Genomic DNA, 72,089 nt, shown 5'->3' on the forward strand with positions numbered 1-72,089 from the left:
TATCTCAACAATAAAAAAACTAACAACCCAATTAAAAAATGGACAAAAGATCTGAACAGAGATTTCTCCAAAGAAAACATATGAATGGCCAACAGGCACAGGCAAAGATGTTCAACATTATTAACTATCAGAGAAAAATAAATCAAATTGCAATGAGATATGACCTCACTCTGGTCAGAATGACTATAATTAACAAGACAGGAAACAGCAAATGTTGGGGAGGATGTGGAGAGAAGGGAACCCTTGTACACTCCTGGTGGAAGTGTAAACTGGTGCAGCTGCCATGGAAAACAGTATGGAGTTTCAGAAAATTATGAAATCAGAAAATTAAGAATGGATCTACCATATGATCCAGCTATTCCACTGCTGAGTCTTTATCCAAAGAACTTGAAAACACAAATTCATAAAGATACATGCACCCCTATGTTCATTGCAGCACGATTCACAACAGCCAAGACTTGGAAGCAACCTAGGTCCTGAACAAGGGACAAATGGATAAAGAAGATGTAGTATATATACACAATGGAATACTACTCAGTCATAAGAAATGTTGAAATCTGGCCATTTGTGACAACATGGATGGACCTTGAAGGTATTATGCTGAGTGAAATAAGTCAGACAGAGAAAGTCAAATACTCTATGATCTCACTCTTAAGTAGAAGATTAAAAGAAAGGACAAACAAAAAGATAACAACAGAGACTGGATTTCTGGTTACCAGAGGGGAAGTGGGAAGGGAGGAGGGCAAAAGGGGTGATTAGGCACACATGTGTGGTGACGGATCGTAATTAGTCTTTGGGTGGTGAACATGATGTGATCTACACAGAATTTGAAATATATTTTAATGTACACCTGAAAGTTTTATAATGTTATAATCCAATGTTACTTCAATAAAAATAAATAAATAAATTCTAAAAACCATGATTAAGTAGAACTGATGTCATACTCTTATATAAATTCCTTTCCTTCCATTCCACAAATTCAATGAACAAACACTAATAGCTTCTTACAGGTCAGGCACTTTTCTAGACACTGCGAATATAATGGAGAATTAGATCTGCTAAGTTCTCTGGAGCCCTTTAATGCACTGTGGTAAGGGAAATGACAAAGAAGTGCACATAGGAAAAAAATATTTATTGGCTTAGATACAGCTTTTCCTTTTTCAACTAGTCAAACTAACTTATGTCTGAGGCAATAGTATGAACAGTTAGACAGGTAGTTCCAGATTCTTACCCTTGCTGTAGGCATATATTGGAGCTTTAAAAATAAGACTGTATAAGTTCTAGGTCACATCCAACTGTTAGGAAGTCACAGGGAGTGAAAGACAATGAAGATCCTTAAAACTAAGTCTCTACACATACTGAATGGTTGTGTCCCTGTTGCCTACTGCATGTCTGGACACCACAGTCCTATCTTTCATCCCATTGCCTGGACACCAAGAACTTCTACAGTATTTCACGTTTGTGCCCTGCTTGCTGTCAATTGCTCTTTAAGGACTATGTTCTATCTGCTTAATTTCTTGCTGGTGTTCCTTCTCAATATCGTTGTGCCAGGTAGCTGATCCTTTGTGCCTGTGCCATCTTGCTATACTCGTCTATTTCTGGTTGAGGCATGACAATATGTGACAGCAAATATTTTAAGAAAATATCTCAATTATATTCTTGCAGCTTGATCCACAATCTGTAATCAGGCTATCCCCTTTCAGAAAGCATGAGTCTTCTCTTCAGTCTTCTCATGGATGACTTCATCTCTTGGTTCCTCAGGGTGTAAATCACGGGGTTCAGAACAGGGATGATGACAGTGAAGGTGATGGAGACAGCTCTGTCCATGGGGAGGGCAGTGAAGGGCCGGGCATAGACATAGATGCAGGGAACAAAGTGCAGTGTCACCACAGTGATGTGGGCTGTGCAGGTACAGATGGCTTTCTTCCTGCCTTCTCCAGTTTGAGTTCTCAGCATCATCAAGATCACTGTGTATGACACAAGAAGAAGGACAAACCACAGGATAGTGACCAGGCCATTGTTGGAAATCATTAAAAGCTCAATGACAAAGGTGTCAGTGCAGGCGAGTTTGAGCACCTGCGGGACATCACAATAGAAGCCATCAACAACATTAGGTCCACAGAAGGGGAGGGGTGGCAAAAGGGAGATCTGCACAATGGAGTGGACAAAGCCCCCCATCCAGGAAGCCACAATGAGGGCAGTGCATCTCCCCCTATGATGGTCACATAGTGCAGGGGCTTGGAGATGGCCATGTAGCAATCAAAAGCCATCACAGAGAGAGAAAAAATGTCTGCTCCACCGAGGAGGTGGAAGAAAAACATCTGTGTGATGCAACCGTTGAAGGAGATGGTCTTTCTCCTTGAAAGAAGGTCAGCTAGGACCTTCGGAGCAGTGATGGAGGAGAAGCAGATGTCCAAGACAGAGAGACTGCGGAGCAGGAAGTACATGGGGGTGTGAAGGCGAGGCTCACAGGTCACAGTGATCATGATGGCAACATTTGCTAACACAGTTGTTACATAAATCACAGCTAAAAATAAAAATAAGAGCAAGCTTAACTCTTGAGACTGGGTAAGGCCACAAAAAATGAATTCAGACACCCTGGTATGATTTCTCAGGGCCATTGGATGATATTTCCTCCTCCAAGTACAGCTTGGAAAGAAATAATATTACTTAGGTAATGAAATCAAAGTTTTACCTCATACAGAAAATGAACATACAGAAATATATCTTATTCTTCATGAACTAGCTGTGTTACCAGGGAAATCACTCAGTTCTACTTGCTTCAGTTCCCTCATTAGTACAAGTTGAGTTTTGAGCTAGATCATTTGCTTTCCTACCGTACTTGATTGGGGACTTTGTGATCTTTTAAAGTTCACCCCTAGAAGTTGCTGAGGAAGATATCTAAGGAAGGCTTTATGGAAGGAATTATGGGTTCCCTACATCTTCGTGAATCAGAGCAGCTCTGATTTTATTCAAGTTTCACTTTGTTTCTATGGCTTAAAAGCCATTGGAATAAATCAACCCTCAAATGCCTTTCAGTAACAAGATGATATGGGTCAATTTGAACAGCATATTATTGTTTTAAAAGCTACTGCACACTTAATTACAATAAAATTTCCTAATATCCCTCTGAGTTTAGGGAGAAAGCTGTTATTCCCACTTTAATAATACCAAAACTGAAATCAATAAGTATAAGCCAATTTTCCAAAGTAATTCAGAAAACCAGTGGCAGAGAAAAAGTAACACAGTTTTCTTCTGTCTCTTAGTTCTAGGATCTTTCCATTATACCACACTGCCTGCCAGTTTCAAAATATATAAATCCATGAATAATTTGTGTAAGGAACACTCTACAGAACTTTCAGTGGTGAGTTTTATTAGCTCCTCAATTTCCTCTTTCCATCGATGGAATTTTAGACCTTTCAGAAATGACATCTTCTCTTCAATGTTTTATTTCATTTCATAGATACTAAGAGGTCAAGGGTAAATGATGAATTTAACACAAAGAAGTTGACAAAGATGGTGATGGAGATGATTATGTTCACAAAGGTCCAGACATGCATACATAGAGAACGAGCATGAAATTCAAGGTTACCACAGAAATGTAGGCAGTACAGGTAAATGTGAATTTCCTCCTGTGCCCTTCCTATAAAAGATAAACAGTTTCTAGTGAGCTTGGGATTTTCACTTTCTGATGGAGTAAGATAAACACAAGATGGAAGCAATGGTTGTTCCCCATCCCTGAGGGTTGGTATGTTCTCTTACTATAGAGTCGTGGCTGAGGAGGAAGGGGCAGATCCAACTTAGAGGATTTTTATTTCCTTGTATTTTTCCCGTATGAGTCAGGAGTAAGCAACCTTTGGTTGTTTGAAGATCAATTAAGGAAAAATAAAGTTCTTAAGAGGCCCAAGTGACAAGTATAAGATCACACAGGAAGCTAGTGATGGAGTTAGACTTTGATATTCAGCCCATGTCATTTCAATAATTTATAAGAAGATTTATGATGGTGGCAGTGGCCACAAAGTTAACTCAGAGTTATAGGTAAAAGCCATCCTCAGCCTAAGCATCTGCCTGAATCACCTGGCATTACCTTATTGATAGATGGTCACTGTCCAGATCAGTGCCCAACTGGGAAGCATCATGATTGGTCTGTGTAAAAACAAACTTTGGGAAGGTAAGAGTCTTGAAAAACTATGTGGATAAATAAGCCCAAAACACATGTTGCCTCTCATTTGCTCTGGAGAATTTGATGACTTGTCTTGTTTTCCCAGTTTATTCAGTCTCTGAGGGCACACTTACCTCCACAGCATGTACTGATAGGCAGTATGTTTTATCCAAAAGACTTATATTGAGCCACCCACATGCAAGAGACCTGGGCACTGTTAAAACTCTCCTGAGGGTACTACTTTTTTCACTTCTCTCAATTTGTCCCATTCTCCTCATCCTCACTTAAACCTTTATCGCTTCTCCTCAGATTGTTGCAGGAGTTCTGTAACTGGTCTCCTTTTCTTCGGTGTAGTTTTCTCTAATTCATCCTCTCTGTTGTTTGCAGAAATATCTTCACAAGTCATAAATGGGACCATTTGTTCCCTTGCTGGAAAATTTCTAGTAGTTCCCTATTGCTTATAGAATAAAGATTAAACTTTTCTTATAGCATCTAAGACTTCCCTCCATCTTCGATATTATCTAGTGCCCTGTTTCCTTTGATTCTGTTTCAGGTGTTTAAATGTTATACACATTCTTATGCCTTTGGATCTGTGATCCTGTTGCTCCCTCTACCTACCGTATCCTCCCTACTCTCAGAATCTCCCATCTATCCGTCTTCACAAACACTGACCTTTCAACACTCGGGTCCAGAGACTCCTCTTCTGTGAAAACTTCCCTGACACCCCTTTGTGACTCATTCCCTGCACTGACTTCTCTTCTGGTATTTTTAACAGTTTCGTCTAATTATATGTCTCTTTTCCCATAGCACACTATAATTTCCCTATTATACCTCAAGTTCATCCTGTCTGCTCAGTATTTCATCCATCCTAATATCATCAAATCTTCACTTAGTATGGGGCATGCGTTAGGTGCTCAATAAATGTTTTGTTGCTTTTTTAAAGATTGACACCTGAGCTAACATCTGTTGCCAATTTTCTTTTTTTCCCTTCTTTTCCCCAAAGCCCCCAAGTACATAGTTGTATATTTCAGTTGTGAGTGCCTCTGGTTGTGCTGTGTGGGATGCTGCCTCACCGTGGCCTGAGGGGTGCCATGTCCATGCCCTGGCTCTGAACCGGCAAAACCCTGGACTGCCCAAGCAGATTGCATGAACTGAACCACTCGGCCACAGGGCCAGGCCCTCAATAAATGTTTCTTAAATTTATAAATCTAGCTGGTAAGTGCACATCATTACTTATAAGCATTGGCATTGGAATGTGAGTGAGGGAGAAGGATCTTGAAGAACACAGGCTAAGAAACTCTTTTGTTAACATCTTTGACATGGCCTGAGGGATGCCAGATAGAGATTTGTTTTCTGATCCAGGCTATAAAACACCTTTGTGACCTTGAGAAAGTCACATTGCCTCTCTGTTCCTTGGATCCTCAGTTGTAAAATGTGAGGGCAATCTAATGTGATGCGGTGTAGGGCAATGTTAAGAGTTTTCAGGTAGGGCAAATTTGGGTTGGAATTTTGCCTCTTCCTCATTTGTTACATGGAGCAAGTTCTTTATTTTCCTTCAATTTATTCCTCTGCAAACTGGGAAGCATACCACTTACTTCAATGGGTGGCATAAGGAGTAACTATGATCATGTTTGTAAAGTACCAAGATCAGAGTGGACATTCAATTAACTTGATTCCTTTCGCTTTTTCCTGAAAACAGAATCTGACCTGCCTATCATGAGGGTTATTTATGAAGACATATGTAGAATATTCTATTGAATCGCAATAAAATGTGATTCAATAGAAGTACAACTTCTCTTTGAACCAACTTAACTATTTTTGTTTCCATGAACTTGCATGAATTAACCAAGTGGACTTGAGCCTTCAGCCCTGGGTCATTGGGTTCAGGAATAAGACAGGCTCTGGATCAAAGGCTAAAGAGACCCAATGAGTCATGGGCAGTGTATGGAAATAGGGTTGCCTTTGAAACCTCCACAGTTTTTAAGATAATTTGAGGTTAAGATTATGTTTTTTAAGGAAGCACCAATGTTGTGGAAAGAGGCTCCATGATCCCATGGACAAACCCTAAGCTAGAATAAAATCTGCTCCTTATATGCAACTCAATTGTTCCATCAAATACGAGCTGCTTTCTCTTTTACCATGCTGACTCCATCTCTGTGGCTCCTTCTTCTTAAGGAGACATTCCTCCTTTTCCAGTATTTAAAATCTACTTCTTTGTTTTCCGTTACTAAAATTTTCAGCTATTTTTGCAATATCTTATACACTAGGTACATTTTCATGCACATCCTATCCATGTATAATCCACAATGTCTCACACTCTGACAGTTCAATATTCTTACCCAAATCCTTCAGTATCCAAGCTGGAATTTATGCCATCTGAGACTGGATATCTGGGCCTCAGTGTGTATGGTTCTGGGGAAATATCATGTTAGAAGTTGAAGTCCTTCTGCAGGTTAGTTACATTAGACTTCGGTATCTTCTCTTAAAACTTCACATTGGAAAGGGCAGACTGAGGGAGTTACATCATCATGGCTCTTCATCTGGTCCCAAAGCATCCCTATCACATACAGTAGTCCCTTAGGCTCAAGCCTAATATGAGAATTAGCAAAGGGAATTTTATTATATCTGAGTGTGGAAATAGAATGGACATTCTTATGACAGTGTTGGAGTTCCAGTGGGAGTTATTAAATATTTTCCAAGTCATTATTGGACACAAATCCACTCATATGTGCACACACATACATATGCATGCACTTACAGACACACACGAACAAAGATGCCCACATTTCTATGCTTTCCAAATTCTTGCAAGGCCCCAGAAGACATACGCTATTTATTCTGTGATTCTTTGAATTTTGGGGAAACATGTTAATAGAAATATCTAATGCCATGTTATCATTCATTCTCAGTGTGGGCAATGTGACCAAGGGGGCAAAAATTGGTTATTGGTAGCCAAAAAATCTTAGATATTGCAATGATGTGTGGTCCTTCAAAGATCTTTGGTGTGTAAAAAGATATACAGTATATCTTTGGTATTACATTTTCTTGTGGGAAAGCAATTAGTAAAAATACCTAATAAAGCTCCTTGGGGGGGGGGCAATAATTTTAAAAAGTTTGAGAAGCACTGCCATGTGGTTAAGAGTCTTGGCCCAATGTCTCTGTCTTGTAGGACTCAGAGAAAATCACAAATGTATGTCATCTACTAGGAGCATTTTGCAAGTATTAATGCATCATAACAATTTCAAAAGAATGGTCTATATGTTGAAGTTTCCTGAGATTTCTTATTCCTCTTGGCCAATTTTTTAATGACTTTTGGAGGCTGAAGGGTAGAATTTGAAGCAGGAATAAAGAGAGAAGGGAGATTTATTGTCTCTCTACATAATTACATTTTTAGAATCGTCCTCTTTGGAGAGAGGTGGATTACAAAGAAGACCCAGTGGCTATTCCTAAATGGCCCTGCCTACAATGTGTTTCTTTTCTCTCCTGCTACAAAAAATGGATCTTGAGTGTGTGAAAAGGTATTTTTTTTTTACCAGTGATTTATCTTGAATTGTCTGTGCATATATAGACAAAACTATAGTTTTCCTCCAGCTATAAAAGCCCTGGGAGTGAAGTGGAGAGAAGATAGAGGGAATAAAGAAGTTTAAGTTAACAAAAAATAAATTATCTTTGTGGATTTTGTGCAGATATAGCCCCAATTTGTACAAGTACTTTTGAGATTAATTTGAGTGAGAAAATCAGTAGAATGGATCTGAGAATAGTGAAATATATTGAAATAAGTTGAAGATTCTGTACTCAAAATATTAAATCAAGAAGTGATTTTAATAATCAACTGGGAATAATCAGAGAAGGCAGAGAAATCTCAGAGACACTAGAGAAAGCATGTGAGAAAGAAATACATCCATATTCTGTATATATGTACATTTAGGAATATTATAACAGGGAAATCGTTTGTATGCCTGATTAATTCCAGGAGCAATGCTAATTTTTGCAGCTATCATCCTCTCAACATTTGTAATTCTTCACTCTCTTGGCAACCTTGTGAGTAGACAATGTTATTTCCATATTACAGGTGGTAAAAGTGAGGTAAAGTATGTTGGCATGAGAGTCACAGATTACAACAAAATAGCATTAGGTTATTGATTTTAGTCTTATACCTCATTCCTCTCCCCAGTCTGCAAGCCCAATATCTCATGTTGTTCAACCTCATCTCTTCTTTTTGTTTCTATATTCCCTCTAATAGAGTTAAGTGTCTATGAGGATGTAGAGAAATGACCGTGGAGAAAAGAGATAGCTGTCTCTTACTCCCAGGATAGCGGTTTGAGAAAAACTAATCAGAGTTAGATTTCCATCTCAATCTGACTGCTCACCCCAGTTTACTGCTCTCAGAAAACCCAATCCTTCTCTGAAGTCTCTTCATGGCTGATTTCATCTCTTGGCTCCTCAGAGTGTAGATGATGGGGTTCACCATGGGGGTGATGACCGTGTTATTGATAGACACAGCTATGTCCATGGGCAGTGTAGTGAAGGGCCGGCAGTAGATGTAAATGCAAGGCACAAAGTGAAGAGTCACCACCAGGATGTGGGAGGTGCAGGTGGTGAGGGCCTTGTGCCGGCCCTCCCCAGAGTGAGATCTCAGCATCACCAGAATAATAGTGTAGGACCCCAGGAGCCCGAGGAACCACAGGAGTGTCACCAGCCCATTGTTAGAGATCATAAGGAGTTCCAGAGCAAAGGTGTCAGTGCAGGCCAGTTTAACCACTTGGGGCACATCACAGTAGAAGGCATCTAGGACATTGGGACCACAGAAGGGGAGTGGAAGTAAGAGAATTATCTGGACAATTGAGTGCAAACCACCACCCACCCAAGAGGCGACCACCAAACCCACCCACATCGATCTCCTCATAATGGTCACATAATGCAGAGGTTTGGCAATTGCAAGGTATCTGTCATAGGCCATCACAGAGAGGAAAAAAATATCTGCCCCACCAGCAAAGTGGAAGAAGAAGATCTGTACCACACAGCCATGGTAAGAGATGGTTTTCCTCTCTGATAAAAGATCCACCAGGAACTTGGGAACGGTGACAGCTGAAAAAACAATGTCCAGGACTGATTTGTTCCTCAGGAGAAAGTACATGGGAGTGTGGAGGTGGGACTCACAGGTGATGGTCAGCACAATGAGTGTGTTACCCAGCACAGTTGTTACATACACAGCAAGGAAGACCACAAACAAGCAAAACTCTAGCTCCCGGAAGCGAGTGAGTTCCAGGAAGACAAATTCCTTCCCAGTGGTGTGGTTGCTCTGGCCCATGATGGGGACTACCCTCTGCTAGCTCTACCTTAGGAGAAGATATGTTAGGATTAGGAGTATGCAGTCATGAGGCGGCAATATCATTTATCATATATTGTTATAAGGCTCTTGCAAGTATCCAGATCATAACGACTACTCAGAAAAACTGTGCTAGAGTCTTCCTTTTCATTGTGTGGAAACTCTTTATCCTGGTGATTTTCCTTTCTTGTTGTAAAACCCTAGGTTGACAAGAAGAACCATCACACTCCTATGTCCTTACTCTGACTAGAGGGAGATGGAAAGGCTATGGTCATTTGACCATGGCTTATTTTCTATCCTGCAGGAATAACTTCTTTACATGTATGCAAAGCTTTATAATTTACTAAAAGCTTTCACCTGCAACATTTCATCTTGATTTTGATTCTTGTGGTGTCTCTGTGGGCTCTGTAGAGTAGTTATGATCATCTCCATTTTACATAGGAGAAACTGAAGCTTAGAGCAGTTAATGACTTTCCCACATTTGCAAAATCACAAAGTTAATAAGTGGCAAATCAAGGATTTGAACCCAAATAATTTTTCTGACTTGACAGAGACTCCCTTCTTGACGAGATTTTAGTTAGGCCCTTCTGAGCCCTCTTCTCAACTAGGTGTCAACCTCGACCTTACACATTTTTCCTGGATAAACTCAGCTTTAGCAAGAATCCTGCTAAATCAGTTTAGCAAGAAGCCCCTACCCTTGATATCTGATCAAATTTCTCAACCCCCACCCTAGACATCTAACTCCTTGTATCAAAGTTCTTGGCTTGTCTTTAGCAAGAATCCTGTTAAGCCAATTTAGCAAGAATCCCCCTATCCTTGCATTCTCCCTTTAGTAATTCTCTATCCACTGACCCTCTCCCTCTGTTCATTGGCTATAAATCCCAACTTCTCCTCATTGTATTTGCAGTTGAGCTTAATCTCTCCCCTCTATTGCAATAGTCTTGACCTCTACTGCAACAGTCTTGGATAAAATCTGTCTTGCCATTTTTAACAAGTGTCTGGTGAATAATTTTTATTTAACAGTCTCCAGAGGTTTTTCCACTGTAGCATTCTGCCAGATCAGAGAGTGTGGGGCTTACTTTGCTATATCAGAATTATAGTGGGTAGATTAACTTTACAGTTAATTAAGTAGCTTGACTAGTTAATCCTCATCTCCTTTCATACAGGAGAGAAGAATCAGGCCCTCATAAGTACTCCTCCATGTGCTCTGAGACACTTGGATCTCACTTGGTCCACAAGGCTCTTGGTTGAGTGTAGAGCTGCAATCATAATTCAGAGCACATGAAATCATCACAAACAAACTCATCATTAAAACTTCCAGACCTCAGTGGTGACTTAATCTGATCCTCCTTACTTTAGGGGTGAATGGAGAAGGGTATTTATTTTTCTAGAATCAGTCTATGGATTGGTGAAAGAGACATAACTTTAATAAAAATTTTCCGAGTCCTCTTTGAATTTTTGCCATGAGAATACTTAATATCTACCCTTTAAACAAATTTCAAGCATACAATAAAGTATTGTTAACTATAGTGCATTACATTTCCAGGACTTATTCACCCTGCATTACTGAAACTTTGTACCGCTCATATCCCTTGACTAGCATCTTCCCATTTCTCTCTACCCCAAGCCTCTGGTGATCACCATCCTACTCTCTGCTTCTCTGAGTGGAAGACATTATGCTAAGCGAAATAAGCCAGCCACAGAAAGACAAACACTGCATGATCTCACCTATAGGTAGAATCTAAAACAGTTAAACTCTTGCAAAGATAGAGAATTTTAACCTGGGATTAAATATAACCTCAAATTCCAGGGATTTTCTTCTGTTGCTATGTTGGCAAGTAAGGTTTTTTCAAATCAGATATCTGGCCATCAGAGGACAAAACTCTCTTAAATATGAATATTTGTATGTCCAAGGACTCTCATATTGCAGATAATTTTTAAAAATTCAAATAGTTGAGATGACCCAAAGCCAGTTCAACAGTAGAAAGTAAACAGTTTTGGCATTCAAAGCAATGGAAGCATATCTGAAGAAAATAGGATAAAAAAGAGAGTAGACTAGATAAAAAAAGAACAGAGCACAATCCCTGAGATAAAAACATAATAAAGCACCCTGCAAATGACCTGTTTAGTGGCATTTCTTTTTTTCAGTTCTGTTACAGTTGAGGGTATTTTATGGTTTAATTTGAGGAGTTCAGACATGCAGAAAGCTTCTTAAATAAAAATCTTCTCTGTTGATTTTCCTAGATTTCTGATTTCACCATTAGAACCATTTAATTCCTGTGGAAAAGTGAATTTCCTCTCTAAGGGTTCTTTTAATATGATGCAATAAGAATCCTACTTTAATATCCCATCATAACACAGTACCTGGAGGTGGTATTCTGGAATTTTTTACTGCCACCTAGCAAACAACAGAAAGCTACTCAAATTATGTTATTTCCCTTTATAAAAGGTGTCTACAAAGAAGAGCCCACCTTAGGATTGTATTGAGGGCAAGATATATTAGCTTCCCAACTTGAAACTCCAAGGGAAACATTTGTCCTAGACCCAAGTGTCAGGGACAGCTCCCCTAGGAGACCAGTAAGATCTTCCTCTTAGACAATGAAGACTACGTACTGGGCCATTTCTCTTTTGTCTTCCATACACTCAAAAACCTATATATGGGTTAATTTCCTACTCCATACTTTCTCAATTGTAATCTCTTAACAGTTTCCTACTTATATTTTGTTGTTTTGTTACGTGTTTTGCTGTTGTTGCTGTAAGATCTCCCTAATCCTTTGTAGACGTGATGGGTAAATACATTGGTTACTAAGGTAGAGACTGATTTTCATAGGTATAAGGCAATCAGCCATGTCCAGAACAAGCATTGGTTATGAAGGCAAGATTGGAATGGGCGCTAGGCAGGAAATCATAGCAGTCTTGGCCGACAGGGGTTGAAAAGGTCATATGGAAACTAAGGATGGGTGTGTAGCATTGGGAGTCAGGCTTGTAGAATCTACAGGAGGTGAGGGGCCACAAAAATCATACATTGCCACCTTCAGTTTGCCTAGTTGGGCCCTCATTACTATTTTCAAATAATGCTGCACTCAGCATTTTGGAAATGCGTTTTTGTGTACATCTGTAAGTCCAGACATGAACTTTACCGGGTCTAGGTCTAGTCAAAAATTACTTTAGTTTTCTAATTTTAACTAATGATTAAGGTATTGTAAAGAAACAGCCTAATTCTAATTGTGGTTGGATGTTTGATTTCTTTTTATAGATGGATGTTATAAGCCAAAATAAATTACAACACATTTTAACTTGAAATGGAAGACTGAAGAGTTTGTCATCTTGATGATACAAATGCCAAAAAAACAAATTTATTATAATATTCGAATAAAATTTAAGTAATTGTTTTTTATAATTTTGGGGTTGAGAAGAACTTTGTAAGCATTACACCAAAGATTACCAAAGACTATTAGATTTGGTTGAATAAAAATATGAAACTTCCATGTTTCAAAAGCATTAAAAATAAGTTAAAAACTAAAAATGAATGAAAAACTTGGGAAAATGTATGTAAAAAATAATACAAAATAAGTTTACTACTTTTGCTATAAATAGAGCTTTTATCATTCAGTGAGAAATGTATACTTTAAAACAAAAGTGGGTCATGATTCACAGAGAAATATAGTTGGTCAGCTCATATATGAATTGATGTTCAATTATACTATTAAGCAAAGAAATGAAAATTAAAATTGCAATGAGATATCAATTTTCACCTGAAGTATTGGTCAATGTTTAAACGACCCATTATTTGCATGGATATGGGGAAGGAGATATATGGTTGGTAGGAGTGTACAGAGGGACAAACTTTCTGGGGTCATTCTTGAAATACGTGCCAAAACTTAAAATGTGCAAGTCCTTTGACTCAGGAATTCTATCTTAGGAAGTTATGCTAAACAGTTAATAAATCAAGTGCTTAATGCCATAAGTGCAAAGAAAGTTTGTGACAGTACAGATTATAAGAAATAAGAATTTAGATTAATATCTGATATATAAAACTTGTTCAATAAGTTACTGTACAATAGAATAATTCAGTATTTTCAGCCAACAAAATTGATAATGTAGAACTTTACTCTTAGATGTGGTAAGAGTCCTTTTTAGTGATAGGTTGAAGTGCTGACTGTATCACATACTGTTACTTTTGCAAATAAATCTATTTTTTTTGTGAGGAAGATTAACCCTGAGCTAACATCTGTTACCAATCCTCCTCTTTTTGCTGAGGAAGACTGGCCCTGAGCTAACATCCATGCCCATATTCCTCTACTGTATATGTGGGACACCTACCACAGCATGGCTTGAGAGGTGGTGCCCTGTCTGCACCCGGGATCTGAACTGGCGAACCCTGGGCCACTGAAGCAGAACATGTAAACTTAACCTCTATGCTACTGGGCAGGCCCCAAAATCTATATGTTTAAAAGAAGTCTGGAAAGATGTCTACCTCAATAGTAGCAGCTATTATCTGTGGGTATTTGGATTTTGGTAATCTAATTTTTAAAATAGATTTTAAATGGCTTCTGATTTTGAAAATTAGAAAAAGCGTATTAACATACACTTTGAAGTAAAAGGTTTTCCTCATTAATTTGAGCTCTGATGTTATGCCTCTTGTGTTTTTCTTTTCCATTTCCATAAAATTGTCCTAAGAAAGGTAACTTATTAAGGAAAGAGATGTGTGGGGAAAAGAATTCTAATTATTCTCTCAGTGTGTTACGGTTCCATGAGACATTGGCTGGAGGCATCATATAGAGAGCCTCGGACCAGCCAAGTCAGGTCTCTAGAAACTGAGATCGAAGCTACTTACTGCTGGCTTCTCTTTTGAATGAATACAGTTCCACTTGCTCTTCTGGTCAATTACTTTAGAAGGTTCTAGACTATCAGGTGCGATGTCAGGTCAGGATGGAATGGTGGATTGTCTATTTTGTAACCTCAGGGTTGCATTATGAAACTTAGAGGCCCCTTGTTCAAAAGACAATAGTCTTTGAACTGAGATTCAAGTATTTTAAATTTTGGCTGGATGGGCCTGAGCAATTTAACTTTTATGCATCTCAGCATCTTCTTCCATAGAATGGGGAGCATATGCCTTGCTTTGCAGTGGGGTTTACTTGAGATAATCTAGCACTTTTTACTGCCTGTCATTATGTATCTATTTATTTCTGCCTCTTGCTCCAAATGTAAACTCCTTGAAGGCAGGGACTTAGTTTTGTCATCATTGTTTCCCCAGCTCCTACTGGCACATAGCAATTATTCAGTAATTCTTTTTGAATAGATGATGAACGAATGGCTGGCCAGTGACTAACATGCAGTAGTTACTTAACAAGTCCTTGTTCTCCTTTATCTCCAGTCTCATCCCACTTCTGTCCCTCATTCACTTTTGTTGCTGTAAATTCAATGAAATGACAATTCACATGAGAGCACATTGTACACTTCAAAGCATTATACAAACATAGGGTGTTAATATCATCATAATGCTAATGGTATTATACAATTGTGTTTCTCACCCTGTTCCCAGCTGTCTTTGAATCTCTTTTTCATAAAGGAACTGGGCCAGTTATTTTCCCATATATTGTAAGTACTCCATAAATGTTTATGAAATTTGTTTTAATATAAAGGAAATCACCTTCTAATCAGAAGGTGTCTTGAGACGCCTAATATTTTATATGAGAGGCAGGAGATTTTAATCAGCCTAAGGCTTTCAGTTCTAAATGATGTACACTTCAAGAATTGCACATGAATATTTTACCTTTCAGGGACTGAAGACTGAACACTATCAAATCAAAAAATTATATGTGTGCTAAGCTGAGGTTGCCTGCACCTACCTTTGCATTAAAAAGGTGAGCCTGTCAGGTTCCCCATCTTCACTGCTCTGTTCGTCTTTACCCAAACACATGCACAGTCCACATTATTCCCTTAGACACTGAATTGGAAGTCTAATATAATAATCAGCATAGGGAATAGTGTCAGATATTTGTAAGAAACATAATTTTCAATGGAGAAGCTAGCAGTTGCAGATGCAATGGGAGTTATTAAAAGGTTACTAGGCAACATGTATATATATATTGGGATTTTTCCAACTAACTTTCTGTTATTGATTTCTAGTTTAATTCCATTGTGGTATGAGAGCATACTTTGTGTGATTTGTGACGGTCTGTTTTATAGCCCAGAATGTGGTCTATCTTGGTGAATGTTCCATGTGAGCTCGAGAAGAATGTGTATTCTGCTGTTTTGGGATGAAATATTTTATAAATATCAATTAGATCCAATTGATTAATGTTGCTTTTTAATTCAACTGTGTTCTGCATACTGAATTTATGCCTACTGGATCTATAAATTACCGACAGAAGGTATTGAAGTCTCCAAATATAATAGTGGATTGGTCTATTTCTCTTTGTATTTCTATCAGTTTTTACCATATCTATTTTGACACTCTAAGTGCATACACATTAAGGCTTGTTGTGTACTAGGAGAATTAACCTCTTTATCATTTTCATTATAAAAACCCTCTCCTAAGATGGGCATGGATGTTAGCTCAGGGCCAGTCTTCCTCAGCAAAAAGAGGAGGATTGGCAGCAGATGTTAGCTCAGGGTTAAGCTTCGTCAAAAAGAAAAAAACCCTCTCCTTATCACTGATAATTTTCCTTGTTCTAAAGTCTGCCTTATCTCAAATTACTATACAGTCATGCACTGAATGACATTTTGATCAACGATGGATGTGGTGGTCCCACAAGATTAATACCATACAGCCTACATGTGTAGTAGGCTATACCACCTAGGGTTGTTTAAGTACACTCTATGATGTTTGCACAACGACGAAATCACCTAAAGACTCTTTTCTCAGAACTATCTCCCATTAATTGACACATCACTGTATCTTCTCCAGTTTTCTTCTGGTATATCTTTCTCGACTGAATTATTTTTAATCTGTGTCTCTATATTTAAAGTGAGTTTCTTGTAGAAAACATATAGTTGGGTCTTTTTTAAAAAAATCCACTTTGGGGGCTAGCCCAGTGGTGCAACAATTAAGTTTGCATGTTCCACTTTGCCGGCTCGGGGTTAGCCAGTTCAGATACCGGGTGCGGACCTATGCACCGCTTGTCAAGCCATGCTGTGGCTGGCGTCCCACAGATATACAGTAGCAGAAGTGGGGCTGGCCCTGTGGCACAATGGTTAAGTTTGCACGTTCTGCTTTGGCGGTATGGGGTTCATGGGTTGGATCCTGAGTGCAGAGATGGCACCGCTTGGCAAACCATGCTGTGGTAGGCGTCCCACATAGAAAGTAGAGGAAGATGGGCACAGATGTTAGCTTAGGGCCAGTCTTCCTCAGCAAAAAGAGGAGGATTAGTGGCAGATGTTAGCTCAGGGCTAATCTTCCTCAAAAAAAAATCTACCTTGCACTCTCTGTCATTTAATTGGTGTATTCAGACTGTTTGCATCAGCAGGTGGCTTAAGAAAACTTCCTATTGTAAATGACAGCTCACTTTCAGCAAAGTAAAGCACAGCTATAGAACAAACTACGTGTTTGTTCTATAACCATCACCCAGATTGGGAAATGAAACATTGCTAACACTTCAGAAGCCTTAGAATGTTACACCCCGTCCATTTCCTTACCACTAGATCTAATGCCAATCCTGACTTTTGTGGTAACCACTTGCTTGTCTTTTATTATTTTAGCCACTTATGCACCCATAAACTATAAAATTAATTTTGTCTGTTTTTGAACTTTATATGCATTAGGTAACATTTTAGGTATTATTTTGTGCCTGGCATCTTCTGCTTAACAGTATGCTTCTGAGGTCAATCCATGTTGTTGCATGTAGCTATAATTTGTTTACACTTATCACTATATGATATTCCATTGGATAATATAGCTCCATTATTCAACCACATCTTTATGGACATTTAGATAGTTTAGTATTTGGAGCTTTTATGAACAATGCATTGTGTTAGTCCAGGTCTTCCAAGAAGCAGAAACCAAGCAGAATTGAACATAGAGGGTTTTAGTAAAGGAAATTCCTGTGAGAGGAAATGTGAAGGGAGCCAGGAAAGATTGGGGTTGATGTCAGACTATGATGTGAGCCTGATCCTAAGTGAAGGAGAGAGGGAAGAAATATTTGGGTGGAAGCCAAGTTTAGTTTTGACCCTTGTGCTGGCAGAAAGGGATGGTAAGAGAGTGTAGTGGTTTAATATTGAGTGGGCTTTAGAGATAAGACAGTACTTGTTTCTAATTCTAACTGTAATTAACAAGTTGTGTGACTTTGGGCTACAATTATGCCAACAGGTTATTTTTGAGGCTCAGTTTCTTTTCTTGATAGGAATGATATTGCCTATCCCATGAGGCTGCTGAGACTCCTGGTTCAGAGGGTGTATATAAAGTTTATGATATAAGATAGGCACAAAGTGAGTGCTTATCTAAAGGGGCATTTTAAGAACAGTGGCTCTTGGGCATGGATGGATTATATATCATGAGACTCCATGTTGACATATGCTAAATACAGAAGTGAGTCCACTCTGAGAGATAATGCAAGTTCAAAGGAAGATGGTGTTAGAGGTGATGTTGGGAGTTTGGTCTTCTTGAGATTGAAAACTCCATCAAGCGGCTCTTTTTAACCATTATTTTATTTTGTCCTTAAAAATTCAGTTTAGGGAGTAGCCTTGAGGAAGAACATTCAAAGTTTAAGGGTAAGATGTCTCAGCACCGTAAGTTTTATTTTCTATTAGACAAGTTGACATCAGAAGAAGAGGAGTAGGGATATCCTACCCTGAATGTTACTTTAGAAACAAATTAGAATTATTTATGATTGTTAGGGGTTTTTAACATAATTTCGATCCCTGGACTCTTATAGTGAAAGATGTAGAAACACCTTGAACTTGGAAGAGGTGATTCTTTCCTTGAGACAGGGGAAAGCCCCTCCTCTCACCATAAAACAGAAAATTCACTCTGCACACAGAACCACATGGAGAGATGGAAACCTAACATAAATTGCACAGATTACATATGTGTATATAATTTAATTCACACACCTATTTTGCAAAATAGATGTGAAAATTAGATGTTAATCAATTTTAAACTAGAATTACTTCCTTGGTAGATTTTAGAGAATAAGGATACAAGAGCATAAGTAACATCTATAAATTGTCAAAGCCGTCAACGTTTGGATCTGGGATTAGAACCTTGATCATCTGAGAAATATCCACCTTGCAGGTTACTGACCTGATCACATCAAACAGAAACTGTGAAGTGTCTGGTACAATGCTCCATGAATAGTAGACACTCAGTAAATATTAATTTCTTTACGTATATGTAGGGAAATGGTGGCAGGCATCTTGGGAGTTGATCCTTCTTCAATTAGATGATAATACTAAAACCAAAAAAACAGATAAGATTTTACTAGTGTGCAAGACCCAGATGTTTTGCATCTAGCTCATTTAATTATCTCTTGCCATTCTCAACTGTCTTAAAATGTGTGACTAAGTTTGAGCTTGAGCATCTGTACTGCAGTTTTGATTTGACAGGTGTCCTGGCTGTGAAAGTGAAATGGCATAAATTGCTATCAGCATTATGTAACCAGAACTGTCAACCTGAGTTTGAAGTTTGTCTGTGAGTGCGCCTTCTTCTGGTCTGAAACTTTTCCTCACTCAGTATTTCTTTTAGCTTCTCAGGAAGCTTAGAATGCTTTTAGCTTTCTCTCTCAGATCCTTACTGGACAAATGACTATGAAACTTAAAGAATAACTTCTTTTAAAAGAGAAAATTTGGCACTTTTAAAAGAGGACAAGCCTTAAACTAACAAATGAGTTTCAGATGGTAGAATTCCAGGCATCAGCATGCAAATAAGGGGACGTTTGGAAGTGAAGCACCTCCTTTGTGCTTAAGATATATATCACTTCCTAATTATTTGGGTAGGGGTCTGGAGCAAGCAACCTCCACAGGAACTTTTTTAAAATTTCTCTTCCTAGGAGCAGAACTTCAAACATGGGTCAGGATGCCCATCAGAGGATGTCATCAGAAGAGCAGAAGAGAAAAGGGAAGAATCTGAGTTGAGTTTATGGGAAGACAGAAAGATTGGAGTAATTTATGGAGAAGAAATACTAAAGAAGTTCTTGTCATTTCACAAAGTCTTACAGTTCCAGGGGACTTGTAAATAAGACTCCATGGTACATACACACAGAAAGAATGCAGACTGGATGTCATCACCTCTCCCTTCCCCTCTCTCCTGCCTCTCCCTCTTGCCAATCTATTCTATAACTACTTTATATTTTGATTTATTCTGCTTTCAATGCAGTCTAATCAGGCGCATCCAGCTCCTTCCCATCTCCAAGTTGCTCTCTAATGAGACTGAGAGAACTTGAAACTGGTGCCAGAAATGTGTGTTTGTGGGAAGATACTTGAAGCAAGAAGATAAAAGGAGATTGGAGAGAGATTGCAACCTCTAAGACATTCTTTTCTAGTGCCTATTATCATCTGTAGCTTTGGACAGTAGAGAAGTGGTTTTCAAAGTTCGTGGTTGGGGGTGCATTTGAGGAGATGGCTCTCTCTATCCTTGCAGATGAATCACCACATTTACAACTTGGCTGTCTCTACAAAGGAAGGATTTTCAGAATTCAAAATTCATGGCTGCATAAATTAATCACTCTCTGGGGTGTAAAAAGCATATCCTCATTTAAATTTTCTGAAAGCAGAGATAATTAATTTCCATCCCAGTGGTCAGACCCTGAGATTCCCCAGGGTTGATCTAACTCAGAATTTTCCTTTGTGGTCCATGAAGAAAAAACACAGGAACGTCTGGAAGAGAGAGCAAGGATAAACACTTAAATTCTGCCTTCTACACTTCCAAATAACTTGTTATCATAGAGAATCTCATAATTATTGAGTTTCTATTGTCTACCCAATGTTATGCTGGGAATTTTGCATATATTAACATATTAAATCCATTTACAGATGATTTGATGGGCACTGACACTCATAATTAGAAGGACACTGTGCACCACATCCTCGCATCATGAACTCATACTCTCTTCACCTCAGACGTTGTGACCTTTCCCTCAGGTGAGGGAGGGCAAAATGCACAGACTTTTCCTGGAAAATTTTGGTTTTGTTTTATTAAAAATATAGCACTATTTAGGGTGGCAGTGGAGAATATCTTTTCTATGGAGGAATCACATGCATACAAAAAATCAATAGAGGGGAAATTGGCAGAACATGGTTAAAAGCATAGACTTCCAGTTATAAGATAAATAAGTCCTGAGGATGCAACATACAACATGGTCACTATAGTTAACACTGCTATATGGTATATTGGAAAGTTGCTAAGAAAGTAGATCTTAAAAGTTCTCATCACAAGGAAAAAACTATTTTTTCTTTCACCTATAGGAGATGATGGATGTTAACCAAACTTATTGTGGTAATCATTCCACAACACACATAAGTCAAGTCATGGTACTGTACACCTTAAACTTGTACAGTGTCATATATCAATATATCTCAATAAAACAGAAAGAAATAACAGCAATAGAAGATGACAGACTCATAAAAAAGCAACTTACCAGTTAAATATAACATTAAAATTTTTATATATAAACATAAAATTAAGTGAAAATATGATTTTATTTTTAATATGTTAAATTAAAAGTTTATTATAAATTTTCATAATATTAATAAACTATTTAATTTTAATTTAATATAAATGTTAATTTAACATAAATATAAACATTTTAATTAATTTGCTTCACCACAGAACATAGAATTGGACTTTTAAAATTAAATAGCTAAAACAGTGAAAAGGTAGAGAGAAGTTGAATCTTGACTCATGTTATGGCCAATTAAAGGAAAGAAAGGCATTTGATTTAGAAAACAGGATATGACTTTCAAGGGCAAAAAGGTTGCTTCAGATCTTGATGATGTCACCAAGATGGCGGAGTGAGTAGTCTTCTTTGTCTCTCCCCCTTCGAATCTACAACTAATTGGACGTTCATCAGTTAACAAAGGATATCCATATAGCATCTCAGGACACCTGAGAGACCCATGCTGCTATACATCGGAAGGTGGACAGACTTCCCCCTGGGAGGAGATGGAGATAGATGAAAACTCTCCGACCCCCGGCCCCCAGACAGCCTAGTACCTGCAAGCAGCTTTCTTCCAGCGGACTCCCCCATAGCATTGCCATGCACCAAGGGCAGGTGTGAGCATGCGCCAGGGGAGCCACAGTGGAAACAGGTGACTACAGCCCTACCTAATCCCCCCGTGATTACCCCTAAGCCCAGGGGGAAACTCCATGGTCCTGCACCAGCAGGGAAAGCCTCTACTTGCCATTAGTGGAGAGGCCCCACCCAGCATTCAGAACACCAGGAGGCTCCTGAAGAGGAGGATCCCAGGCAGGGCAGCAGCCTGCCAGCTGCTGCTGACTCACAGACTCTGGCTGTGTCCAAGAGGGGGCAAGGGACAGCCAGAGATCCCATTGGAGTGGCTGGGGGCTAGGTGGAGCTCCAGTGGCCTGGATCCACGGCCCAAGGGGAAACTCTATGGTCCCACAGCAGCAGGCGGGAAAGCCTCTACTGGTGTTAGTGGAGAAGCCCTGCCCAGCATTCAGAACACTGGGAGGCTCTGGGAGAGGAGGATCCCAGGCAGAACAGCAGCCCGTGAGCTGTCTCTGACTCACGGACTCTGGCTGTGTCCCAGAGGGGGCAAGAGACACCCACTGATCCTGTGGGAGTGTCCAGGGGATGGGTGGAGCTCCAGCTGCCTGACTCCATGGCCCAGGGGGAAAACTCACAGTCCCACAGTAGCCACAGTGAAAGCCTCTGCACAGCACTAGTGGAGAGGCCCCAACTGGCAATCACAAGGCTGGAAGGCCCTGGGGCAAAAGTAGCACAGCTAGGTAAGCTAACCACAGACTGCAAAAGATACCCATAGCTCTGCCGTGGCCTCTAGTGGACAAGTGAGATCTTGTGGGCCAAGAAAGTGACAGAGCTGCGAATATAGGTGATCCTGCTCCTGGACGCTGGGAAAGCCCATAACACCACTGCAGACCCTAAGGAGGGAGCGCGTCTAGGTGGTCTGCAACAGTAGGCACCAGCAGCCTGAGGCCCCCTTGTGATTGCCCCCACAGATGATGAGAGACCCCACAGGACCACTGTGACTATGAGGAGGGGCCCAGGTCCAGTCAGCAACACCTGACAGTGTTCCTGGTTGGTGCAGCCTAAACAGCTGCTCCCCCCTACACCAGTAGAAACAAGTGGAGGCAGTAACTAAGCTCTATCTCTATGCAGAGGCACAAATCCACGCCATCAAGCAGTATGAAAAAAAATATATTAAATCTCCAGCACAGAAGGAAAATGACAAGTACCCAGAAAACAATCCCAAAGACAATGAAATCTATAACCTAAATGATGATGAATTCAAAACAGCCATTATTAAAAAACTCAACAAGTTAAAAGAGAATACAGATAGACAACTCAATGAGTTCAGGAGCTATGTCACAAAAGAGCTTGACACTATAAAGAAGAACCAATCAGAAATACTGGAGATGAAGAACACAATGGAAGAGATTAAGAAAGATCTGGACTCTCTGAACAGTAGGGTCGATAATACAGAGGAGAGAATTAGCAATTTGGAGGATAGGAATATAGAAATGCTGCAGACAGAGGAGGAGAGAGAACTAAGACTAAAAAGTGTAGCCACCCCTGATGCAGGAAGTGTTGATAATCACTGGAAAATGCTTGCCCACAAACTGTGACCCAGAGGTGAGAAGGCCAGTTAGCCAATGAGAGGTAAGACCTCCAGTGGGAGGCAACCTAAGCCAGGCATGGTCACCCGGGGGCACAGATGGAGACATGATATAGGGAGCAGGAGGGGCCATTGCCTAGGAGGCCTAGCATGCTCCAAGATAAAAATATACGAGCACAGCAATAACATGATAATATCAAAACAGAGGCCAAGGGAGGGTTCCTTGAGAAATCACAAAGAATTCTTGGCATTTGCTAATTACATTGTGCAGAACACCTGTGTATGTTTAACAGATGTAAGCTATGTATATATTGAAATGCTGGTTATAATAAACTCAGAGTGGCCATCAGCCCTCTCCGCATCTATCTTGATGTGTACATTGGATTGCGACACCGACAAAAAGAAATGAAGAAACTCTCCGAGAATTATTAGACTCAATTAGGAGTCAAAACATAAGGATTATAGGTATACCAGAGGGAGAAGAGAAGGAGAAGGGGGCAGAATGCCTGTTCAAAGAAATAATGGCTGAGAACTTTCCAAACCTGGGGAGAGAGATGGAACTCCATGTGACAGAAGCCAATAGATCTCCAAACTTTATCAATGTAAGAAGACCACCCTAAGGCATATAATAGTGAAGCTAGCAAAAGTCAATGACAAAGAGAAAATACTAAGGGCAGCCAGGCAGAAGAAAATAACCTGCAAAGGAACCCCCATGAGGCTATCAGAAGATTTCTCAGCAGATACCTTACAGGCTAGAAGAGAGTGGAATGTATATTCAAAACTCTGAAAGACAAAAACTTGCAGCCAAGAATACTCTACCCAGCGAAAATATCCTTCAAATATGATGGAGAAATAAAAACTTTCCCAGATAAACAAAAGTTAAGGGAGTCCATTGTCACAAGACCTCCTCTTCAAGAAATGCTCAGGAAGACCCTCATACCTGAAAAATCAATAAAAGGAAAGGGGTTACAAAACCCAGAGCAAAGGAGATAAGTAGAAGGACAATAACAGAAAGTAGCAACTCTCCATCAGGACAGGTTAGCAAAAGTTAAATAAAACATTAAAGATAAAAGGAAGGGAAACACCAAGAAAAAATATAATCCTGTCATTTTAACCGCAAACCCACAACACAAGAAGGAAGGGGAAAAAATCTGACAATAACAACCTGGAAGGGGAAGAGAAAAGGGATGGAATGTTTTAATTTAAGGAAATAAGAGGCTATCAGAAAATGAACTACCTCATCTATGAGATGTTTTATAAAAACCACCTGGTAACCACTAAATAAATAACAAGAATAAAGACACAAATTACAAATAAGAAGAAAGCCAATATAGAAATTTACCTACCTGAATTATTAGTCCAAAAATCATGGGACAAGAAACAAAGGAAATGCAAGAGAACCAGAAAACAAGTGAAAAAATGGCAGCGGTAGGCCCCCACATTTCAATAATCACTCTAAATGTAAATGGATTGAACTCTCCAATCAAAAGACACAGAGTGGCAGGATGGATCAAAGAACAAGACCCAACAATATGCTCCCTCCAGGAAACACACCTCAGCCCCAAAGACAAACACAGACTCAGACTGAAGGGATGGAAGACAATACTCAAGGCTAATAATGAACAAAAGAAAGCAGGTGTCACCATACTTATATCAGACAAAGTAGACTTCAAAGCAAAACAGATAAAGAAAAACAAAGAGGAGCAGTTTATAATGACAAAAAGGGACACGCCACCAAGATGACATAACATTTATAAATATACATGCACCCAACACAGGAGCACCAAAATTTGTAAAGCAACTCTGAACAAAACTAAAATGAGACATCAACAACAATACAATAATAGTAGGGAACCTCAACACCCCATTAACACCAATGGGTGGACCATCCAGACAGAAAATCAACAAGGAAATTAAAGAATTAAATGAAAAATTAGACCAGATGGACTTAATAGAAATATATAGAACACTTCATCCCAAAACTGCAGGTTACACATTCTTCTCAAGTGCTCATGGAACATTCTCAAGGATAGACCATATCTTGGGAAACAAAGCAAGCATCAATCAATTCAAGAGGGTTGAAATAATATCAAGCATCTTTTTGGATCATAATGCTATAAACCTAAAAATCAACTACAAGAATAAAGCTGGGAAAGGAGCAAAAATGTTGAGACTAAACAGCATACTACTGAACAAACAATGGATTATTGAAGAAATTAAAGAAGAAATCAAATATTATATGGAGACAAATGAAAATGAAAACACGCCATACCAACTCATTTGGGACACAGCAAAAGCACTCCTAAGAGGGAAATTCATTGCAAGACAGGCTCACCTCAAAAAACAAGAAAAATCTCAGATAAGCAACCTCAAACAACACCTAACACAATTAGAAATAGAAGAACAAACAAAGCCCAAAGTCAGTAGGAGGAGGGAAATAATAAAAATTAGAGCAGAAATAAATGATATTGAAACAAAAAAGATAGTAGAAAGGATCAATGAAACAAAGAGTTGGTTCTTTGAAAAAATTAACAAAATCGACAAACCCTTAGCCAGACTCACTAAGAGAAAAAGAGAGAAGACTCAAATAAATAAAATTAGAAATGAGAGAGGAGAAATCACAATGGATACCAAAGAAATACAAGGGATTGTAAGAGAATACTATGAAAAACTATATGCCGACAAATTGAACAACCTAGAAGAAATGGGTAAATTCCTAGACTCTTACAACTCCCCAAACTGAAGCAGGAAGAAATAGAGAATCTGAATAGACCAATCACAAGTAAAGAAATAGAAACAGTAATCAAAAACCTCCCCAAAATAAAAGTCCGGGCTTCTCTGAAGAATTCTACCAAACATTCAAAGAAGATTTAATGCCTATCCTTCTCAAACTACTTCAGAAAATTGAGGAAGATGGAGCACTCCCTAACACATTCTATGAAGCCAACATCACCCTGATCCCCAAACCTGACAAGGACAACAGAAAGAAGGGAAACAAAAGACCAATATCACTGAGGAACATAGATGCAGAAATCCTCAACAAAATTTTGGCAAACCGAATACAGCATTACATCAAAAAGATTATACACCATTATCAAGTGGGATTTATACCAGGGATACAGGGATGGTTCAACATCCGCAAGTCAATCAACGTGATACACTGCATTAACAAAATGAGAAGCAAAAGCCACATGATCATCTCAATAGATGCAGAGAAATCATTCGACAAGATCTAACATCTATTTATGTTAAAAACCCTCAATAAAATGGGTATAGAAGGAAAGTACCTCAACATAATAAAGGCCATATATGACAAACCCACAACCAACATCAGACTCAAGGGACAAAAACTGAAAGCCACTCCTCTGAGAACAGGAACAAGACAAGGGTGCCCACTTTCACCACTCTTATATACATAGTCTATACATAGTACTGGAGGTGTTGGCCAGAGCAATTCGGCAGGAAAAAGAAATAAAAGGAATACAAATAGGCAACGAAGAAGTAAAACTCTCGCTGTTTGCAGACGGCATGATCTTATATATAGAAAACCCCAAAGAACCCATAGGAAAACTATTGGAAATAATCAACAGCTACAGCAATGTTCCAGGGTATAAAATCAACATACATAAATCAGTAGCATTTTTATATGCTAACAATGAGCTAACAGAAAAAGAACTCAAGATCTCAATCCCATTCACAATCGCAAGAAAAAGAATAAAATACCTTGGGATAAATTTAACCAAGGAAGTGAAAAATCTATACAACAAAAACTAAAAGACTTTCCTGAAAGAAATTGATGACGACATAAAGAGATGGAAAGACATTCCATGCACATGGATTGGAAGAATAAACATAGTTAAAATGTCCATACTACCTAAAGCAATCTACAGATTCAATGCTATCCCAATCAGAATCCCAGTGACATTCTTTACAGAAATTGAACAAAGAATCTAAAATTCATGCGGGGCAACAAAAGACCCCAAATTGCTAAAGCAATCCTGAGAAAAAGGAATAAAGCTGGAGGCATCACAATCCCTGACTTCAAAACATACTGCAAAGCTACAGTAATCGAAAGAGCATGGTACTGGTACAAAAACAGGTGCACAGATCAATGGAACAGAATTGAAAGCCCAGAAATAATACCACACACCTGTGGACAGCTAATCTTCGACAAAAGAGCTGAGGGCCTACAATGGAGAAAAGAATGTCTCTTCAATGAATGGTGCTGGGAAAACTGGACAGCCACATGCAAATGAATGAAAATTGACCATTCTTTTTCATCATTCACAAAAATAAACTCAAAATGGATCAAAGACCTAAAGATTAGGCCTGAAACAATATGTCTTCTAGAAGAGAATATAGGCAGTACACTCTTTAACATCAGTTTCAAAAGAATCTTTTCAGACACCATAACTCCTCAGACGAGGGAAACAATAGAAAGAATAAACAAATGCGACTTTATCAGACTAAAGAGCTTCTTCAAGGCAAGGGAAAACAGGATTGAAACAAAAAAAGCTACCTACTAATTGGGAAAAAATATTTACAAGTTATTTATCCGACAAAAGGTTAATCTCCATAATATATAAAGAACTCACACAGCTCAACAACAAAAAATCAAGCAACCCGATCAAAAAATGGCCAGGGGACATGAACAGAGATTTCTCCAAAGAAGATATAAGGATGGCCAATAGACACATGAAAAGATGCTCATCATCACTAATCATCAGGGAAATGCAAATCAAAACTACACGAATATATCATCTTACACCTATTAGCATGGCAAAAATATCCAAAACCAAAAGTGACAAATGTTGGAGAGGTTGTGGAGAAAAAGGAACCCTCATACACTGTTGGTGGGAAGGATAGTGGTGCAGCCACTATGGAAGACAGTATGGAGATTTCTCAAAAAATTAAAAATAGAAATACCTTATGACCCAGCCATCCCACTACTGGGTATCTATCCTAAGAACCTGAAATCAGCAATTCCAAAAGTCCCATGCACCCCTATGTTCATTGCAGCATTATATACAATAGCCAAGACGTGGAAGCAACCTAAGTGCCCAGCAACTGATGATTGGATAAAGAAGATATGGTATATATATATACAATGGAATACAACTCAGCCATAAAAAAGGACAAAATTGTCCCATTCACAACAACATGGATGGACCTTGAGGGTATTATGTTAAGTGAAATAAGCCAGATAGAGAAAGATGAACTTTGTATCACTCCACTCATAGGTGGAAGTTAACATATAGGCAAAGAGAACTGGTTGTTGGTTAGCAGGGGAAAGGGGGCATGGGCGGAGGTCATAAAGAGTGAAGTGGTGTACCTACAACATGACTAACAATAATGTACAACTGAAATTTCACAAGGTTGTAATCTATCATAATCTTAATAAAAAAAAACAGGTTGCTTCAATTTTCACCATTATGTAGCACTGTGATGAGCATCCCTGGACATATATGCACACCTTGGAATACATTCCAAGAAGGACGATAGGTGAGGCAAAAGTATGTACATTGTTTTATCAATTATTTTATTGAGGTTGTAGTGGTTTTTAACATTGTGTAAAAGCATGTACATTTAATTACTTTTGGTACATGTAGTCAAACTGACCTTCAGAAAGATGATGCAATTTATGTTTTACCAATTATATATGAGAGGGCCTATTTTTCTGTAACTTTGTTAGCATTTGGTATTATTGTTACTTTTAACATCTGCCTTTTTAATAGAAAAAAATTCTCACTGCTACATTTTCATTTCTTTGAATATTAGTACTCTAGAGTATTTTCTCATCAAATTATTAGCCATTTGTATTTCTTTTTTGTGAATTGCTTGCTCATAACTGTGCCCCCCCTTTTTTTTACTGAGGTAACATTGGTTTTTAACATTATGTAAATTTCAGGTGTACATGATTATATTTTGATTCCTGTGAAGATTGCATCACCTTCACCACCCACAGACTAATTACAATCCAACACCACACACATGTGCCTCATCACCCCTTTCTCCCTCCTCCCTCCCCTCTATTAAAAAAAAGGTGCTAAAATCACCGGTAAAGGCAAAAATACAGTAAAGGTATCAGATCAAACACCTATGAAGATAACATGAAGGCCAAAAAACAAAAGTACTAAAATTTCCATAATAAGAGGGTAACAATACACACACAAAAAAAAGGAGGTTAGATTTGATATCAAAAACAGAAACTGTGGGAGAAGGAGAGAATAAGAGTAGAACTTTTAGAAAGAGGTCAAACTAAAGAGACCATCAAGTTAATATAGATTGCTATGTACATAGGGTATTATATATGAACCTCATGGCAATTATAAGTCAGAAATCTATGATAAATACACAAAAACTTATGAGAAAGAAACCCAAACATAATACTAAGGAAAGCCATCAAACCACAAAGGAAGAGAGCAAGACAAGAAAGGAACAGAGAAGAACTATTAAAACACCAAGAAAGAAGGAACAAAATGGCAATAAGTACATACTTATCAATAGCTACTTTAAATGTCAATGGACTAAATGCTCCAATCAAAAGGCATAGGGTGGCTAACTGGATGAATAAACAAGACCCATATCTATGCTGCATACAAGAGACACACTTCTGACCTAAAGACAGAATTGTGCCCATTTTTCTATTGGTTTATCTTGTTCTAATTTTGTTTGTAAGAGAAACTTATATAAACTACTGTCTACCATAAGTAGTGCACATATTTTTCCTCGTTAGACTTCTGTCCTTTGACTTTCTTTATTTTGTTTTTTTGCCATATAGATTTTAACACTATTGTAGTCTAACCTGTCCTTTGTTTCTTTATGGTTTTGCTTTTAGCATTAAGTTTAGAAAGATCTTTTCTATTCCAAGATTACGTATATATTTATCTATGTTTTTCTAATTGCCATGCAGCATTTTAACTTTTTAAAAAGCATATAGCTGTTGACTTATATGCAACTTGCTTTATTTTGTTTATTGCATGAATATTTCAAGTCATCCTAAAATATTTTGAAACTACAAAGAGCAAAAGCAAATAAGTGGAGACCTTTTATCTCTGCTTAAAAACTTTATTTAAATATATCCCAGAACATGTTTCTGGTAAAATTGAGTTTGTAAATATTTATCAAATCATTTTGTACTTTAACCAAGTTAAGGTAGCTTCTAATTTCTAAGGGGGGAGAGCTAAATTTGAGAGATGGAAGATTTCTGAAGGAGAGGGAGAAAGCTAATCTTCACAGAGTATTTTGTTCTGGACACAGTGGATTCATGGGTGATAGAATAATGGTCTCTTTTTCTCTTTATAGTTAGAAAGGAAGGAAGCAGAAGAGGTTGAAAAAGTCTCAGGGGAGGTTTGCACTTGTCTTCAGGCACAAACTGGGTTAGATTTCTCAGATTAGGGAAATGAGTGCCTTGATTTCTGGTGAAGATGGGAGTCCACTAAAGCCAGAAATATGGTAACCTGGCTTTAATTTTAATTGAGTAATTCTGTGTGAGTTTAAATAAATTATGCCTAGAGATGGCAAAGATGGAAAGAAATTAAGTACTGCTGTATGGAGTGTTTTATTTGTGAGGATTCTCTGGTATCTGTTTTTCTATTTAACTGTCTCTAGTTGTGTATTATATTTACAGTAATCAGTACTGCTAATTTATTTGAATCGTTATGATTAGCAGTTTAATTAAAAGCCCTCCTAAAATTTTATAGAAGGATAATAGATGAGAAAAGTGGTCTAATTTTGTTCAGTCTCTCTTTTGTTGAAATACATCTATAAGAAACCTTGTTAGCCATACCACAAGACAATAATACAATCACTATATGCAGCAAAAGCCAAAGTTACTATAAACAATGAATTGTTTATTTATTAAAGAAATATTTATCATATGTCTACTATGTGCCAAACACTGTGTTAGATGGGTGAATGAAAGTGAACAAGGGTCTATCTCTATCCTCAAGGAAGTTATAGTTTAGTGTAAGGTACATGCAATAGAACAAATGATTACAAACAGTAATGTTAGTGCAACAACTGGGTAAACCATGATGTCCTGGGTTTGGGAAATGGGTGGGAAGATCTTCATGGAGGAAGTGCTCTGAGTAGAGACCTGAAGGATGAACAACCATCAGTCAGTTAAAAAGATTATGGAGGAAAGAGGAAACTCCTAGTACAAAGAGCTTGAGGGGAAGAAAAAGAAATAGATGCCTTGGGACAGCATGCTGTCCCCAAAGTACTAGGGGAGATGTAGTAGGGGGTGAAGAGTTGAAGTAAGCAGAGCTGCAGCATGAAGCAAAGAGGACTTTATAATGCATGTTAAGGACTTTAACCTGAGGGCAATGGGGAGCTCATGAATGTTCTTGAAAGCTGGCCTCATAAACTCAAATCAGTAAAGTGACATCAAATGTTAAAAGAGCTAAGTAGGGAGAATAGTGGTCCCCAAACATGACAAAATCTTAATCCTATGAGCCTGTGAATAGATTATCTTTCAGGAAAAAGAGAGTTTTAAGATGTGATTGAATTATAGACTTTGAAATGGGGAGATTATCCTGGATTATCTGAGCAGGCCCAACCTACACTCAAGTGTCACATTCTGAGATATGCATCGTTAGGCGATTTTGTCATTGTGCAAACATCACAGAGTGTATCTACACAAATCTAGATGGTGTATACTACAACACATCTATGCTATATGATACTAATCTTATGGGACCACCGTCATATAGGCAGCCTGTTTTTGACTGAACCCTAGTTATGTGGCGCATGACTCTAATCACGAGAGTCTTTAAAAGCAGAGAACCTTTCCCAGTGAGGGTAGATGTGACATTGTGGGCTTTGAAGATGGTGGAAGGGAACCATGAGCCAAGGAATGTGGGTGGTCTCTAAAAGCTGCAAAGGGCAAGGAAATGGATTCTATCATAGAGCCTCTAGAAAGGGACACAGCTCTGCTACTACTTTGATTTCAGCCCAGTGAGACCTCTCTCAAACGTCTAACCTACAGAACTGTGAGATAATAACATTATGCTGTTTTAAGCCACTTACTTTGTGGTAATTAGTTACATTAGTGATAGTAAGCCAATACACTCAGATTCCTCAGAGTGAACTGTGTAGAGGCCACATTGTATTTTGCTTATATGTAAAGTTCTCTCAAGAGGCCAGGTGGAGGGTTTATGTTATATGAACTGAGATGAGTTGGAAAATCAAGCAGATGAGGAATGTGTGTGTGTTTTAAAGAAGGAGAAGAAGGTAAAATGATTTGATATTAAATAATTTGTACTTTTCCTTTAAGGTAAACCTTTTCCATATTTTTCATAAATTGAATCACTTCCTTTAGGAAGAAGAAATAATTCTACTTAATCATAGCTATTAATTTGAATGGAAATATATCAGAATTCAAGAATGTCCATTCTAAACTTCAAAGAAATCATCTATTCACATGTATCGAAATCTGCTCCGCTTGGCCTGACTGGCCCCTTCATTAGATCTTACATCTGAAATAATCCTAAAGACTTCCTCACATTGTACTCAGCCTGCTAAGGAAGCAGAAAACTAGAAGTATCCTGGGTATAACATCCATCAATAAAGGTGATTCCCAGAATTTCCAATACAGTGCCATATAAGTCCTAATATTCATAGAGGTAACTGATAAAAAAATTTCAGGAAAAGTTACCCATTGGGTAATATCATTGGATATTATTTGTATGAATCACTTTAAGTTTGCTTGACTTTGAATGGGAATGAATTTAGGAGACTCAAGAATCCAGGAGACCTGGGACAGAGATCTCACCTCCCCTGTGCGTTGTTTATGCTCTTCCAAATATGAAGTAGTTAATCCACTTACATGAACAATGAAATCAAATGAAGACTTTTTGCATATCCAATAGACCTCTATTAATGGAAAAATGAATGTGTTGAGAAGAGGACAGGCCCATAAAGGAATGATGGAGGGATTTACCAGCAGAAATGGTTGTGCTGGACAACTCCACTGTCCATGTCCTTTAAGAAGGACTAATGACCTGGAGGTGATGGCCTGAGACATACCTTCCAGAGACAGTGGCAAATAGTACTGAATGTGGGCTAATCCATTCAGGTTAAGAAACAAAGTTTTTATGGGAGCAATGGGTTTGGATAGAAGAGAGCAAGAGGAACTCAGAGTGTGGTGATCAAAAGGGAGACTAAGCTGTGAAGTGGAGTCAGGTGCTGAACTGGTAAAGGAATGACATGGTTGAAATCAAGGAAATACAGACCTAGTAGGCACTTTAGGTGACAGAGACTGGGAAGAGAAGAGTACGGATGTGATATCATGGGACACAAATTTTCCAGGCCCCTACACAGCTCAGATAGAAATGGCGGAAAAGGGTAATGTACTTTGGTACATTTTGTTTAGAAAATTATTCAGTAGCCATAATGGGAATCCAACAGGGATACCTTGGAGAGAATGTTTAATGGAGTAAAAAGGCATCTTGTTTTGTAAAGTACCTCAACTATACATAGTGTATCTTTTTTGGATCCTGCCATATACTAGTAATAAGAGTTATACACATGTACAACTTCAGGGCTGTTTGTTGTTGAACACGGAAGGCAGCATTTGGGCAGAGTATGGGCTCTGGAGTCAGGAGGACCTAGGTCTGAATGGGATTCCTGCCCCTTACTTTCCGTATAACGCTGGGCAAGTCATTTTTTCTTCCTAGGACCTCATTTCTTCATTTGTAACATAGGGATAGTACTATTTGCATCATAGCACTGCAATGAGTATTTTATTAAATAGCTTTTGTGCCTCATATATGTTAAGTACCCAATAAAATGCGGTTGCTGTAATACTAATTGTGAGAATCCCAGGGAGATTATTTTTGTGCAATAATCATTTCCCCTTTTTGGCTATCCATGGTGGGGTCAGTGGACAGATCACCAGGGGGAACAGTGAGAAAAATTTGGCAGGAGGAGCCTCCATTTCCAAATATGCACACAAAATGTACCTCTTGCCTAAGCCAGAGGTGGAGGTAGATATCATGTGTTATATAAGTCTCTGTCAGTTTGGAGAAATATGTTTTCAATCATAAACTAGGAAAACACTTTCTTATTCTCCAACAACTTCCACAGGGCATCTTTGATCTCTTTGTTCCTCAAACTGTAGATTAGAGGGTTCAGCATGGGGATCACCAGTGAATAGAACACAGACACCACCTTGTCCCTGCCAAGAGAGTAGCTGGAGCTGGGTCGCAGGTACATGAAAAGGGCTGTCCCAAACAGCAGAGTCACCACCATCAGGTGTGAGGCACATGTGTTGAAGGCTTTCCTTTGGCCTTCCACTGAATGGATCTTCAAGACAGCAGCAACTATGTAACTGTAGGAGATGATGAGGATGAGGAATGATGTTCCCCCATAGTGACCACTACAAGAAAATTCACCACTTGACTGAGGAACTTGTCAGAGCAAGAAAGCGCTAAGACTGGTGGGAGGTCACAGAAGAAATGGTTGATGATGTTGGGTCCACAGAAGTGGAGCTGAAATATAGAGCAGGCCTGGATCAGGGAGCTCAGGAAGCCACTGAAATATGCCCCAATCACCATGTGTGTACAGAGACCCTGGGACATGATGGCAGTGTAGAGCAGGGGACTGGAGATGGCTGTGTATCGATCATATGCCATAGCAGTCAGGAGAAAGCACTCAGTTAGACCTATGCCAACAAAAAAAAAGAACTGAGCAGCACAACCCAAGAATGATATGGTCTTCTGCTCCTGGAAGAAGTCAGTGAGCATCTTGGGAGCCACTGTGGAGGAGTAACAGATGTCAATGAAGGACAAGTTGCTGAGGAAGAAATACATGGGTGTTTGCAGACGGGTGTCACTTCTGATTAGAAAGATGAGGGCCAGGTTCCAGGAGAGGGTCACAAGATAGAAACCCAGGAAGGTCACAAAGAGCAGGACCTGGAGTTCTGGATGGTCTGCAAATCCCACGAAGATGAATGTGATCACTGATGAGCTGTTCCAGGCCTTAGTTGTGGACGTGTTTCCCATGGACCACAATGACAAGATGCAGATCTGGGATAATAATGACAATCTGCATTACAGTGGTATCAACAAATAATTAAAAAATATGTGAGAGGGAGGGCAAAGTATTACAGAGGATTACAACTTTATGCAAAGATTCTCTCTCTTTCTCTCAGAAGGCAATTATAGTCATTGTCTTAAATATTTGCTTTTTAATATAGCATGGTTGATATGAGCTTAAACTTTGGATTCAGACTTCCTGTGATCAAGTCCTGCCTCTACCAATTAGCAGCTGTGTTATTTTGGGTGATATGTATATCATCTCTAGGCTTCAATTTCTTTTTCTTTAAGACAGATGACAGGATCAATGTCATACATTTATTTTAAGAATTAAAATAAGGCAAAGTTTGTAAAGTGCCTGATACATAGTAAATCCCTGATGAAAGTTATTATTTGGACAGTTTTTTGTATGTCCCAGATGAGTTACCTCATGCCCTGAAAATAACTATTCATCTAACTTATTTAAGTTTCAGTATTAGAATGGAGAAACCAAGGGAGGGACCAGGTTCAGCTACGTAATTGTGAAACAACCAATCAGACATTTAGAATATTTTTTTTAAACTTAAAGTCTCAGCTATGTTCCATTTTGACATTTTATGTAGACTCTAAGTAAAATGAAATTTTTTTTTACTTTTATTAAGATTATGATAGTTTACAACCTTGTGAAATTTCAGTTGTACATTATTGTCAGTCTTGTTGTAGGTGCCCCACTTCACCCTCTGTGCCCACTCCCCCATCCCGCTTTTCCCCTGGTAACCACCAATCAGTTCTCTTTGTCTACATGTTTAACTTCCACCTATGAGTGGAGTCATACAGAGTTCATCTTTCTCTATCCGGCTTATTTCATCAAAAAGATTAGGCCAGATGTGTATAGAAATGCTCTTAACTGTCAAATATTAGATCTGAATATACTAACATAGTTCCACTTTCAAATTTGTCTTCAGTCTGAGCTCTCTAAGCTATTTAATTGTTAAGAATGTGGATTCTGGCTATAGCCTGCCTGGATTTAATTCCCAGCTTTACCATATAATATATGTGTGATCTTGGGCAAGTTAGTTGAACTCTCTATGACTCTGTAAAATTAGGGATAATAATAGCACTTTGTTATTAGAATTCCTTCTCTCTCTCTCTTTCTTTCTTTCCTTCCTTCTCTTCTTAAATCTCTTTTAAGACATGCATGGCCCATAGTAAGTGCTCTACAAGAGTTTTTTATTGCTGTTGTTATTTAAAAATCTAAATTACAATGTAACCTCAATCAAATTCTTATAATTTTCAGTATATGAAGTATCTTTCAAGATCAGGGACTTGATTCCACCCAATCCACATCTATAAGAATTTCCATCACCCCCTCCACATCCACACTAAGTCTCAATCCACATAAATCAGAAAAGAACACTTACCATCAGCGGGTCTTTGAACCTGAGGTCCTAACTCAGCAGAAGGCACTAGGGAAAGTGTGGTCAGAGGGCCTGGTGGCTCATGGTAAATGACCCTTATAGGTGTGGGATATATTTTGATCCTTCTTCAGGTTTTAACCCAAACAATTTAGAAATCATCAAAATTACCTATCTTTTAAACAATATTTTCATTCTGTTCTACCTATCTCTTTAAATATGATGACTCTCACAAATTTGCTTTTGTTTTTCAAAATGGAAATGTTATTTTATGAATTTTAAAGCAATATGTGAGAACTGGAAGATAATTAGATCAATAAACAACGGTGAAATAATAAACCTAAAAATCATGGGCACTTCCTGATCAATGCAAAAAAATCCTCTTAAAACTGGAAATTATGACAATCTATCTCCTGAAATTAGAGCTCTTAACATTTAGGTGTATGCCTTTCATGTTCAAGTATATGTATATGCATATGGCTGTTTGTATCAAAGACCCTCTACAATTTACATATATTATAGAAATTATTCCAAGTCAATAACTTCACAATTTGGGAAGTAATGCTTTCTCTATTTGCTATAAATTTTTCTGGCTCAGTTTAGGAAAGCCATGCCATTTTATTATCTCCAATTTTTCATAAGTCAATCTACATCTACCTATTGCCAGTCAGTCAAGCTATCATTGATCTTTACTTTCCTCTTGGAAATTGCACAGAGATATGCCCTTGGTATAGACTCCTTCTCTTCTTGCACTCAATAGCTCCTGTTACAGATTTTCCAGTTCTAAACCTTAAAATTTGGGTAATGAGAGAATGTGAAGCTCCTTTTAGCCATCACCATGCCATCATTTGTGCAGAGTTTCAGAGATCTCTTACACTAATCTCAATCTTGTCAAATATGGCTTTAAGATATGTATTATGTTTAGAGGCTCTGCAACTGTTTGTGAAAGGTGTGTAGAATTTCCAGGATCAGGAGGGGATTCTTTCCTTTTGAAGAAAATAAAAGGGCCTCCAGCAAAGTTTGACATAACCCAGTGCAGATGTAGTGCCACACAGAGAAATTGGGAGCTAAACAAAAACAGCTCTACCGGAACCCTCACCCATTCTGTGTAGGGTCTGCCATTTAGCAAGGTAGAGACCTGAGGTCTGTGATGTTATTAAAGGTCATTTGGGCACCTACTCAGGTTAGCACAAAGGGAAGGGGGATGAGTTGGTGGTGATGATTCTGGGTAGACTTCAGGGTAAGCCTGGTTCTAATCCTGTTTCTACCACTTGCCAGCTGTGGGATGTTGGGCAACTCATTTAGTCTTTCTGATCTTCTATTTCTCCATTTGTAAAATGGGGATAACAGTGGTTACTTAAGAGTTGTTTGAGGGTTGTTTAAGATAATATGTGAAAGCCTCATGGGTCTTGAGATAGGACGTTTGCTTAATAAATTGGGAATGTTATTGCTATCAGCAGTGAATATTCCATAAAGAATTATTTATGGAAATTAACCTTATTTTGGAAACGCTTCCTTCTCATGTGGCAGGTTGAAGTGTGCTTATCTTACAGACATAATGAGTTCACTGATAGACCATGTAGCTTTGTAAAAAGTGTTTAGGAGTGAGATTGAAGAATTTAATCATCTGGACTTGATGGGTCAACTGAAAGTCTGTTTAGAGTGTTGCCATTAGGGCAGAGAACTTCCACATTTGGAAGGAACAGAAAGTGAAGCTGGACAAATTGAAACAAAAAGAAAAGAATATCCTGGGTTTTATTCCCACATATAGATTCTCTGAATCTTACTCTAAAACATTAAGTGAAAGGTATATTAAGAGTTGTATGGAGCACTTTATGTCACCAAACTCTACTCATGAAGTAGTGCTTCTTCCCTTGAGAAAGGAAATCTCCTTCACTCTTACTGCAAACTCAGGGAGGCTCAGTTTGGTCTGAGTCTGGACTCCCTTTGATCCTATAATACAGTTATAATCAACACCAGGCCTCTTTTACAGAGCTGAAGAAGGAAAGTTTGAGAGGCTCAGGACCTCATTGGATTCATAGATGCTGGAGGTGAATGTTTGTGAATAACACTAGCCTTCAAGACCATAGTGAAGATAAAATAATACAGTAAAATTAAGCATCTAGCACAGTACCTTGCACATAGCAGACACTTAGAGATTGATGAGAACTGGTAGGGTGGATTTACAACTCAGGTCATCTTTTGACAAAAATGGCAAGAAAGTGTTAAGTTTTATAGCCAAATCTTCCTAATCGGAGCTTAACAGGTGCAGTTGGTGATGGAAGAGAAAAATGGAATAATGACGCAGAGAACCTGAGCTAAACTGTGGAGGTGATGTGGGTTTTCTATGGTTTCTCCGTCATTCATGATCTGGGCTGTGTCCTTCACTTCATGATGCCTCCTCCTCTCACTCCTCCAGGAACCTGGTGTCCACAAGGTCTTGCTCTTCTAGCTCTGTCTATCATCTAAATGCACAAATGGTTGATGTAACTGAAAGAGACTCTCTCAATGTGAGGTGAGAATTCAAAAGGCACCAAGAGATTAATTCAAGAATTAAGATTCAGATGGTAAAATTCAAGCCATCAGTCAGAAAAGAGAAACCGGGTTTTAGAGATTAGAGATCTCTTCAGTGTTTGGAAAATCTGCTATGTCAAGTCTGTCCCAATCACACCCCTTCCAAATTACTTTTCAGACTACTTACTAATAATTGGGGCTGTGTTAAAGGACATAGCAATCCCTTCCAAAACTTCATTCCCTCTTAAATCTCTTTCTAGCTGCAAGTGCTCAAACATGGTCCAGGAGGACCATCAAAGGAGCAGAAAGGTAAGATTTGGGCTGAATTTGAGGAAAGACAGATAGAATTGAAAGGTATATGGAGGTAAACTAAAATCCAAAGAGCTTCTTAGCCATCTATATGGGCTTGTAGATCTAGGGTGCTTTATAAGTGAGATTAATATGAGCATGAAGACAAAAAGTAAAATATGAATGGCTGCACCCACCTTCTCCCTCTTGTTCTGTCTGACCCTTAGCTGATACTTGTCTTGAGTTCTGCTTTGGAAGGAGTCTAATCAGGCTTTGGTAACTGCTTCCAGTCCCCAAAGTGCTAATGAGTTGGAGAGCAAGCTTGAGGCTGATTTATTTATCAAAGGTCAAAATATCCACTTGGTGAATAGAATGTGTGGGCAGAAAAGTGGAGGGAAAAGATACACAGAAGAGGAAAGATGTAATCTTAAGAAATTCTTCTGCTGTCTGCTAATATCTGCATTTGGGGTCATTTTTGAAGTGTTTCAAAGCTGGGGCTGCAGGGGAATTTGAGAGAGGTTTTTTTTTGCCTCTCTCCTTGGAGGTGTTTCATTACATTTTCCCTTGAGAGTCTTTTTGAAAAAGAAAGAAATGTATTATCCAAACTTCACAGATTTGTAGTTAATTGATCTCTGGGGTGGTATGCTCATATAAGTGCTCTGAAGAAGATGCTTATTAAACTCCATCCCAATGGCTTTCTCATCCTCCAAGGCTACTCAAGATCTCTTCTGGTAGTACATAAAGAACAAGCTCAAGATAACATTGGGACACATAGGCAAGATAGACGCCTATTCTGCAGAAGAAAGAAAGATTGTAAACAAACAAACAAACACACAAACAAACTCTTTTCCACTCCTTCATAGAAACTTTTTGGCCTGAAGTATTTTAAGCGGATGGGAATTCAAACTTATTGAGCTTCTACTATGTGCTAAACACTGTACTAGGTGTCTTATGTGTGATAACTCACTAAATCCTCCAAACCCTCCCTTGCAAGGAGGAAACTGAAATTCTGAGAAAGAGTAAGCTGTTCAAAATTTTATAGCTAATAAGGGATTGAGCCACTATTTGAACCAAGGACTGTGTGACAAGAAATCCTGCATTTGCATGTATGGTACATGCATTTATTTTGGAACTCAATTGCACATAAATGTGTATATATGGTCAATCGTATCTCTCAACTCATAATCCTTTCTCTTTTCACAGAAACCTACTACCTTCCTCCAGGAGAAAGACATTAGATACAGAAGTTTTCCTCTAAAATTTTTAGAAACTTACTCTGACTTAGCATGATAGAGTATAAAGATGTAGGATTTTTATTCTATGGAGGGCTACATACAACAAAAAATAATTTGGGTCCAGGCATTCAATAAAAATCAAGGCTTTAATTCATGTATTTGAAGATGAGGGGAGAAAAATAAAAGGTTTGATTCACTTGTTTCTTAATCTGAGAATATTGAACTGTCATCTTTTAAAAATAACTAGAATAAATAGTGGAATATTGATTCCAGCTCATGGCCAACTAAGAGAGAGAAAGTTTCTCTAACCAGACAAAGAAAGAAATAGAGGGGGAGGCATCCAGGAGAGGCTAAGGAATAGAATTCCAGTGAAAACATGGATAAGGGAGATATTATTTATTCGTCCATTTTATAAGTCTTTATTAATGCCTCTTCTGTGCCAGACCCTGTGTAACTCATCAGAGACACACAGAATGGAAGATGAGATAAGAATTTTGCCTGTATGGTGCTTACATAATAATGGAGCTACTTACGATGAAGTTGTCACTGAAGACAAGCTTTGGAAAACCAAGCTACTGCTGCCTTGACCATTATGTTTGTCATAACGACTAATATGATGGCTAGATGGGATGGATGTTTCTGACTCCACTGAAGAGTTTTCATAAAGAAAGTGACAAGCTTGGGGTTTTAAACTCTCAGCTCACCTCCAAGACAACCAGAAAGCCTCTATAAAGGCTCTAAAATAAATATTTTATTTCTTGTAGATTCAAGGTCGATAAGACTTAAAATCAGATGCAAACTTAATTGTGCAGATCGCAAAGCCTCTTAAATTAAAGTTATGACATGTTTGAAAAAGAGGAAGACCCTGAAATTTGGACTGGGGATACTTCAGTAGGCTCTAAGGAAGTTGATAATCTTGAACTCCTAAATTATCCCGAGCCTTTCTAGCCATGAGAATAGTCCCTTTTAATCTGTCTGAAGAGACTAGCCTTCCTTTTTGCAATAAGTATTTATTAGCCTCGTGTGAAGCATTGCCTTGCAAGGGGATGCCTGTCCACATTAAGCCCCACCAAACCAGCCTTCATTGCTGCCAGATCATAATTAGATTCAAATATCAGCATGCTCCAGGAGGACAAGTAAAAAGTATGACTTTTGAGAAGAGATTATTTTTCCCAAGCTTGAAAGATGTTGAGTTATTTTGGAAAAATCCTGGGGGAACATATGTAGAATGGGTTCTAAATGTGTTAGGAAGAAAGACAGACTATAGCATTAGGTTGGGTAAAATGTATTCACATACTCTGGACTGTGGCTCAGTACAAAGGAAAGAATCCAATGTTTTAGGGAGATAGAAATTTTAAAGTAGGTTTATCATGTGTGATCTACATTCTAATCCCTCCCCAACCACGTCTATCTAGAGGGTTGAGAGGGAAGTCCCGTCATTCAGGCATGGAGGAACAACAGAAGGGGGAGAACCAGCATCTGTGAAAATTAGCATGTAGAATGACAGTGAAAGATGCTGTCATTGAGAAGATGTCTTGATTTTTTTGTACAGGCAAATGGTGGTGCTGAACCTCCAGAGACAAGGTGGACAAAGTTAATATATTGGGCAGCAGGACTTATACAGTCTGAGTCTGGCTTTTTTCATCTAGCATCTTGCATTCGTGATTCACTCGTATTGTTGTGTGTATCAGTATCCCATTCCTTTTTATTGCTAAGTAGCATTCCATTGTGCGAATGTAAGACAATTTGTTTAATTATTCTGCAGTTGAAGGACATTTGGATGGTTTTCACTTATGGGCCATGGTGAATAAAGCTGCTATTAACATTTTGATACAGATTTTCTTGGGAACACAGGTTTTCATTTCACTTGGGTATACATCTAGAAGTGAAATTGCTGGGTCATATAGTAACTTCATGCTTAATTTGATGAGAAACTACCAAAATGTTTTCCAAAGTGGATGCCTCATTTTTCATTTTTATTAGAAATGCATGAGAGAATCAGTTGTTCTGTATCCTTTCCACCTTTCGGCATTGTCAGGATTATTTATCTATTTATTTATTTATTATTTATCTTTGAGGAAGATTAGCCTTGAGCTAACATCTACTGGCAATCCTCCTCTTATGTGAGGAAGACTGGACCTGAGCTATCATGCATGCCCATCTTCCTCTACTTTATATGTGGGACGCCTACCACAGCATGACTTGCCAAGTGGTGCCATGTCCACACCCGGGATCCGAACCGGCGAACCCCCGGCTGCCGAAGCGGAATGGGCGCACTTAACTGCTGTGCCACTGGGCCAGACCCAGAATTTTTTGTGTTTTATTTTGCTGTTCTACTAGGTCTGTGTGGGATTTCATTTCAGTTTAACTTGCATTCTCCTGACAAATCGTGATGTTGAGTATCGTATGTTCATTTACACATGTGTTTTGCTGAACTACATGTTCAAATGTTTTGTCCATTTTTTATTTGGTTATTTTTTAAAAGAAATGTTGAGTTTTGAGGATTCTTTTTTCTGGACAAGTACTTTACCAAATATATGATTTACAAATATTTTCTTACAGTCCATAGCTTGCCTTTCTTTCTTTTAATAATGCCGTCAAGAGCAGAAGAAATTACTTTTGATAGCTGATTTGTCACTTTTTTCTTTGATGGGATTGTGCTTTTGGTATTGTATCTTGGAAATTTTTGCCTAACCCAAAGTCATAAAGACTTTCTCCTGTGTTTCTTCTGGAAATTTGTAGTTTAGATTTTACGTTTAGTTGTAAGATCCGTTTTGAGTTAAGGTGTGAGAAATGGATTGTGTTTCACATTTTGACACATGGATATCCAAATGTCCAGCATTGTGGAAAAGAATATCTTTTCTATATTGAATTGTTTTTTGCATCTTTGTTGGAAACCAATTGATCATAAACATGTGAGTCTATTTCTGTACTCTCTATTCTGTCCCATTGATCTATACTATATTTATCCTTTCTCCCATACAATACTTTCTTGATTGCCTTTGCTTTAGAATAAATCTTAAAAACAGCTAATGTGAGTCATCCAACTTTGCTCTTCTGTATAAAAATTATTTTGGCTCTTCTAGTTCCTTTGTCTTTCCATGTAAATTTTAGAATCAGCTTGAAAATGTCTACAGAAAATGCTACTGAGATTTTGGTTTGAAATGCATTGAGTCTAGAGATCAATTTGCGGGAATTAATATCTTCCTACATTGAGTATTCTAATAAATAAACATAATATATGCCTCAATATACTTAGATATTTGATTTCTTTCATGAGTGTTTTGTAGTCTTTTTCGTACAGATTTTGTTAGATTTATACCTAAGTATTTCATGTCGTTTTTTGGTGAGAATGTAAATGATACATTTAAAAGTTTCAATTACCAATTGCTCGTTATGAGTATGCAGAAATACATTTACTTTTTAGATATTAATCTTTTGTTTTGCGGCATTGCTTAACTTATTCTTTTTTCAACTTTATTGAGGTATAATGGACAAATAGAAATTTTACATATTTAAGGTATACAATGCAATATTTTGGTATACATTGTGAAATGATCACAATCAAGCTAATTAACATATCCATTACCTCACATAGTTACTGTTTCCTTTCTTCTTTCCTTCCTTTCCTCCTTCCTCTCTTCCTTTCTTCTTTGTTGTAAGAATGCTTAAGGGCTACCCTCCTACCAAATGTCAAGTATACAATACAGTATTGTTAAGTGCAGTCACTGTGTTGTGCATTAGATCTTTAGAACTTATTCATCTTGTGTGACTGAAACTTTCTACCCTTTGACTGGTATCTCCCCATTTTCACTCCACCTCGCATCTAGTAACCACCATTCTACTCTCAACTTCCATGAATCTGACTATCTTGGATTCCACATTTGAATGAGGCCATGGAATATTTGTCTTTCTGTGTCTGACTTATTTCACTTAGCATAACCTCCTCCAGGTTCATCTACGTTCTTGCAAATGAAAAGATTTTTTTCTTTTTAAGACTGAATAATATTTCTTTATATCTCTATATACCATATTTTCTTATCTGTCCATCTGTCAATGGATGTTTAGGTTGTTTTCACATCTTGGCTATTGTGAACAACGCTGAAATGAACTTGGAAGTGCAGATACCTCTTGAACACACTGATTTCATTTTCCTTGGATATATAACAAGAAGTGAGATTGCTAGATCATATGGAAGTTCTATTTTTAATTTTTGAGAAACCTCCATAATGTTTTCCATGTTGGCTGCACTAATTTACATTCACAGCAACAGTACACAGGGGTCTCTTTTTTCTACATTCTCGCCAAAGCTTTTCATCTTTTGTCTTTTTAGTAATAGCCATCCTTAGAGATGTGAAGTGATATCTTAGTGTGGTTTTGATTTGCCCATGCACACTCGTGTGTGTGTGTGTGTGTGTTTGTGTGTGTTGGGGGAACAGAATGAATGCAAAGAATGACAAGTTAATTGTTTTCTTCAAGGATTTTTCCTTCCCCACACTCTCACTGGTCCTCTGTTTTTCACCCTCTACACATTTTGTTTATGCCATTTCCACTTCTCTCAGAGTTTAAATCAATAATGCTATACAAAACCAGTGCTCCTGCTAAAATCAGCTGGGGGATTAAAACATGATCAGAAAACAATGAACAAACAAATTTTCCAGAGTTTCTTCTCATCTAGATTCATTCACATTCCTATGCCTGTGACTCTTCAGCAGAGAGTCTCACATGCGTTTGTACAACAATCTATCATTGTGTTACCTACTATTTTCTTTCCTTCCTGGTCTGTATCATGGTGGTGTTTCCTGCGGATACCTGCCACACCACTAACTATGATGTAAACCAACATTAGTGTCAAAGCTGAAATGCTGGCGTTGAAGACACAGATATCTGCTCTGAGAGGATCATCACCTGATGCCACCCAAACTACTTTCACTTTCAATGCCCCATTAAGTATTAGTCAACACTCTTTTTCCATTTCTTTTTCTTTCCACTATTCTTTTTCGAGGCCTCTTGTGCCAGAACTCAGGAATGAATTTTGGGCTGGGCTGAAGGATGATTTGAGTGATAGAAAAATGGCTCTTTCCAGAATCACCTCTCTCTTCTGAGACGGCATCATTGTTCTGAAACCAGACGAGTACAATTTGATTCTTTTCCTTTGAGATTCTCCCTTTGAGAGTTCCCAAGAGACATTCAGATGAATGGACATTTAGTCAGAGCAACATTCAAAGGCTTCTTGGAAAATTCATACTCAAGATGGTGTTGATTCATATGTATCTTCAAATACCTTGATAAGCAGGGAAAATTTTGTGCTTTTTTTGCATAAACAATTATTTGAAAAATTTCCTGCAATTTTCACTATATCAATGGTTAAGGATATTTTCATTTTATTTAGGAATCAGTACTTATAATTTCCTAATTATTCTTTTTTAACAGTTTTGCTTGTATTTCGAAACTCTGCTATTGAGTGCATACACATTTGAGATTATAGCTTCCTGTTTGAGATAACCTTTTTATTTCTAGTAATGTTTCTTATCTTAAAGTTTGCTCTGTAACATTGGGAAAGCTACAGCAGATTTTTTGGGTTAATTGTGTGATACCTCTGTCCTTTTGTTTTCAATCTTTCTGTGTTCTTATATTTAAATCATGTTCCATTAGTAACGTATAGTTGGGTTTGTTGTTTTTAACTAGTCTGACGATCTTATCTTTCACTTTGAGTACTTGGAGTAATTATTGAAAAACTACGTATTTCAATTTAATCAGCCGGAATTGACTCTTTGAAATAAAAAATGAATTAGTACTTTCTCCCACTTCTCCTCTTAACTGCTTCCCAGTTATTACTGTTATTTTTCATTTATTTATTTTTTTCATTCTGTTGACGTCATACTGGTTTATTACATTGTATAATTTCAGAAGTACATTATTTTATATAAATTTCTGTATAGACTGCATCATGCTCACCACCAATAGTCTAGTTTTTATGTCACCATACATATGTGCCCCTCTACCCCTTTCACCCACCTCCGACTCCCTTCCCCTCTGTGTAACCACTAACCTGTTCTCTTCGTCCATGTGTTTGTTTATCTTCCATATATGAGTGAAATCATACAGTATTTGTCTCACTCTGTCTGGTTTATTTTGCTTAACATAATGGCCTCAAGATCCATACTTGTTCTTGAAAATGGGACAATTTTATCTTTTTTATGGCTGAGTAGTATTCAATGTGATGTATACATCACATGTTCTTTATTCATTCATAAGTCAATGGGCACTTGGGTTGCTTCCAAATCTTGGCTATTGTGAATAATGCTGCAATGAACATAGGGGTGCATAAATCTCTTTGGACTGTTTATTTCATATTATTTGGATAAATACCCAGTAGTGGGACAACTTCATCACATGGTATTTCTATTTTTAATTTTTTGAGAAATCTCCTTACTGTTTTCCATAGTGCCTGCAGGAGTTTGCATTCCCAATAGCAGTATATGAGGGTTCCCTTTTCCCTACATCCTCACCAAACTTTGTTATTTTTTGTCTTGGTAATTATAGCCATTGTGATTGGTATAAGGTGATATCTCACTGTAATTTTTATTTGTATTTCCCTATTAACTAGTGATGTTGAATATATTATCATGTGCCTGCTGCCCATCTGTATATCTTCTTTGGAAAAATATCTGTTCATATCTTCTGCCCATTTCTTGGGCCGGCCCAGTGGCGCAGCGGTTAGGTTCGCACCTTCCGCTTCTCGGTGGCCCGGGGTTCCCTGGTTTGGATCCCGGGTGCAGACATGGCACCGCTTGGCACCCCATGCTGTGGTAGGTGTCCCACATATAAAGTAGAGGAAGATGGGCACGATGTTAGCTCAGGGCCAGGCTTCCTCAGCAAGAAAGAGGAGGACTGGTAGTAGTTAACTCAGGGCTAATCTGCCTCAAAAAAAAAAATCTTCTGCCCATTTCTTGATCAGGTTGTTTGTGTTTTTGTTGTTCAGTTGTATCAGTTCTTTATATATTTTGGGAATTAACCCCTTGTCAGATATATGATTTGCAAATATTTTCTTCCAGTTGGTGGGTTGTCTTTTCATTTCACTAATGGTTTCCTTTGCATTGCAGAAGCTTTTTAGTCTGATATAATGACGTTTGTTTATTTTTCCTTTTGTTTCCCTTGCCTGAGTAGACATGATATTTGAAAACATGCTGCTAAGACCAATGTCGAAGAGTGTACTACCTACATTTTCTTCTAGGAGTTTTATGGTTTCGAGTGTTACATTCGAATTTTTAGTCCATGTAAAGTTAATTTTTGTGGATGGTGTAAGATAATGGTTTAGTTTCATACTTTTGAAAGCGGCTGTCCAGTTTCCCCAACACCATTTTTTGAAGATACATTCCTTTCTCCATTGTATGTTCTTGCTTCCTTTGCTGAAGATTTGCTGTCCGTTGATGTGTGGTTTTATTTCTGTGCTCTCAATTCAGTTCCATTCATCTGTGTGTGTGTGTGTTTCTGTATCAGTACCATGCTGTTTTGAGTACTATAGCTCTGTAGTATATTTTGAAGTCAGGGATTGTGATGCCTTCAGTTTGATTCTTTTTTCTCAGAATTGCTATGGTTGTTTGTGGTCTTTTGTTGTTCCATATAAATTTTAGGATTCTTTGTTCTACTTTCATGAAGTGTGTCATTGAGATTCTGATTGGGATTTCATTGAATGTGTAGATTGCTTTAGGTAATATGGGCATTTCAACTATGTTTATTCTTCCAATCCATGAGCATGGAATATCTTTCCATTTCTTTATCACTCTCCAGTTTCTTTCACTAATGTCTTATAGTTTTCAGCTTATAGGTCTTTCATCTCCTTGAGTAAATTTATTCTTAGAGGTTTTATTCTTCTGTTGCAATTGTAAATGTGATTGTATTCTTGAGTTCTATTTCTGCTAGTTCACTATTAGTGTATAGACATGCAACTGATTTTTATAAGTTGATTTTGTACCTGCAACTTTGCTGTAGCTTTGGATTATGTCTAATACCTTTCTGGTAGATTTTTAAGGGTTTTCTATATATAGAATCACATTGATCACAAACACCTAGAATTTGGCTTCTTCCTTTTTAATTTTACTCCGTTTTATTTATTTTTCTTGCCTAATTGCTCTGGCAAAAACCTCCAGTACTATGTTGAATAGGAGTGGTGAGAGTGGGCACCCTTGTCTTGTTCCTGTTCTCAGAGGAATGGCTTTCAGTTTTTCACCATTAAGTTTGATGTTGGCTGTGGGTTTGTCCTATATGGCCTTTATTATGTTGAGGGAGTTTCTTTCTAAACCCATTTTATTGAGTTTTTATGGTAAATGAATGTTGGATCTTATCAAATGCTTTCTCAGCATCTATGTAGATGATCATGTGATTTTTCTTCCTCATTTTATTAATGTGGTGTATCACATTGATTGATTTGCAGATGTTGAACCATCCTTGCATCCCTGGTATAAATCCCACTTGATCATGGTGTATGATCGTTTTAATATATTGCTCTATTTTATTTCCAATATTTTGTTGAGGAATGTTACATGTGCGTTCATCGGTGATATTGGCCTGTAATTTTCCTTCTTTGTGTTGTCCTTATCTGGTTTTGGTATCAGGGTAATGTTAGCCTCATAGAATGAATCAGAAAGTGCTGCATCTTCTTCAGTTTTTTGGAATAGTTTGAGAAGGATATGTATTAAATCTTCTTTGAATGTTTGGTAGAATTCTTCAGAGATGCCATCTGATCGTGGCCTTAGTTTTTTAAGAAGTGTTTGATTCCTATTTTGATGTTTTTCCTTGTGATTGGTCTATTCAGATTCTCTATTTATTTTTGATTCAGTTTTGGGAGGTTGTATGAGTCTAAGTATGCATCCATTACTTCTAGGTTTTCCAATCTTTTGGCATATAGTTTTTTTATAGTGTTCTTTTATAGTCCTTTGTATTTCTGTGGTTTTCACTAAAATATCTCCTCATTCAATTTTAATTTTATTTATTTGAGACTTCTCTCTTTTTCTTAGTGAGTCTGGCTAAGAGTTTGTCAATTTTATTTATCTACTCAAAGATCCACTCTTAGTTTCGTTGATCTTTTTTCTTTTAGTCTTTATTTCATTTATTTCTAGTCTAATTTTTATTATTGCCATCATTCTGCTGACTTTTGGCTTTGTATGTTCTTGTTTTCCAAGTTCTGTTAGATGTAGTTTAAGATTACTTGTTTGAGATTTTTCTCATTTGTTGGGGTAGGCCTGTATTGCTATCTCCTAGGATGCTCTTAGGACCCCTTTTACTGCATCTCATAAGAGCTTGTATGTTGTGTTTTCATTTTCCAGGTACTTTTTAAAAAATTTCTCCTTCGATTTCTTCGTTGATGCAATGGTTGTTCAGCAGCATGTTGCTTAGACTCCACATAATGTGAATTTCCCAGTCTGTTTCTTGTACTTGATTTCTCATTTCATAGCATTGTGATCAGCATGATATGATTTCAATATTCTTAAATTTATTGAAGTTTCCCCTGTTTCCCAACATATGGTCTGTCCTTGAGAATATTCCATGTGCACTTGAGAAGAATATGTATTCTGCTGTTTTTCAATGTCATTTTCTTTATATATCTATTAAGGCCATCTGGTCTAGTGTCTCATTTAAGGCCACTGTTTCATTGTTGACTTTCTGCCTTGATGATTTATCCATTCACGTAAGTGAGGTTTGAGGTCCCCTACTATTATTGTGTTATAGCCCATTTCTCCCTTTATGTCTATTAATAGTAGCTTTATTTACTTTGGTGCTCCTGTGTTAGGTGCATACATATTCATAAGTGTTATGTCCTCTTGATGGAATGTTTCTTTTATCATTATATACTGCTCCTCTTTGTCTCTCACTGTCTTTTTTATCTTGAAGTTTGATTTGTCTGATATAAGTATGGCAACATCTACTTTCTTTTGTTTGCCATTTGCTTGGAGTATCATATTCCATCCCTTCTCTCTGAGGCTGTGTTTGTCTTTAGAGCTGAGATGTGTTTCCTGGAGGCAGTGTAATGTTGGGTCTTCTATTTTAATCCATCCAGCCACTTTGTGTCTTTTGAGTGGTGAACTCAATCCATTTACTCTTAGAGTGATTATTGATATATGAGGGCTTAATTTTGCCGTTTTGATGCTTGTTTTCTGGTTGTTCTATATTTCCATTGTTTCTTTTTCCTTGTATTTCTGACTGCCATTTCAGTTTTGTGGTTTCCTGTGAAGGTTTTCACTTTATTTATGATGTGGGTCTGCTCTGATTTTTGTTTAGGGGTTACCATGAGGATTAAAGATCTCATAGATGTGATAGTCTATTTTCTGATAGCCTTTTGTTTCCATTAGCCTAAGTAGGTTACATCCCTTTCCTCTTCCCCTCTGGTCATTGTTGTCACAAATTATTCTTTTTTGTGCTGTGGATTTGTGACTAAATTGAAGTGTTTATAGATATTTTTGATGCTTTCCTTACCTTTATCTTTTATGTTTTAATTAAGTTTTTACTAACCTTTCTTGATATTGAGCTGCAGTTTTCTGATTCTACTTGTCTATTTTTCTCCTTGCTCAACATTTTGTAAACCTTTGCTTTTTAGTTTTAGATGAGAGGTCTCCTTTCAACATTTCTTGTAAGGAAGGCCTAGTGGCAATGAACTCCCTTAGCTTTTGTTTATTTAGGAAAGCTTTTATTCCTCCATTGTATCTGAGGGATAGTTTCACTGGATAGAGTATTCTTGCCTGAAAATTTTTGTCTTTCAGTGTTTTGAATATATCATTCTATTCTCTCCTAGCCTGCAATGTTTCTGTTGAGAAATCTGCTGAAAGCCTGATAGGGATTCCTTTGTAGGTTATTTTCCTCTGCCTTGCTGCTCTTAATATTTTTTCTTTGTTATTGACTTTTTCCAGTTTTAATATTATATGCCTTGGAAAAGGTCTTTTTGAATTGATGAAATTAGGGGTTCTATAGGATTCATTTATTTGTAATTCCAGTTTCTTACCCAGATTTGGGAAGTTCTCAGATATTATTTCTTTGAACAAGCTCTCTGCTCAGTTTTTCAGGTGAAGAAATTGACATTTGAGAGATTTTAAAACTTCATACATGTTTATGTAGATAAAAGGACAAAGCTAGAATTTGAACTCAACCCTTTCAGTTGGAAATTTGTGTTTTTAAACACTATACGTCAGTACAAGGCTTGATCTATTTGTGTGCAGTTTACTTCCAATGAAGGGTAAGCTGTCCATCAAAGCAAAAGGAAATCTTCCCGGAGCCAGATCAGGGAAAGCTCCAAAGAGAATAAGACAGGGGACTGTAAATAAGACTCTGGTGATGGGTGGTTGGCCTCTTTCCTTGTCACCTCAGAGAACAATTATCAACCAGAAATGTTTAGCTCTAATGATCACTGGGCTTTTACTTTGGATGCAGGAGTGAGTGACAGGCAGCCACATGGTGAAAGAGTGTGGCTACACCTGCCCATTAAAATAATGAGCTCCCAAAGGCCATGTTGAAGACTTCATAATAAAGGAGCAGGAATTCAAGAAACAGATATTACTACTTGAATGAAGTCAAAGTATAAAAAAATGACTGAATCAGAAACCACGCATAGAGCAGTGGAAATGCAGATGAACTGAAGTTTGCAAAAGATGTTATTGGATCAAAGCAATCAATAATTCTTCTCTTGTAGCATGAGATCTCAGGACACTTCTTCCTAAAGTAATTCAGTAAGTCCAACTCCTTCCCTCCTATCTCATTCATCCAACACATGACAGTTATAAATTTACAGCCTATTCCACATTTTATCTGTAAAAGGGCAGAGTAACTCTACCCACCTTCAGAAATGAATAAATGAGTTAATATAAATCAAGTCCCTAGAACAGTACTTGGTACTCAATAAGCCCTCAATAAGTACTTGGTACTCAATAAGCCTTATATATATAATATAATTATATTATATTATTATAATTGAGTACTCACTATAAGTCACTCTGCTAAGCTCTCAGGATAAGCAGTGAAAAAAATTCATTTTTTTATATAAATATTTTCTGTACCTGGGTCCTATACACTGTTCTAGGGACTCAGGATAGATACAACAGAGAAAATTCTCTGCCTGTCTTTGAGTAGCTTACATTCTGGTAGGGAAGATTTTATTAAGATAAGAAACACCAAACTCATCATTTCCTCTTCCGTAGGATTACCAGATTGATGTCATAGTGAAGAGTGGTCTTGGTTTTGGGTGCTCAATCAGTGACTGATTATGAGAAGATTTAAAATTTTAGAAAACACAAAGCTAGAAGCACTATTTATTTATTTTAACAGTTTTATTGAGATCCCTTTAACATATAGAAATTGTTTATATTTAAGGTGTATAACTTGATGATTTTGTATATATGCACATATTGTGAAAAGATCACTGCAGTCAAGCTAAATGACTTACCCATCACCTCTAGATAGTTACCCTTGTGTGTGTGGTTATAAAATTTAATTTAAGATCTGTCCTCTTAGGAAACTTCAAGTATACAATACAGTAATGTTAACTATTGTCACCATGCTGTTCATTAGATCCCCAGAACTTAATTATCTTGAATAACTGGAACTTTGTACTCTTTGACCAACATCTCCTCATTGTCTTCTCCTCACACCTGCCCCTACTGATCTATTCGCCTGGAAACTACCATTCTACTCTCTACTTTTATGAATTTTGATTTTTTTTAGATCATGGAGAATTTGTCTTTCTGTGTCTGGCACATTTTACTAGAATAATATCCTCCAGGTTTATCTACATTGTTGTAAATGACAAGACAGTCTTATTTTTTATGGTGGAACAATATTTCATTATCTATCTATCTATCTACCTATCATGTATCATCATCTATCTATCTCATATTTTGTTTATCTATTTACCCATTGATGGACATTTAGGTTGTTTCCATATCTTGGCTATTGTGAATAATGTTGCAATGAACATGGAAGTGCAGATAGCTCTTTGAGATACTGATTTCATTTCCTTTGGATATATACCCAGGAGTGGAGTTGCTGGATGATATGGTAGTTCTATTTTTAATTTTCTGAAGAACCTCCATACTGTTTTCCATAGCGCCTGTACCAATTTGCAATCCCACCAACATGCAAGCGCTCCATTTTCTCTACATCCTTGCCAGCACTTGCTATCTTTTGTCTTTTTAACAGCCATTCTAAAGGATGTGAGGTGGTATCTCATTGTGGTTTTGATTAGCATTCCCCTGATGATTAGTGATGTTGAACACCTCTTCATGTAGAACAGTGTTTAATATGATGAATGAATAACACAATCAGATAATTGCAATTTGATGTAAATGTGCTGTGTAATCAAATTCTATAAAATGATAAAATATCAACAACTTTGATTTTACCATCGGGTCTTCTCTAGGGCACTTCTACCTTTTTACACCCATTTATATTTCCTCATTTGATCTTACACTAGTGAGGTCTTTATTAATGCAATGACCTGTCTTTCTTAATGCAAAATGTTCATGGGCTTACCTCATGTCTTCAGAATGATAATCTGGTTGGCCTGATGACATCAAAGTTGTCCTTTGCTTATACTGAAATTATTATCCTTAAATATCTAATGAACCATGTTCAGCTTTTCTTCTTCAGGAGATACTGGTTTTTGCTTGTTTTTGACCACATGGCTCACCCAATTTCAGTCAACTTTGGTGTTGCTTCCCCTCTCCCCCCATGGAGATACGTCCATAGCACTTCTATCTCATAATGGTACTGATGAGTTAGTCCAACTTTTGATCTTTTCATGCATTTTATTGAGTGACTTGTATAAAAAAATTATATAATTAGAAAAAAATTCTAGTTCTAAACATGCATGTATATGTGTGTGTGTATATATATATATATATATATATACACATTTCTCTTAGTTTTACTTTAAAAGAATAGAATGTTTTGTTATGGGTTGAATTGCTTCCCTCAAAATGGAATATGTGAAATCTTATAGCCTGTTGTGTTTAGTGCCTTTTGGGACTCTTATACTAAAAATTTATAAAATATAAGAAATTCCTAACTTTATTATTAATTTGGGTTTATATTTTGAAGTCAGAATTCTAAAAAGCCATATGAAACCCAAGTCCAGAGGAACATTGAGACTCATTAGATTCAATCTTCCCATTTTCAGTTGAGACAATGAGGATCTTCAGAGATGAAGTGAATTTTCCACAGTTTCCAAGGAGTTAGGAATGGAGCTTCAGACAAAACTCAAATTACTGACTCCCAGTTGCTCTCTGCTCTATTAGATGGATTCTTTTCTGGTCAACGAAGTATATAACATACAGATTTTAAATAGTGCCAAGAGATTACCATAGGCCGACTTCCTCCGAGAAGACTTTGCCCAACAGGTGGCTAGGACGTTATTGGTATTAACTGTTTATATGACCTTCTAGAAAACATCCATTCAAATAATGACAAACAAAATCTAACTGATCACAAGATTGCTTCTTTCCTTTATGAAGGATGCAGTTCTATGGCTGTAGGAAGGAACAACACAATTGTGACAAAATTCACCCTCCTGGGATTTTCAGACCATCCTCAAATGAAAATTTTCTATTTTGTGTTGTTCCTGGGGATTTACCTCCTGACCCTAGCCTGGAACATGAGCCTCATCATCCTTATCAGGATGGACTCCCACCTACACACACCCATGTACTTCTTTCTCAGTAACCTGTCCTTCTTAGATATCTGCTATGTATCCTCCACAACTCCCAAGATGCTCTCTGGTATCATCACAGAGAAGAAAACCATTTCCTTCATTGGGTGTGCCACGCAGTACTTTGTCTTCTGTGGAATGGGGCTGACTGAATGCTTTCTTTTGGCAGCTATGGCATATGATCGGTATGCTGCAATCTGCAACCCGTTGCTCTACACAGCTGTCATATCCCATACACTTTGTTTAAAGATGGTGGCTGGGGCCTATGTGGGTGGATTCCTTAGTTCTTTGATTGAAACATACTCTGTCTATCAGCATGATTTCTGTGGGCCCAACCTAATCAACCACTTCTTTTGTGACCTTCCTCCAGTCCTGGTTCTGTCATGCTCTGATACCTTCACCAGCCAAGTGGTGAACTTCATTGTGGGTGTTGTTGTTGGAATGGTATCTGTCCTTGTGATCCTCATCTCTTATGGTTACATCGTTACTGCTGTCGTGAAGATCAGTTCAGCAAGAGGTAGGACCAAGGCCTTCAGCACCTGTGGCTCTCACCTGACTGCTGTGACCCTCTTCTATGGTTCTGGTCTCTTCATGTACATGACACCTAGTTCCAGCTACTCCTTAAACCGGGACAAGGTGGTGTCAGTGTTCTATGCTCTGGTGATCCCTATGGTGAATCCCATCATCTACAGTCTTAGAAATAAGGAGATTAAAAGTGCTGTAAGGAAAGCTATGGAAAGGAAACATGTTCTTTCTCATGAGCACTCATTTTTCTGACCCCGAGGTAATGTTTACAATAAAGCTGTGAGTTGGGTCAATTATGCTGACTTTCATGTAGTTCTGGACTAGTTGATTGACACAATGATTTTTGTTTACCAGGATTTGTGTAGATTCAGCTTATAAATGCTCAATTTAGGAAAAAGCTTCACCATGACAAAGACTGAGCAATCTGAAACATCAAAATAGAGTTGTTGTCTGTAGGAGGAAAACTAAAAAAATGTTAGTCCAGCATTCAGGGTGACGATTCTAAAGGTAGGATAGGAATATATAGCATAATAACCTGAGGACAGGGACATTTTTTCTAAAAACAATTGCCTTTCCATCTTACGAGGTTCTAACATGTTTCCTTTAGGGCAGATGAGCACTGCAAGTCAGACACCCTTCCCTATTGAGAATCATGACTATCGTGAGCCACTGTGACTGGTGGGGGTATAGTCCTGACTCTTTAGATGTAGTAAGGCAGGAAAGAGATTGAAAACTTTTGTTTAGGGCCTTAATGACTGAACAAATGGGCTGACCTCATGGCTAATTCAATCAATGATACAAAAATTGGTCACTGAAATGATTTGAAGAAAACCAGGGAATTGTCACTTCAGTCTAAAGTAACACCTTTCTAAGCAACACTCAAAGTTTCTTAGGAATCTACAGAAGAGGAGCACACTTTCATTTGGTGAGAAAGGTTCTCTGTTTTCATCAATTTTGTGATAAATTTGTGAAGAATTTAGCCAAGGAATTGAAGAGAGTGATTTTTCTCCTCCACATTGTCTAAGAACTTGTTAAGTGTCCTTTAACCAGCCGTAAAAACTAGAATAAATTTATTCAGCTGTGGCCTCTCTTGGTCAGGCCATAAATAAGTGAGTAAATGAGTATCTACCTGTATATCCTTGGATAAGATACTTGGGCCGTGTGTGCCTTAGTTCTTCATCTGTAAAATAGGAATATTAATAGTAATTATCTCATAGGCTTATTGTGAGGAATTAGATGGATCAGTATATGTAAACACTTAGAATAGTGCCTGGTGTACAGAAAATGCTCATGAGGTGATATTGTTATTACTATTATACTATAATGATTTATCACCATCTGAGCTAAAGAAGTAGAAGATGTTTCCTTAGTTTGGTAGGAAATGTGATCTTTGTAATGGCTTTGATGTGTTAGAAAGTGGGTCTACAGAGACTATAGTGAGGAGTAGTTAAGGGTGTTTGTTAAGTATTCTTAAATCATCAAACCTGTGATTATTAATCTCATCTCTGCCATTTTGCAGATATGTGGCCTTATGCAAGTTACTTACAAACCCTATCTTCTTCATCTGTAAAATGAGAAGAATAATTGTATCTACCACATAGAGCAGATATAACAATTAAATGAGAATATGCATGAAAGGGCTTAGCCTATTGTTTGATATATGGCAATACTTCATAACTGTTAGCTCATAGTACTAGTTAATTAGTCAATTTTATATAAATCAGGAGAAATCCAGGTTAATGTGCTAAAAAGAGACAAATTAAGTAGCTTTGAAATGTCTACTCAAATTGGGACATAATTGTCTCAGTAAAAGGCAAGCCCATACCTCTCACCTCTGGTACCTCTTTTGCATATAGGAAGCAGTCCTTAGGGAAGTAGAAAGAACTCAAGTTCATATAGGTGATGACATATGGAAATGTTACCATTGTACCGACTCTCTCAGCTTCCTGGGCACCCTGCTCTTATCCTTATGACCAGTTTTTCATCTACGTTTATCTGTATTCCACTTCACTGAGCTCCTATCCCTCAATTTGCCTTTGGTAGCTAAGCTTAAATTCTCCTAATACCAAATTCAGTGGAACAATAAATAAGTAAATAAATAAACAAAGGAAAAAATACCTCATGCTTTGGATTTACATGGAGCTGTCACTGATCTGTTGTGTCTAATTTTCTTTTGCTGAACAAAGACTCTGGATATTAAGGTATTACAAAAATCTTTCTTGTTTGGCCACATATATGTTCGCCAGTAATGGAAACTTTTTATTTGCATTGAGAAGATACAAAGTACTTTTGCAGTTTGTCCAACTACCAAGGAGAAAGTAATGCTCATTCATTAATAATTATTAAATCCAGTGCACAAGATGGGGATTGGTCACAAGGCTTGAATAAACCAAAAATTATCTGCATTTTACAATAAGCTGCATGTTAAATAATACTTCCCAAATAAGAGCATTTATTATGTGACTACAAACAGACATACATTAAACAGAATATATTTGGCACTGAAAGAATCCAGCATTTTATAACTATTTGAAGCAGGACAAGGTACATCTGTCTCCAAGGGAGCTAGCCAGCTGCAGATTGAATCAGTTTAGTAAAATTACCACAATCCAGGGTGTGGCACTCATCTTTGCAACCTCCAAAAATCTTTTCCAGGTGGATTGAAGTTAATCAAGCTCACAGTTCTGCATAAGCCCCAATACTATTTTTAGTTTTCAGTGAAGAAAAAACCAGCCATGCTTGTACTTGTGCCCATAGCACAATTCTCTGTGCTTTTGAGGAAACCACATGGAAGAACAAATTACAATCAAAAGTCTATTTGGAGAGAAAGGAATCAAAGCAAAGTGGATAATGTGTATCAGTGCCTGATGTGTCCAGCTATGGGGTCCTGACTGGCTGAGGTGCTACCAATATTTCTCCCCAACCATTCATTTTTTTCTCTTCTAAGTGACTATCTTCATTTCTAATCAATATATTATTTACAGATTGATTAATTAACAGGTCTTACTTCTTTTGGTCTAAGAAATATTTTGTCCCTGAAATGCCTTTTTTTACATATTTGTTTATTATGATCTGATTTTGTTGTTTAATTTTTAGAGTTTTCAGAAACCTGGTTATTGGCCATATCTAATACATACATTCCCCTAATTTTTTTGCTAGATATGTATGATTAGAAACACACACACTCACTCATTCACTCAAATACTCATAAATTAGTGACTGATGTATTAAGTGGGCTCTGATGAGATTTTAAACTTTTTTCTAAAGATTAATCATCTCATGTTTCTAGTCTTAAACCCAGACAAACCTAGAGATTGCCTATTCTGTGAACATCCACACAAATAAGGAAACACTTGCATTTCACTTCTCTGTGTCCAGACAACTGACCTGGATCTTGCTGACCTACAGTTGAGTGGGGAGAGCCTGACTGACTTGCAAATAAGCAGATACACCATGTATACCAGCATTCTCCCATAAGCTTGATCCATGACTACCTTCCCTGAATTCTTGTGTGTCTCATTGTCTATAACATCTCTTAAACAACTGGGGAACATAAACCAACTGCTTATATCTTGCCTTTGTGGCTTTTATTCCATCCTCACTCTTCTCATGTTTTCCTTTCCTCTTCTAATGCTGGTCAAGCCCTCCTAGGTGCAATGCTGACCATGGATCTGGTCAGGGATAAGGTTCCTCTCTCTCCTACAAGTAAAGAGATGGCCATAGCAGGCTGTTGCAGTCATGGCTTGGAACTGTTATAAACTGGATATGGTAGCAACTCCCTTTAGTGTTGCCAGACTAGATGGCTGGCACCATATAGTTGCAAGACTGACAATCACACACTTTGGTGGGACAAGACTATAAATAAATAGGCAACTGGGACCCAAGTAGGTCTCATAGAAGAAGAGCAATTTCATGTCTTTCTCAAAACAAAGTTCTTCTGAAACAGAACTATGATATCAAATTGGACTTAAATGTCAACATAAATAGAAAAACTAGCATGAGTAAAGTATTATGTTGATTTTGTATGTTATATTCTTGTTGTTCTAATAAAACCTCTTGCTTATGCAAAGAGAGACGGGGTTGTTTTCATCTTAAGAAATCCTTAAGGAGCAAAATTGATCCACATGGATCAGATGGAGGAAGTCCCTATATAAGACATACACTGAAGCTCACAGTTCATTTTCTAACAGCTATAAGCTAAGGAAGTATCCTAGCATGGATTGTCTCACCCCTCAACTTGAGCCTCAGTCTAGGACACAATTGGAAATAAGACTCTATCTGGGGCTGAGATACAGAGGGGAGGTGTCCTTGAGCCTAAAGAGGAAGCAGTGGGTTCTGAGAAGTCCTGCATCTCAACACACCTACCAGTCCAGTATCCTGACTATCCAGATGCTATTTACAATTTGCTGTATTGTCTGTATTAGTTTCTAGATGTCCCTTTTTCTCTTGAGGTCCCTACTTTTACCAAAAGGCAAGCAGGTATACCTTCTCTAACAATTTTGGTATCTGTGGCTTTCAGATCTCTGAAGGCTCTGGAATTACTTTTCATCACACATGTCATCCCTGGGGGTAGTTTTTCAATGGAAGACCATGCATGAGATGTTCCTGTTTTAACAAGTTAAACACCTTTAGTGAAGGCTCTAGCCTCCTTTATTAATTTGATTTACTTTTACTTTAAAATTATAATTAGGTGTAATTCATCATTAATTTCTCATTGTTTTTTTTCCTTTTGGTGTTCAGCATGTGTCCTTTAAAAAAATTTGAAAATATTTTTAAGTGAAATATGTTTGATGTATAACATTGTGTTAATGTGTACAACATATTGATTTGATACCTTTATATATTGTGACATGATTGCCTTTGTAGCAATAGTTAACACCTCTATCACATCACATAATTATCATTTCTTATTTGTGGTGGGAATAATTAAGATCTATCTTTCAGCAAGTTTGAATATTATAATATAATATCGTTGTCTACAGTCATTATAATTTACTTTAGATCTCTAGGACTTATTTACTTCTAGTTGCAAGTTTGTACCCTTAAACATCTCCCTTATTCCTCCACCCTCATGCTGTGGCAATCATCATTTTACTCTCTGTTTTTATGAGTTTGGGTTTTTCAGATTCCACATATAATTGATATTATACAGTACTTGCCTTTCTCTACCTGTCTTATCTCACTTATCAGAATGCCCTCAAGATTCACTCATGTTGTCTCAAATAGCATGATTTCCCTCTTTCTCATGGCAGAATAATATTCCATCGTATACATACATATGTATATACATATATATATCCATTGTGTATATATATATACCACTTCTTCTTTATTCATTCATGCATTGATGAACACTTAGGTTGTTTCTATATCTTGGCTATTGTGAATAATGCTGCAGTGAACATGGGTATGCAGATATCTCTTTGATGTCCTGCTTGAATTTCCTTTTAGTGTATACCCAGAATTGGGATTGATGGATCATATTGTAGATCTATTTTTAATTTTTGAGGAACCTCCATATTGTTTTCCTTAGTGGCTGAACCAATTTACAATCCCATCAACAGTATGTAAGGATACCTTTTTCTCCACATCCATGCCAACACTTGTTATCTCTTCTTGTCTTGATGATAGCCATTCTAATAGGTGTGGTGATATCTCCTTGTGGTTTTGATTTGCATTTCTCTGATGATTAGTGATGTTTAACATCTCTTCATGTACCTGTTGACCAGTTGGATGTCTTCAGCCTGTTTCCATAAAGCTGAGTTTGATAGTATCTTTCCTCCACCCTCAGAGGGTAACCTGCCTCTTATAAGAGTTTTAGCAGGATTCAGAGTAGGATGGGGAGGAGTCTCAATTCAGTAAATCTTTCTGTGACATTATCTGCCTGTCTATTTTGGGTTCCACAGAGAGAGGGGAAGATTGTTTTACAGCATACTCTTAGTTATCTTGATTTCTATCACTTACGTTAACAGGACCTTCAATGATCTACTATCTGAATAACGCCTGGCACATTGTATGTGCTTAATCAATATTTGTGGAATGAATTAACTTTTGTATTTTAGTAAAAATCTTCATATTTGGTTCTTACTAAGTCAAAATTATTATTCATGGGGCCAGCCAAGTGGTGCAGCAGTTAAGTGTGCACGTTCTACTTCGGCAGCCTGGGGTTCACTGGTTTGGATCCCGGGTGCGGACATGGCACCACTTGTCAAGCCATGCTGTGGTTGATGTTGCACATATAAAGTAGAGGAAGATGGGCATGGATGTTAGCTCAGGGCCAGCCTTCCTCAGCAAAAAGAGGAGGATTGACAGCAGTTAGCTCAGGGCTAATCTGCCTCAAAAAAAAAAAAAAAACACTAAAAAAATTATTATTCAGCACTGTAATTCAGGAACTTAGCTTCAGGAAAGTTCCTGAAAGTGTTTAACAAAAAATTATATAATTCATGGGACAGGTAAGTTCTCAGTAGAGTTCTTCTGAGGTAAATATGGTCATCATGAATATTTAACTTCTGGGCTCTATTACGTTGTAATAATATACATTACTTTTTTTGTTTTAAAAAGAATTGGCCTTTTAGGGTAAAATTAATCAAATTGTGTTTCAACAAAATTGTTTTTCAGATCAATTAAAATGTATAATTAAAATTATTTTGGATTTTGTTCATGGGATACAGAATTTCTCAGCTTTTCAGTCAACTCCGATATACTGCAATTTAAATTTTTAAACTATAGGCTAATTATAGTTTTGGAACAAAAGAAAAATGTGGTTTTATTCTGTCTTAACTATATGTACATTTATGTATGTGTATGTATTTGTTACTCAGATATAAGACTTTGGGAACATTAAAAAATGTGGTTGTGAGTAATCACCAGGTTATAGATATTAGTAAGATAACAGTGTAAGCTAATTACATTTTTATGAGTAGAGGTGAAACATTTGGATGAAATTGATTGAAAATATATAAACATACAAACAAAACATTTCATTTGAACGGTAATAAAGGAAAATTCAAACAATTTCTCTACCTAAGGAAATATCAGTAAAAAAAGAAATGATGGGCCAGCCGGGTAGTGTAATGATTAAGTCTGTGTGCTGTGCTTCAGTGGCCCAGGGTTTGTGGGTTTGGATCCCTGGAACAGACCCACACATCACTTATTAAGCCATGCTGTGGCAGCATCCCACATACAAAAAGTAGAGGAAGATTGGCACAGATATTAGCTCAGGGCAATCTTCCTTACCAAAAACTTAAAAAGTTAAAATAATTAAAAAATTATATTTTCATGGGCTGGCCTGGTGATGCAGCAGTTAAGTTCACACGTTCCGCTTCTTGGCGGCTGGGGGCTCGCCAGTTCAGATCCCGGGTGCGGACATGGCACCTCTTGGCACCCCATGCTGTGGTAGGCATCCCACATATAAAGTAGAGGAAGATGGGCATGATGTTAGCTCAGGACCAGGCGTCCTCAGCAAAAAGAGGAGGACTGGTAGTAGTTAGCTTAGGGCTAATCTTCCTCAAAAAAATTTATATTTTCTCAATGTTGGGGAAAATACAATGAACAATGTTATATAATTGCTTATTTCTGGTGAAGATATAAAACGGTTTAAGGAATTTGAAAATATAGTTATGATATTTTGTTAGACATCATGGGCTGAATCCACACATTTGTCTTTATTCCTTCCTGAAGCCCAACTAAAATGACAATAACAATTTTAAAAAAAACCAAACAAATTATAAAATCACCAAGATATGGATAACAAAAGAAATGACAACAATAGTTGCACCCTGGACAGCAGAGGTTTGAAGAATAATCAACAGACTCAAGAAATCAGGAAGTTATGGGTCCTGAGTAAAGTGATGAAGAAAAACCAAGAAAAAGCAAGTTGATTCCCATTGCAAGACCCCAAAAAGGATCAGAATTGAAGGCACAAGGCACTTGTATAGTGGGTGGGCTTAAAACTTTAGATTTTGTTGAAAAATATATTAAGAACAACTGGACTCCTAGACCAGCCCCTCCCCTCCTCTAGCATCGTGGAAACTCCTCCTCTTCCCCCATTATCCCTTCCTCACTCTAATAGAAGACTGGAGGTTTATTCTCTGGAGAACTGGCCCAAGAAGTATCGGCTCAGTCTCATCAGACATATCTAAGGGGAAATGCTAAACATAGAGGAATTAAGATAATATCAACATAGTGAAAAGGGAGATTCTCCCTCCACCACACACCTACTCCATTCATTCATTCAACTCTCAGAACACTCCCAGCTGGGTTGGCATCTCCTGGGCAGGAGACTGGAGAATTCCTGTGTGGAGAAAAACCTGCTCAAGAGAAAACACCTTCTGATGCTTTCAGAAAGGGTTCATCAGAACAACTGTGAAGTCCTCCCCAGATGACCTAGCAGAAAGCCCACAAGGAGACAATATCTGGCCATAAACACCAAGCTTCAAATCTTGCTTTTCAGTGCCTCACTTTGCAAAAGGAAAAGACAGCCAAAAATCACCAGACAGAGGCTCTAAAATAAACAAAGAGGAAAAAGAAAAGACAACAATAAGGTGATAAAAAGATAAGGCAGGAAGCATTAGAATATGTAAAAAAAAAAAAAAACCCAAACCTCCAAAATTAATACCCTCAGTTAAAGAAGATATTGTGGAAGAAACTAGACATTTATAACATTATTTGAGCCACTGGATCAAATTTTCTCTGACTACTTCAGTTTTATGAGCTAGTAAATTCACTTGATTGTTTCAGCCAGTTTCAGTTCTTTTCTTCTGTCATTAAAGATGAAAGATCCCTAATTCTGAAAATAATTTTGTAATATATACCAAGAATCACAAAAATTTGACTCTTCTTGAGTAAGTGGTATCTATTCATAGTATATTAATTAGCTATTGTTGAGCAAGAAATTACTACAAAACTTTGTGGCTTCAAACAAAAATAGACATTTATTACCTTGTACAGCTTCTGTGGGTCAGTTATTCAGGAGTAACTTGGCTGCGTGGTTCTGGCTCAGGGGGTTCTCATGAGGTTGCACTCAAGTAGTTGGTCAATGCTTGAGTCCTCTGAAGCTAGACCAAGACTAAAGGGTCCACTTCCAAAATAGATCTCTCATGCAGCTGTCACGGTGGTGCTGGCTGAGAGCAGGAGGCCAATATCCTTGGTTACATGGGTTAGCCATATTAAACATAGGAGAGTTCTACACAAGCCCATGGATACCAGGAAGCCAGGGTCATTAGAGACCATCTTGGAGGCTGCCTATCACACTCAAATGTAAAAAATGCTTCAGAGTAAATATATTCAAAACATTCATCAAAAATTTGGAAACAACCTATATGCTACATGGAGAAAATGGTTAAACACATTAAGATGTAGCCAATTGGTCTATTATAATACACTTGAAGGAAAATAGTACTTATAATGCACACATGAGGTTTTGACAATCAATCTACAAATTCAGGTATTCAAGAAACACAATTTTCACTATCTTTCCATAATGCTGTTTCTACTTTGTACTCTCCTTATTTCTCCACTGAGGAAAATACTTAGTCAATTCAAGAGTCCTTTCCTCTTTTCCCTAGGTTTGTGTCTAAGTTCTAGAGGGCTGAATAATGCCATGACAATGGGGGCATCTGGTGCTTGTCCTCTCTCTATAGCAGCATCTCCTGAAATATCTATTGCCTCAACAGATCCCCATCTGTCAGATGGCAAATGAATTGCTGCTGAATTTCATTTATCCCCATCCTCAAGACCTGCTAGGTCTGATGACTCTGCTATTGACAGCCATTCTTGGTTAAATGGGAATTGGTCTGTTGCTCTCAAACTCAACTACGGCACAGGAAATTCTCTAGAGCTCAAGCTTTCAGTGCCCAGTGGCTGTCTCCCTGGACCCCTATGACCACGTTTTCTTAAGTTTCTGCCTACCAATCCAGGCCCTAACTATCTTTTGGTTAGGGCCCCTCTGTTCTTGGTGTCTCTAAACTTATTTGATAGTTGTGCTGTCTCTGAGACATTCTGAAGACTCACTTATGTTTTTGGCCACATCACCTCTGTTTCAACTGCTTTTAGCTGTTATATCCCTTCTTTGAGGCTTGAGAACCTAACAACTTACCTGCTTGAAAGAAGAGAATGGTCAGAGATGAGAGGAAGGAAATATTATGTAAAAGGCTGGATAACATTTTGAAATATTTTCTATTAGCTGTTCCATACAGCTAAGTGAAAAATTTAAAAGGAGGGTTGGATGGGGATAAAAGAAGACATTAAAGACATGTTAGAAGAATGAGCAGACTTTACTTTCTAATATATGGTAACTGTCTGTTTGGCCTTCTGCATAACCTGGCCTCTTCTTTCCCGTCTAAGATGTCCTTCTCATGTAGTGTCTAGAGAAAGAAAAGTCAGACCTTGAGGACCAAACACAAGGACTTAGTGTCTGGGACTGCAAAACAAGAATTGCTTCTATCAACATATGAATGGATAAAGAAGAAGTGATACACACACACACATATATATAATACAATACTACTCAACCATAAAAAAGACAAAATTGTGCCATATGCAACAACATGGATGGACCTTGAGGGAATTACGCTCAGCAAAATGGAGAAAGACAATTACTGATTGACTTCACTCATATGTGGAAGATGAACAAACAAACACACACACAGATATGGAGGATAGATTGGCGGTTACCAGAGGGGAAGATCGAAAGTGGAAAAAAGGCACATATGTCTGGTGAGCTAGACTTCTGGTGGTGAATGTGATGCAGTCTATACAGAAGTTGAAATGCAGTGATGTATACTTGAAATTTATATAATGTTATAAACCAAAGTGATCTCAACAAAATAAATTTAAAAACAAAGAATTGCATCTCTTTTTGTACACTTGGAGAGAGAGGATAGCAAACTGGAGTGGAGGGAGGGGAAAGGGTTCCATCTTGGTGTATGTTTTGGGAAGACTGAACATTATTTATCTTTTCAAAGTTTCTTACACACTGTGCCCAGTTGTCCCTCTTTTCCTCCCTGTCTCTGCCCTTCTTCAAACAGTTCTTCTCTCCTACTCTCATTCTTTCTCTTCTACCTATTTTTTCCTTTAATCCAAGAAGCTGGAGCCATGGGGCATAAGCAGAGAGCTATTTATGTTTCTTCTTCTCGACTTCAAATCTCTATAAGGTCTTTATGAACATGACCCATCCATTCAGTCCGATATAAAAGCAAAAAAAAAAAAAAAAAAAAAAGCAAAAAACTAGACAAAAATAAGAAGATAGAGAGTTGAGATTCCCTATACCACAGAGAACGTGACTCAGCATTGCTGGAGGTTCACTATTTCCTGGTGTGTTTCCCAGATGGAGATCTCTGATGATTGTTGCTATGTTTTTGTGCCATAATTTATTTTTTGGATAATAATGATGGAAGTGATCTCTAAATCAGCCCCATGATTCTTCCAGGGTGAATGAAAGGACCTTCATATAAAAATATCTCAAAAGATGAACACCCTGAAGGGAGAATCGGGAGTCTAAACAAAGGACCAATTAACAGAGTTGGTCTCCCTTCTATGACCCAGGAGGGAGGTTATTTACATTTTGCAGTGTTTTAATTGCTCCTTCTTTGTTGGGAGTTGTGCTCCCAAGTTCTCTCTAGATGTGAGAGAAGGCTCATAAGCTTTCAAGGTCCTTTTCTCCCACAGGTGGATCATTTCTGAGGGAGGCTGAGTGAACCAAACATTACTAACAAAAGACCATGAGCTCATCTCAGAGTGCTGATGGAGTAGGATACTCTCAGAAGCTGGAAATTGAAATATCTGTTGGCTATCATTGAATACCTGGGTACACCATGAAGAAAAAAGAGTTAGAGCATAGCAGAGTAAAGCTTTACAAAACTCTTGGGTGAATCCTTAGGAGCTCTGCTCTAAGGAATATGAGGGCCTAGGACCCAGGAAGAATTTTAAAGATTTGAAAATAGCTCAATATCATTGTACTTGAGGTCTAAGTTTTATAAAGGGTCATCTTCCATGGCAGCTCATTTAGTGTGAAAAACAAATCTGTAGAGGGATGATCTAAATATATAGGCTGTGTCAATACACTTTGGCATAAAATGGGGATCTGGAAAACCTCTGAGACCTTTGATTAGTGTTAAAAAGGAGAAAACACAGGCCCAGAGGAAAAGTTGTGAGTGAATTTTGAGGAGCCTATACTACTTGATTTGTTGTGTTTAAAAAGTCAAATGTCAGCATTCTATGGAAGACTCCAAAATGGAGTGGATATAATGCAACTTTGATGAACATGACAGTTCTCGAGGAAGTGAGGGACCACTAGTTGAGAATAAAGGTAACACCTGATCTTCTGAGAGTGATCCTGTCCACGTTGTTTCTGATAAACAAAGCTCTTCAGATTTTGTTTCCTGCCCTACAAATATGCTGAACTTTTCCAAGGTCAACTAAGTAAACATTAGGAAGGATAATTGATAAAATATCTTTTAAAAAAGAGGCGTGTCCAAGGGGCCACTTTTTCATGTTCTCTTTCCATTTCCTTCTTTTTTTCATTTGCTAAGCAGGGTCAAATGGAGGTAAGTATGGGGATGGGGAATATCTGATGCCAAGAATGGTGTGAGAGAAACTGAAGGCAGGGAGCCCAAATAAACCTTATTTCAAGATAAACTTTATCCAAAAGAAAAAAATAAAGCTTAGGAGTCCTTGATAAATAAGAGTCAAGTAAAAATAAAGTTGAATTAGAAATGATAGAATCTGGGCGGGGGAGAAAAATAACGTGGGAATTAGACAGTGCTCTGGGATTAAGAATAACATCAGTGGCCTAACAGTTCTCTGTGTACAGTAGGGTTTGCTGTGCATTAGGGTTAATTTTGTCTCTTAGGCACCTATGGGCAAAAGCTTTTCAGTGGTTCCCATCTAAAGGCTGAGATTTCCCTTTCCCTGAGTTACATCAGCATGTATTGCAAAACATTTTATTATCTCCTTGTTTCTTACTCCTGAAAGAAGATAAATTCTCCGCGAGTTAGTCTCACTTACTTATCAAGCAGTCAGCATTACAGCTTTTCTGTTCATTTCCTGAAAGAGCATCTATGTGAAAAGATGTGGTGATCATGTTATTGACAGCATCTTCAATTATGCTGTCATTGCCCTTTTCAGTTGTACAATAATGCATTGAGATGATCTCTGCCATTCTAGAGATCTTCTATGAGAAATTCTTGCAAAGAATATGCAGAGGCCTTCCCCAATCTCTAACTTCTTGCTCACATCCAGCTGGTGATCACCCACTAGAATTTATCTCTCTTTCCCATGCCACACATCATCTCTTGCTTTGTATTATGTCTCTATGGGCACATTATTCATCTCCCTTTCTGAGCTATAGGCCTTTATTGGATCATTTACATCATCCAAACACCAAGTATAATGCTTTGCACTCTATAGTGTTCAGAAACAAGACTAATGCAGAAATTAACATATTTTAGTGAATGATTCAATTCAGATATTTAAGATGTGACTCTGGAGCTAGACTACCTGGATTCAAATATCAGTAGGTCCTTCTGACCTACTCGTGCAACCTTGAGCTATTTACTGCTCTGACACACAGTCTCCTCATTTGTAAAATGGGCATAATAAGAGTACATATCTCATAAAACTGCTGAAAATGAAAATAAGGTAAAACATAAAAGTACTCAGAATAGCACCTGGAACATAGCACACACTCAATAAATATTAGCTACTTAATACCATGCCTTGAGTTTCCAGGAAAATTTAGTCATATTAGAAGCAAAAATAAATAAATAAGCAGATCCAGTAGCTAGGCATTTTAGAGAAAAAATGGCCAGCGATAAGCTGGAGTAACCAAGACCTTCATGGAAATATTATTTATAAAGGTGTTTATAGTACTATGGTGGCTGTTATATACCAAGAAACCAAGAATGCTAGATAAAACCTAAAACACATTTTTTTCATGGCTGAGCCAGTGAGAAAGCAAATAAGTTTATCAAGGTTCAGAAATGACAAGAAAAAGCACAAAACTCAGAGGGTAGTGGGCTGCGGCCAGCATTTTCCCAGGAGGATCTACTAATCTCTGGTAGCCTCACCCTGGGTTTTAGTGGGCAAATGTATGAGGGGCAGGAGAAAAAGACAATGTGTGAGATTGCCTTACAGATAACACCCCTTCCGCCCAATGCCACTGAAAATGGTGACTCTCAAGGGGTGACATTCTTAGAAGACAAACTAGAAAAAAACCTTCTTCACAAAATGAGACAGTGATATGCACACCTCTCTGAGTTTTAGTTTGAGAGAAAGAGAGAAAGCAAAAATGCCTTCCCTGATAACACTTTTTCTGAAGTTTAATTTTATTGAGGTAAAATTAACATATAACACTGTGTAAGTTTAAGGTGTTTGATGTGTTGATTTGATACATTTACATATTGCAATACGCTTACTGTCCTAGCATTAGCTAACACCTCTATCATGTCACATAAGTAGATTTCTTTTTTTGTGGTGGGAAAGATTGAGATCTAGCTTATATAGAATTGGAAATATAATGGTGTACATCTGAAATTTATATAATGTTATAAACCAATGTTACCTCAATAAAAAAATTAAAAGATCTAGTCTCTTAGGAACTTTGAAGTTTATAATGCAGCATTGTTGTCTATAATCACTATGCTGCACATTAGATGTCTAGGATTTATCTGGTAGTTACAAGTTTGTACCTTTTAACAACATATTTTCAATTCCCCCACCCTGCAGCATCTGGTAACTACCATTCTGTTTGCTGTTTTTACATTTGGCTTCTTTAGAATCCACATATAAGTGATGTAACACAGTTTTGTCTTACTGTGTCTGATTTATCCCACGTAGTGTAATTCCCTCAACGTCCATCCATGTTGCTGCAAATGGCAGGATTTCCTTCTTTCTCTTGACTAATACTCTGCTGTGTGTGTGTGCACGCGCGTGTGTGTGTGTGTATAAATATGTATACCACCTTCTTTATCCATTCATGCATTGATGGACACTTAGGTTATTTCCATATCTTGGTTATTGTGAATAATGCTGCAATAAACATGGGAGTACAGATTTCTTTTTGATATCCTTTTTTCATTTCATTTGGATATATACCCAGAGATGGAATTGCTAGATCATATGGTAGTTCTATTCCTAATTTTTTTCAGGAAACTCCATACTTTTTTCCACAGTAGCTAAACCAGTTTACATTCCCATGACAATGTATGAGGATTCCCTTTTCTCTACATCCTCTCCAACCACTTGTTGTCTTATGTCTTCTTGATGATAGCAATTCTAACAGGTGTGAGATGATATCTCATTGTGGTTTTGATTTTCATTCCCCTGATGATTAGTGCTATTGAGCATCTTTTTATGTACCTGTTGGCCATTGAATGCCTTCTTTGGAAAATGTCTATTTAGTTCCATTGCTCATTTTTAAAGATTTTATTTTTTTCCTTTTTCTCCCCAAAGCCCCCCAGTACATAGTTATATATTCTTCGTTGTGGGTTCTTCTAGTTGTGGTATGTGGGACGCTGCCTCAGCGTGGTTTGATGAGCAGTGCCATGTCCGCGCCCAGGATTCGAACCAACAAAACACTGGGCCACCTGCAGCAGAGCACTCGAACTTAACCACTCGGCCACGGGGCCAGCCCCCCATTGCTCATTTTTAAATCAGATAGTTTTATATTCATCATTGTATGAGTTGTATGAGTTCTTTAACTATATTGGATAATAACCCCTCATCCGATATACAGATGACAAATATTTTTTTCATTCTGCAGGTTGCCTTTCATTCTTTTGATCATTTCTTTTGCTGTGTAGAGGCTTTTTAGTTTGATGTAGTCTCACTTGTTGAGTTTTGCTCATCCTGCTTGTGCTTTTGGTGTCATGCCCAAAAAAATCATTCCCAAGATCAATGTCAAGGAGCTTTTCCTAGAATTTTCTTCTAAGAGTTCCACAGTTTTAGGTCTGATGTTTAAATCTTTAAGTCATTTCAAGTTAAGTTTTGTGAGTAGTGTAAGTAAGGGATCTGGAGTTTTCTTTGCTTTTGTGGGTACACCTGCTCCACTTTTTTTTGGTGCTTTTAAAAAAAAATTTATTGAGATTATGATAGTTTACAACCTTGTGAAATTTCAGTTGTACATTATTGTTTGTCAGTCATGTTGTAGGTGACCACTT

At 37.7% G+C, this 72,089-nt stretch overlaps 2 protein-coding genes and 2 pseudogenes across 2 annotated transcripts; 1 reads left to right on the plus strand and 3 right to left on the minus strand.

Annotated features, from left to right (window-relative positions):
• Nucleotides 1-1,689: 1,689 nt before the first annotated feature.
• Nucleotides 1,690-2,621, minus strand: LOC138916712 (olfactory receptor 4D11-like; annotated as a pseudogene).
• Nucleotides 2,622-8,528: 5,907 nt separating this feature from the next.
• On the minus strand, nucleotides 8,529-9,473 carry LOC138916910 (olfactory receptor 4D6-like). Its single transcript, XM_070230516.1, has one exon. The coding sequence runs from the start codon at nucleotides 9,471-9,473 to the stop codon at nucleotides 8,529-8,531; it is 945 nt and encodes a 314-aa protein (XP_070086617.1).
• A 24,822-nt stretch (nucleotides 9,474-34,295) lies between these two features.
• On the minus strand, nucleotides 34,296-35,251 carry LOC138916540 (olfactory receptor 5A1-like; annotated as a pseudogene).
• A 19,973-nt stretch (nucleotides 35,252-55,224) lies between these two features.
• Nucleotides 55,225-56,184, plus strand: LOC138916541 (olfactory receptor 5A2-like). Its single transcript, XM_070229166.1, has one exon. It carries the CDS (start codon nucleotides 55,225-55,227, stop codon nucleotides 56,182-56,184), a length of 960 nt encoding a protein of 319 aa, XP_070085267.1.
• Nucleotides 56,185-72,089: the final 15,905 nt, after the last annotated feature.

The sequence above is a fragment of the Equus caballus genome, chromosome 12, assembly GCF_041296265.1.
Source record: "Equus caballus isolate H_3958 breed thoroughbred chromosome 12, TB-T2T, whole genome shotgun sequence".
NCBI lineage: Eukaryota > Metazoa > Chordata > Mammalia > Perissodactyla > Equidae > Equus > Equus caballus.

Coding starts and splice junctions, on each gene's coding strand:
- LOC138916910 (XM_070230516.1), bottom strand. CDS start 9,473: ATGGGCCAGAGCAACCACACCACTGGGAAGGAATTTGTCTTCCTGGAA.
- LOC138916541 (XM_070229166.1), top strand. CDS start 55,225: ATGGCTGTAGGAAGGAACAACACAATTGTGACAAAATTCACCCTCCTG.